At 33.8% G+C, this 72089-nt stretch overlaps 2 protein-coding genes across 2 annotated transcripts; both read right to left on the reverse strand.

Moving 5' to 3' along the window:
• Positions 1-8412: 8412 nt before the first annotated feature.
• LOC130052578 (ryncolin-1-like) lies at positions 8413-29745 on the reverse strand. The gene is made up of 7 exons (XM_056157947.1): positions 29673-29745; positions 19208-19316; positions 18925-19053; positions 18445-18572; positions 13621-13717; positions 10705-10869; positions 8413-8726 (listed from the first exon to the last, which is right to left on the reverse strand). The coding sequence occupies exons 2-7, from the start codon at positions 19293-19295 to the stop codon at positions 8476-8478; spliced, it is 858 nt and encodes a 285-aa protein (XP_056013922.1). The 5' UTR covers positions 19296-19316; positions 29673-29745; the 3' UTR covers positions 8413-8475.
• Positions 29746-49934: 20189 nt separating this feature from the next.
• Positions 49935-71302, reverse strand: LOC130052576 (ryncolin-1-like). The gene is made up of 7 exons (XM_056157944.1): positions 71230-71302; positions 60723-60831; positions 60439-60567; positions 59975-60102; positions 55153-55249; positions 52244-52408; positions 49935-50264 (listed from the first exon to the last, which is right to left on the reverse strand). The coding sequence occupies exons 2-7, from the start codon at positions 60808-60810 to the stop codon at positions 50014-50016; spliced, it is 858 nt and encodes a 285-aa protein (XP_056013919.1). The 5' UTR covers positions 60811-60831; positions 71230-71302; the 3' UTR covers positions 49935-50013.
• Positions 71303-72089: the final 787 nt, after the last annotated feature.

The raw sequence follows: 72089 nt of genomic DNA on the forward strand, positions 1-72089 counted from the left end.
TAGAATTATAACATCTAAATTTACATAAAATTAGTGAATATGCTTGTTATCTCGAGATCTCGTAAGTGGATCTACTAAAAAAAAAAACATTGACGTTCAGGACGAAAATATAGTCGTTCAACACGGACTTGAGCCATTCCGACAAATTTTATTACAGAAAAATATATGATCAGTATTTATGCACATACATGTATTACCTTCCAATTAGAAATTTCTTTTGGATATACGTGTTAGGTATATAATGAATATTGAAATCCTTCAATGCAAGGTGAAGACAACGAACAGTGATCAATCTCATAACTCCTGCAAGCAATACAAAATAGATAGTTGGGCAGACACGGACCCCTGGACACACCAGAGGTGGGATTAGGTGCCTAGGAGGAGTAAGCATCCCCTGTTGACCGGTCACACCCGCCGTGAGTCCCATATCCCGATCAGGTAAACGGAGTTATCCGCAGTCAAAATCAGTGTGCCAAGAACGGCTTAACAAACGGTATGAAACACGTCAGATAGCATTTGACCCAATGCGAGGTTGTATTGACGAACTAGATATATATAGATCAATATTATTGTAACAAGTCGAGCGGTTCCTTGTCACAAAGAAAGAAAGAAATAAACACCATATACAAGTTAAAAACAACCAACAATTTATTCAGGATGGCTCACAACTCCAAATAACAATATGTCAGGATAAAACAACAACACATAGACCGAGATGCTGACCCTTCAACAATGCATGACCAAAGGGGAATGACTCGTGACATCTAGGCTGAGAAATCCTAAAACGTGTATCTCCGCGCGGATTAACGCTCTCAGCTTAATAAACATGCAGACTGAAATTATGTTTTGGTTATTTACTATAGATACTCTAAATAGTTTATCAAAAGGAAATATTAAAAGTGTCGATCCGGACAGTCGAAAGTTTAACTGTGATATAAAAGACTTGACCCCCCCCCCTTTGTTTTACTACCTGTCTTTAACTCCTACATCACCAGCTAAAACCTAAAGTGAATATAACAGTAACTTAATTACTACTCCTGCGGTCATAAACTCTGACATCTAATCTATACAACTTGACTCTTATGAACTAGAATCCAAACAAGTGATTCTTAAACGCTGTAAAACGTTCCGGACAACTAATCACCCAAGTTAAACTTCGTAACACAAAGTCTTCAATAGACTAAAATATTAATAAGAACTATAATAATCTCCTACTTAGTCAAATCTAAATTCATGACTGAATAATGATACGGACTGTCCGGATGAATAAAGTCCTTATAGAAATTAGCGTCATCAACTACCAAGTTCATTTTTTATCTACCTTGATTTTTCTGCTTAATGAGATGTGTTCTCTAGGAGAAGATGATGGATACTGAGACTGAGCTTCCTTATATAGACTTGTCCAACCAATCACTGTTTGTCCTTATTGTCCGGATAAAAGTTATCCAATCAAATAATTGTTCGGATACGGACATTCCAGACAGGACTATCATAAATTCCGGACATGTGAATTTTAATGACAATAAAACCATATAAGATATATACAAAGCCTTGTCCAGATGTAATTAATTAAATAAAGCCATAATTGATAACTAAAATTCATATTTTGAAATTGTTCACTATCGTAGTATTTATTAGACTTCTAACATTTCGAATTTAAGCGCCCTGTGAATAATGCGCGTAGGAATATCGAAGAAAACGAAAGTGAGATACAAAAATTTAGGACTTGGATTACATGAAAAAAAAATAAGACAGATAAGCGGTTTTATCGGGATAAAATTCATACAAAAAGGTTGGTCAACATCTGCTTACAACGATTCATATATAAATAATACACAATAAGTAGTAATATATTAAAATCAAGCACCGGAACACAATGCAGGCAGTCAGAGACAATACAGGCAGCACACGAGAAAGTTTGAGAGCGGTAAATAATGATTTACAGCAGAAATACGGCATACAGAGTCCACAGAAAGATGGATGAGATTCACTCGGTAATTATAAAAACCCTTATAAGTGATCAAATAAACAAAGTCATGATTTAAACGATGATCACGTTGAAAATGGCTCGCTGAAACAAATGTAAACAAAGTCAACGGGACAAGACTGATGAGCATAAAATATGGCACTGTACCTTCACCGTGAATGGCAATAATAATTTGATTAAATCATCATCTTATTACATTATTATCTACATAATGTAATGTGCAAATATTGCTATCGAAATTTCATTCTATCTGAGTTTCTTCTAAATTTACAGCATTTCTATCAGGTTTTCCGTTTATCATGAAGATCGTTTATCGTGTTTTGGTTTTTATCAGGTCTATCGTAAGATCGTTTATCGGATTTTGCATTTATCGTGAAGATCGTTTATAGTGTTTTACGTTTATCAGGTTTATCGTGTATCCTATCGTATTGTGCGTGTATTCTATCCTTTCGTGCGTATATCGTGTCCTATCGTTTATCATGTCAAGAATAACGTTGCGGGTACAAGATCAAATACCAAAGTATAACAAGGTCCTGCCAAAGGGAATCTATATGCAAAATATGAAATCCTTTACTAAAATGGTTCCGTATAAACTTAATAGGTTTTGTATTCTTATAAGTAGGTCATACTCCGAGTTTAAGGTTAAAGATATGAAATGAAAGGTCTTGCCATAAGAAATGTATGTATAAGATATGAAAGATATACCTTAAATACTTCAGGACATGTTGAATAGATCATACTTGGATTAAAAGTAGGTCAAACTTCAAGAGCAAGGTCACAAAATCCCACACCATTGCAACACCTGAAAAGGTCTTACTGTAAAAATGTATATACAAAATATGAAAGCCTTAGCTTCAATATTGTTCAAAATATAGATTTTTCCTATATATATAAAACTTTGATACCCTGAGGACAATGGTTTGACAAAAAATATACTCTATGTCAGGAAGCTTTCAAGTAAATGTCCACTTTTCTGACCCAGTGGTTCTTGAGAAGAAATTATCTTACATCATACCACTTCCGGGATCATATGAGATACATGTTGCGCATGTCCAAATGAGTGTGTTGTCCAATGGACGTGGTTCATCTCTACCTTACTTGGCGATAAGTTATTTCTACGAGGTAGCAGTAATTTTAGGTTTGAAGAATATTTCTTCTTCCCATTTATGTTGTTTACATAATATGAGCGAATTAGTTTTTGCTTATTGATATAAGCGATAAATTCCCGTGCAAATATGGCGGACGCAATGGTTAAATGAGGCAAGGTGACTAATAAAGACGATGGACGCAAGGTAACGGGTAAGAAGTCTAGTGGGATTAGTAAGAGATCAGCTACAAAGTTTGATAACGATGTTATTGGCACGGCCATAACAAATCCCACTACAGAGTTTGATAACGATGTTATTGGCACGGCCATCACAAACCCCACTACAGAGTTTGATAACGATGTTATTGGCACGGCCATAACAAATTCCACTACAAATTCTAGTGTTGTACATTCATCGTCGCCTAAAGTTGGTACCGGTGAGACCGGTAATCGTCCAGGCATAGATGATATAATGAACATTTTTATTAGTATTCAACAAGAACAAAAGAGTCAGAGAGAAGACATAAGAACGCTTCGTGCATCTTTAGATCAATTGTACAATTATACAGAAGATTATTCTGATGATTACCTTTATCATTTAGAGGAAACTGAAGTTAATGATACAGGTAAGAATAATAATACCAGTGCCTCAAAGTTAAGTAATACCGAGGAGCCGCCAAATAAGAAGGCAAAATGTGATATTGATGGTGTTTTTGCAACGGCGGCGAAAAATGTCACAGTCAATGGAACGGTTGATGATAAAAGTTGGTGAGAATTTGGTTACAATGGTGAATTTTCTTTTTCGAGAGGGGATATTGGATGAAAAATGTCAGGAATTACTGAAGAACATTAACAGACCTGAAAATTGTAATGCTTTAACAAAAACTCGTGTAAATCAACTGATCTGGGGTCTACTTAGCCAAAGTACTAGATTTTATGACAGTTGTTTACATCAACATCAGAACTCTGTGATCAAGGCAGTATGTTGTGTTGTAAAAATTTTAGACACTTTAGACAAGATGAAAAGAACGGAAGAGAACAAAGATGATATTCAGAAATGTATTGAGTTTGGCCTGGATGCTGCCGGACGTTTGGCTGAATACAACAAATCAACACACGTGAAGCGAAAGGAAAATCATCGACGCGATTGGAATCTTGAATATCATCATTCGAGTTCTTCATCTATACCGTACACCGATTGTTTGTATGGATATGATGTGCCAAAAAGTGTAAAGAAATTCAGGACATCAATAAATTGATAAACAAATTATTCGACCTTATGGACGGAATTCTAGGGGTCGTTGTATGAGAGGTAGAGGCACATCACGATAAAGTACTGCTTATAGAGGTAGATGACCTGAATTTATTCCTAGAAGGAAACGTACCTCATCATACCAAACCTATTGTTCTTCAAAAACTTCAAGACAAGCCTCAGCAGTCAGAAAAAGAACACAAATGAATCTGAGAAGATGGGGTTATCTGAATGTCTTACATTACAGAAACATCTGAATGATTCTGGCTCTCAAGATTTTTTTGGTGGTAGATCGAGTGAATTCATAACGGGAGAAGTTTGCAAATTATAACAGAATGTGCAATTTAGTTTAGTGAAATGCTTATTCAGTCAAAATTACCTTATCAACAAAAGTTTGATACAGTTCAAGAGAAGTATGTAAATGAAGTTGAAAATTTATTGAAAATGAAGGTTATTAGAGAAGTTAAATATGGCGATGGTGAATTTATTTCAACAATTTTTTACTGAACCCCAAAAAAGATTCTCTTGAACAAAGGGTGATTCTGAATTCAAAAGCGTTGAATGCAAGGTGAAGATAACGAACAGTGATCAATCTCATAACTCCTATAAGCAATACAAAATAGATAGTTGGGCAAACACGGACCCCTGGACACACATAAAATGTATTACTTGCAATCATTTTAAAATGGAAACATTTGAGACAGCATTAAAATTGATAAGACCTAATTCTTTAATGGCACCAGTTGATTTGAGATACTAGTATGCTGATTATTAGAGAAAAGGATAGAAAATGTGTACGGTTTGTTTGGAAAGGAAATGTTTATGAATACACTTGTTTACCAATGGGGATTTCCTGTACAACATGAATCTTTACAAAAATTATGAAACCTGTTTTTTCGACTTTGCATCAATTTGGGTTTCAGAGTACTGCATATATTGATGATTCTCTTTTGGTTGGTGATTCAAAGGAAAAATGTACTGCAAATGTAAAGGAGACAGTATCTTTAATGGAAAAACTAGGGTTGGTAATCAATAGCAAAAAATCAGTGTTTGAACCTAGTCATGCCATTGTGTTTCTTGGAAATATCATTGACAGTATTAATATGACAGTAACCCTACCATCAGAGAAAAAGATTTTGATAAAAGAAAACTGTTAAAAAATTAAGTAACGAGATGTTTAGCTAATTTTATTGGATCACTTGTGTCATCATTTAGTGCGATTGATTTGAGTGTTAGAAAAAGAAAAATATAAGGCTTTGAAGATGCATAAAGGAAATTTTGACGGTCAGATGAAAGTAAATAAAGAAATAAGAGAAAAGTTACATTAGTGAATTTTAAATATTATGTCACAAAAGAGAATCATCAATAGGGGTAGTCCTGACATATCTTTCACAACAGATGCATCTACCGAAGGATGGGGGGCAGTAAAAAATGATGTAAAGATTGGTGGTAAATGAAGAAATGGAGAAAAGTTGCATCATATTAATTATCTAGAATTAAGGGCAATTTGTTTAGCCATAAAGTCATTTTGCAAATTGTTGACAAATATGCATTTAAGAATTTGCTCTGATAATACATCGGCAATAGCATATTTAAACAACATGGGAGAAATAAAACCAGAGGAAATGAATGATTTGAGTAAACAGATTATGGCAGTTTTGTTGTGATAGAGGTATTTGGATTTCTACAGTACATGTACCTGGGAAAGAAAATGTGGCAGATATTGAATCTAGAAGGTTTAATGAGAATATTGAATGGATGTTATTTCATTTTTAGTACGTAAATTTGGAGAACCAGATATAGAGTTTTTTCTTCTGTGTCAAATAAGCAGTTAGATATGAATACATCATGGAAACCTAATCCAGATGCAGTTTGTATTGATGCATTTAGTATGTCATGGTCAAATAAATAGTGTTATTTGTTTCCACTATTTTCTTTGATCAGTAGATGTGTACAGAAGATAAAATAGAATCATGCAGACTGTCTGATGATTGTTCCTTTATTGCCAACATAGATCTGGTATGCAGGACTACTAGAACTTTTAATAAATTTTCCGTTGATTCTTTCACACAAAAAATATTGTTCATTCAAGGAACGACAAAACGTAATCCCTTACAAGGACAGTTGGTTGCATTCTCTACCCAGAGTTTCGTGCGCTCCTCGCACTACACCTCTGTCAACGGCTTTTTACAGAAATCTTGTAAAATTTTCTAATATCCAGTATTTATGTTTTCGACTAAATATTTAGTCATACTATGAAATGATTTTGGTGCTATTAAATTGATGCTTACTGTAAATTGTTTAAAATCGCCGTTTTCTGATCCTAAATTTGGAACTACTTCGTAATAAGCGTATGAATGTAGGACATCCACATGGTGAAGATTTGAATGTAAACATGGAATCAAAAGTAAGAAAGGCTGTAAAAGGCTGTAAAAATACGATAAAAGAGACAAACAGCTAAATGGTAAATATGTATTTATCAAAGTGCCAGTGGGCTATGAAAAGAGCCTGCTGCAAGGTGAAGATAACGAAAATGGTGAAAACAGTCATCACCTGTTACCAGAACTTTTAAAACGGAAAGGAAACCGAGAATTATTGTTTATATCATGTGATTATATTGTCACGTGATTCCAAGCGTTGACAGAGGTGTATGTGAAGCTTGCGTAACGCGCCCGCTGGTGAGAGAATGAGTTGGTTGAGTTTAGTAGCATCTCATATCTCAGGAGACATTTCGAAAACGAAGGCTTTTCAAGACAAAATCTTACTTGCTTCCGGGAGATATTCAACAAAGAAACAATATGGTACATTTATCCGAAGATGAATATATTTCTGTAGTGAAAGGGTAATTAATTCAATTCAACCAACTGTAAAAGAAATATTGAATTTTTTTTACATATCTATTTGAAAGTTCAATTAATACTGGTAGATCTGCTCTATCATCATATGGGATTCAGTATTCTGGTGTGCCTATTGGATCGCACACTCTAGTTACATGATTTTTATAAGACGTATTCAATTTAAGACCAGGAAAACCAAGATGCTGTGAAACTTGGGATATGTCTGAAGTGCTTACTTTTTTGCTAAAATTGTCTCCTGTGAAATTTATTTCTCTTAAAGAACTAACTTTGAAATTAGTTATGTTCATTGGTTTAACTAGTGCGCAGTCTTTGCATCTGTTAAGTATAAATCATATGTGCAAGGGTAGTAAATCATATACTTATTTTTAAATCTTTGTTGAAACAAAGTAGACCAGGTTATTTGTGTGGACAATTAGAACGTTTTGCTTACCTGTCTGATAGAAGGTTACGTTTTGTTTTGATGTTGAAAGAATATTTAGACACACAAAACATTTAAGAGGCACAGGTACAGATCTATTTATAAGCTATGTCAAGCCTCATAAAACAGTATCTAGAGACACTATAAGTAGGTGAATTAAATTGGTGATGTTAAAATCAGGAACTGATATTACTAAATTTGCATCGCATTGTTAGATCAGCCTCAGTTTCAAGGGCATCTGAAAATTGTATACCAGTCAATAATACTTTAAATGCTGCAGGGTGTTCACATGCACATATTTTTGCTAGGTTTTATAAAAAGAAAACTAGCAAGAAAGACGCAGAACTATACCAACAAGCTGTATTGAATATCTGATTATTTCTCTGTTTTGATTTTAGTGGTGCTCATCATCAGATACAGTGTTATACATGTAATATATATATGATGACAAAAAACATAATTTGATAATGTGTTCAGTAATGATGTTTGACTATTTCTGCATGATAAATGGTGGAAGTCTTTTTTTAGTTTTCTACTTATTGTTTTCTTACAGTGAATTTGAGAATTTACTTTATTCAATGTTTGAGAATTTCTTTGAAGTCTCATATGACGCTTTCAGCTCAGGTAAGCAAAAAGTGAATGACTTGGTAGAATAATATACAAAACATGTATTCTCAATTTAGTGTACAATCTGTATGCAACTAATTACAACTACCCTATATCATAAAGAAAGCTTTAGCTGAAATATCGCCAGATCGGTGTTCACTTCAGTGTATAGAAAGAAACAAAATTAATGTTTTTCTCAGTTCATTTATTTTTTTCAAGCAATGAATATATTATGAATCATCACTTTCATAAATGCTCCTTTCTGTTTCATCTTGGTCTGATCATCATTAGTGTTGATTTCAAGGCTTCGTGTCTTCTTTTCCAAGGATACCAAGTAGGATGTTTAGGATTGACAACTGCAGAAGTGGTGTAGAGACCGTTTAAGTTTGACTGATGACACTTCCTGTACCACCATGCGCCGTGCCAGGCTTTTGCGCAGTTATAATTTCCACCATGTGCGTCATTATCTTGGTCTTTTGTCGTAAATTTCATCCCATTGTGATATTTCAAGCCGTCTCCTGGTATGAGAAAAAATAGAGACTTTTCACTGTTTCTTGCTAGCAATGAAATATACAAAAGACTTAATTAAGCTTAGCGCTCAGGTTGTTGAAACCTAGTATCAGTTTAAACTCAAAATGTTCAAAATAAGTATTTACTATTTCTTTGCCAAGTACCCTGCGATAAAAGTTAATGTTAACGACGTTTCTTAGATACTGGGGTCCTTACTACGGTGGGCGTTGGCAGGATATGAACCTTTATTACTACAACTTTGAGCGCCATCTATAGTTTAAAACTTGTCTATCTTCATCTACAGCTGGTGAATTATTTATGTAGGTGACTATTCCGGAATGGGATGTATACGAAAGCCCAGAAGGCTCATTCGAGATTCGAAATTCAAAATACGAGATTCGAATTTCGAAATTCAACGTCCAAATTAACCAATCAAAATTTAGGTCACAATAGATGGTAGAGGCATATAAACTTAAGATATGAGAAAAAGCTTATTCTCCTAATATGTTTACCAACATTTCTTTTAAAACTATGAAAGTTATGATGCATGCTTAATATGCAGACAAGTCCGTAGAAAGCGGGAAGGGAGGGGCAGGAAACTTGTTTCAGCTGCCACATATTTAACTCTGTATTGTGCGGTAACCAGGTCAAATAATGACGAATACACCTCATAATATACCTAAAATGAAATCGTATATGAAGCCTATTAACCGATGAAAGCCCTCCAACAATTGATTTTAGTTTGATTTTGGGGGAAATTCAAAACATAGTAGTTCTCTTATACGGGTAGAAGGTCAATTTATAAAGCTTGCAAAAAGCGTGAAACGATTAAATATAAATCGAAATAGGGATGGGATAGACAAGGAATCCACACATTTCGGAGAAATTATCGCTGCAAAAAAATCAGAAAGGGGGGTGTTGGTAGTAGTGTCGATACTTCAGGTGCCTATAGAAATATTTTCCCCACCCGCTCCATCTTTTATAGGCGGCGTAAAACCCCACTCAATCAATCAATCAATTTTATAGGCGTCTTTATGTAAACAATGAAGGAAATTCGAGCCATGAATAAATATTTCTCCTCAATCTATGTTGTCTCTTTATATATATTTTTTATGTTTTATCTAAGCTTATTCATAGCAAGCTTGATTTCTAGTTTTAAAAGAAATGTTTCGTTGTATGGTAAACATATTAGAAGAATAAGCTTTCTGTCATATTTTAAGTTTATATGCATCCTCTAACTTTTAATCTATTGTGACCTACATTTTGATTGGCTAATTTGGATGTTGAATTTCGAAATTCGAATCTCGTATTTTGAATTTTGAATCTTGTATTTTGAATTTCGAATTTCGTATTTTGAATTTCGAATCTCGAATGAGCTCTGGGCTTTCGTAGATGTAAAACTTATATGGTACCAATTTTGATGCATCAGATGCGCATTTCGACAAATAATGTCACTTCAGTCATGCTCAACCGAAATCTTTGAAATCCGAAATAACTATGAAGTTTTAGAGCTAAATATAGCCAAAAACAGCGTGCCAAAAAAGTGGAGCCAAATTCGTCCAAGGATAAGAGCTATGCATGAGGGAGATAATCCTTTATTTTGAAATGAATTTCTAAATTTAGTAACAGCAATTAAATATACATCCGTATTTTCAAGCTAGTAACGAAATACTTAGCTACTGGGCTGTAAAGACTCTAGATGTAAGATAAGTAACGAACAAAAACATTTAGTCGGGAGAGTTCTTTATCATTTCAACGTCTAACGTGACGCGGGACCTTATATTGGAATGAAGGCTTCTTTCGAAAGACCCGTGAGTTTCACTTTTATTTTCAGTTGTTTTATAATCTATATTGGATGATATCCCGTTTCATTCCATCAAAGACCTCAAAGAAGTTTGAGGACTTTAGACTGGTATCCCATTTTATAACAATTTCTCTCAAGAGCTAACTGTTATTATAATATTCGTGACTGCATAAGAAACTTACTTGCCGTGCCACTGTAGCCCGACGTCATCAACTTATACTTGCTATTCTCATCGCCAACAATAAATTTGGAATATTTGGCATACCCCTTTTCTCCAGTGAATCTCTGTAGATCAATACGGAGTTGCTGTGTTTTACCATTGGTTAACAAGTGGATGAATTCATTACCTAAATATAAGTTGAAATGTCCTTAATTAGCGGTTTGATTTAATTTGAACTACAATGAGATTACTTGAAGGTATTAAGTAGAGAAAACAATTTTTGTTCAGGTAGGATCAGCATAATACATTCACGAGTTAGTTCGGAATACGTATTGTTGTAAATAATGTAAAATAAAAAATGTAAGAAAAATAAAGCCAGCTATATTACGTAAAGATATGGTTTACTTTTTCACAAATACATAGACTTGTTCATCATAACAAGAGTTCCATGTACCTTAACGGTCACCTGAGTATACACATCATTTACTCTATTGTGTTACCGGTGTGTTTGTCATACTTCTCCATTTTTATATTTGAGCTAGATATACTGTCATACACATTTGATGATTTGGAATTCTTTTATGGGTGAGTAAGTTTTATCACGTCACAGCGAAATGCAATTTCCTATTTACGTTCTAAAAGGACAAATTGATTTAGAGACCTCATTGCTCATACGGGTAATCATGCAAACACTGCTTGTTTGATGTCCACGAATAAATATATTTATTGCACTTTTAAGACATGATCAGGTAAGACCCATCCATGGACCTGAACTCAGGGATAGTAAATTTCCCATTGCTCGTTATAATGATACAGGTTTGTTTTTTGTTTTACTTGGTGTTCAGCAGTACAAAAGATTTTATACTGCATTTGCAATACATTATGTATATGACCAATTTAGCACCACCCTGGTAAATGTAACGGAACACTGTGGTCATGAATGTCACAGTGTTAGTAGAGAGTCCAATGTTCATTCAATGATACATATAAGATATGCATTTTCAATAAATGACAAACTTAGCCCCATCCAAGGACATAGACCCTGAGGTCATGAATTACACAGTATTGGTATGGAGCTCATTGCTCGTTATAATCATACCAACAGCTTGACTGCTTGATGATCAGAATTAAGGAAAAATATTTTCTAAAATTTAATGCATTTTCAATATATGACCAACTTGACTCCACCGTATGACATGACATTAACACAGGGATTATGAATTTCACAGAATTGACACAAGGTTCAATGCTAATAATTATCATGCCAACAGTTTGACTGCTTGATATCCAGAAGTAGGGAGTATTTTTAAGATATAATGCAATATAAATATGTTTGCCGCACCCTGGTGCCAAAACCCCTCTGGGATGATACATGTATCTATAATTGTGGTAAAGGGTACCTGTTCTTTTTAAAGCTATATATGCCATATTCTTTGGATATTTTCGTAGGAATAAAAATCAAATATTTTATATAAAGCTATGCAAATTATGCAATTTAATTCAATCGGATTAAAAAGTAATCCAGCTAATTTCCTATTTAATCGTGTATTCTCCGAGTTGGATAGTGAACGTAACGTTGCACACGGAATTTCGAAAGTAAACAATTGCATGGCGACGTGAAAGCGTGGACTGCCCGCAGGCTGTTGGCGGGACACATTCAGTGATAAGAGACAGCAAGACGAAAAATAGGGTAGAGAGAACCACTTTGAGCAATTGAAGGGGAGTTCAATTTCATGATTAACAGGAATTCTCCATTCAGTACGACTACATACTGTAAACGAAATCTTCATTTCCAATGATGTTTCGCCTAATATTTGTTCGTGCGTTTGCGCACATCCACAATAAACGTCATTCCTTCATAAATGTGCATTAGAAAATCACCATTTTCCTCATACAATAAGTACAACAATACTTCTTTAATAACCGTATATAATTTGTCGAAATTGTCAAATCATATTATTTTCCATAGTTTATCACACTGATAAGATACACGGTCTGCTTTTCAACATAGAACAAAATACTTTTAATCCCGCACATATACCTTTAAATATCCATTTAGTTCTCATTTAGTATCAATAGCATTAAAAGAAGATGGTATACATATGTTTTACGTATAAACACTATATGCTAGGTGTGATCCCGCACTGAAGGCAGAACCTCTAACCCGCTGAACTTGAAATCTTTAATTTTGGTAGCTCCTGGGCCTTCTTTCTGTACATGACTATGCATTTAGGTTTATTCTAAACAGATGTGCGGTTGCAGAGAAGATTTTTGAAAATTCGTCAATTGTTGGCAATTTTTGTCTCTCCCCTCAGGCCTCTCGGGTGCAAAAATCCTGAAATTAACCATCTATGTCCCTCTTCTTCAAAAAATGCTACATACCATTTGATAAGAATTGGAAGGGTTGTTATCAAAAAGTTTAAAATGTTCAATCGCTAACACAAATCACAGGACGGACGACGACGGACGCAGATCATTACCAATAGGTCACTTGAGTGACTCACGGGTGATCTAAAGATATGTATTTGAAGAAGATGGAGAAACGTACAATTATATCTATTGCAGAAAGAATCTAGTGTGAGAAACTAAGAGACCTTTGGTTAGTTAAAATTGTTTAAACATTTACTTAATAAAGACATATCACTATTACTAAGAATTTTACTACATGAATTATTACATCGATTATGTTAAAAACAAGTGTAACATAAATACAAAGAAGAAGAATTATTTGTTATTTGAAGAAGAAAAAACAACTAAAAAGTGAAATTTACTATTGTACGAATATAAGAGGTGAGTATTCTGCAATTTCTTTTCTATTGCGAGAATGATTACTTGGCATTCAGTTGATATTCGTTGTCATTAAAAGGTAATTATTGCTCCCTATATTTGGTATTCCATGAAAATTGCGTTTAACAATCTCTAAAAACATGCATAGCACCTATCCAATAATTTTTGGAAGGATCCCCAAAGCCGTTTTTGTACTCTTTCCATGTTCTGTAGAAGTCAGTGGAACCATCTATCCGTTTTTGTATGACCTACAATAAACAACAGTCACGCAGTGGTTGTATTGAATTCTCATCATCAATAATCCCAATATGTACGTTTTACCACATGCAAATCGATTTTAGGAAAAGCACTCATAAATTGTGTGTTAAACAAAGAATATTTTCAATTGTAGATTTAAATTTGTATATACAATATAGATGAAATAGTATGATGCTCTAATTGGTTTAATGACCCACACTTTGTGATATACAGACCCTGAAACGTGCTACTACACCAGTTACACGGTACGGTTCGGTACGCTTTATGAACGGTACGGTTCGTTTTCTGAACGGTACGGTTCGTTTCTTGAACGGTACGATTCGTTTCTTGCACGGTACAGTACGCTTCTTGAACGGTACGGTTCGCTTCTTGCACGGTACGATTTGCTAAAAATAGCTGCACGCTTTGTGAACGGTTTGCACGTTTTATTAATGAGGTGGGCGTGGCCTGAACGCTTTGACTTCGTATAAATTGTACGTTTCGATAGTTTGTTTTCACTCGATCGGTCTTATTCGGCTCTTTGATTATCGGCTGCAGGATTTGTGGTTGTGTTAGAATGTGCACATGGGGAAATGAGACGTTATTTTTGATTGCTTCGATGGAATAATTCCATATTGATAACGTACATAAAAGTTATGAATAAAAGTTTTTAGAATTTGCTTAAGTCTAAGTCTTAATGGTTGTTATTACGTTTCAATTTGTTTTTCATTTCTCATCAGACATTTATTAATTTACGATTTTATAAAAAGTTGTTACATGAACTGCTCCCCGACATGGGCGTGCGTAAGTGTAAAAACAAAGCGTATTAAGTTTCCGGATATAAATTACAGTGCCTAAATTGGAAAAGTTTTTAAGAAGAAGTGAATTTTGTTTTGAATACACTAAAGTCGCAAATGACACAATGATTATTTTCTGCACTTCACATTTATTGTGATTTATCATCGGCATTATGAAAGATCCAGGATATCTGCACGTGAAGTTTGTACGTCCTTTTTTGTCAGCATTCAGTCATTCATAATTAATAATGTTAGATATCTGTTGCATTTGTCTTTGAATCAAATAAAATTATGATAATACATATATATTCCTATCCTTTATCACGCGAAGTCCGATTTTCATTTCCCTGACTTTATTTTTGATCACTGAAAATCAGCTTCGTGATGTTTGAGGATAATGCTTCGAATAGCCAGCGATAGTCTACGACCTCCTTTCCCATCGGGCGCCATTGTGAAAATAATATACTGTGGCTGAAAAAGTGGGTCACGTGACATAAATTGCACGCTTTCTGCACGGTACGGTACGCTTTCGGGCTTTTGGGGGCGGGGTTTGCATAATATTATCCTGCACGCTTTCTGCACGGTACGGTACGCTTTTTGAACGATACGGTTCGTTTCTTGAACGGGACGGTACGTTTCTTGAACGGTACGGTTCGTTTTTTGCACGGTACTGTACGTTTCTTGAACGGTACGGTTCGTTTCTTGCACGGAACGGTTCGGTTCGTTTTTAATGTGTAGTAGCACGTTTCAGGGTCTGTAACAACAGAAAACTGTTTCAGTTATTCCTTTAAAAGTATTCTGCTTTCCAAACGGTATCGAATGCATTACGAAGAACTTTTAGATTTGTGGTAGTATTCAGTTCGGTATGCTGTCAACATATGCAACATTCATTGTAACAAAAATTACTAGGTTCAGTCTTGTATTCCATCATATTTCTAGTACAAGTTTGCACCCTACATTTCCTACAAATATAATACATAATACTTTTACCATATAACCATAGACCTGTAGAACAGCAAATAAATTCTTTCCTTTTACAATCACCGGGGGGTGGGGGGAGTTATGTTTTAACAGTAATTCTTCGTTCAAATCTTTACTTAATGATATAAGAATCATCATACTTTTCGAGGTCATTGTCATTAATGGGGAGATAAGGTATTACTCCTTCGTTATACTTGACGTTTAGACCAGGCACATATGTTAAAGAAAATATGCGTACCCTCTTTAGTAACCTTTGCAGGCATGTTCACGAAACTTTCCTAAGATATGTCCTAAGATATGTCCTAAGATATAACTTTGTGAAACGGGTTAGGAACATCCTACGATCAACGTCTTAGGATGTATTTCGACGATATCTTAGGAAAATGTTAAGTTAGGGCGCCCTAACTACTTAGGAACATTCTTATTCCTATAGAAATGATATTCGTGACATGATTAAAATCTAGACACATACGCTTAGAGAAAAGCCAGACATGCTTTATTCATATGAATATTCTTAATACAGATACCCTATATTTAGTAGAATTATTTTATAAACTAAGAAATTATAGAATTATTAACTACTTCACATACAATAAAAAAAAATAAACTAATATTGTGATACTTGAACCCATGCAGGGATGTTTCATATATTAATTGATTTATTTATATTAGAATGAGTCCCGCAATGATTTTGTAGAATAGTTTAAAAATCGAACCAATATGCCTTGCCAATTACATGTACTCACATCTAGGACATAGATAAATAATTTAGCAATCGTTTTTCCGACACAAGTCAAACTGGTCTGAATTTGATTTGTGAGTCATGTGGATTAGTGTATCATCATGAGTAAGAAGAGAAACACAAATTGCTCAACTGAAGAAATTTAAGTAATCTATTGGGTTGTCAATGTTTCTAAATATCCTTCCATGGTTTATGTGAGCTCTTTGTATCAATATCAAAATTTATACAAACTTAGGACGATCAAAAGACAAGGGTTATGCTGCCCAAAAGTTAAGATGAACACACGGCGATGCCTTCATTTAGGAAAGCTTTGAGGGACTGATTTAAGACTAAGAAATGTCCTAAGACATACTTAGGATACGTCTTATTCTTAATATAGCTTCATAAATATATCCGCAGTAGTGATGAAGTTTTAAATAGAGGAATGTGTGCTGGTTCCAGCTGACAAAACTGGTAACAATATTGTCTTTGTTTGATATGCTTATTATTATAACAACTCAATTTGGTAATCCAACTTATTCTCAAAGTGACGTTTCAAAAGACGAAATTCTTCAAAATCACGTTTCAGTTTTAAATAATTTAACATTCCAGACAACGACACGAATGAATTTGAATTACAATATGTATAAATTACAAAACTTCACAAAAACTCTTAAAGACATCGATGCATAGCAGGATCCAGTAAAGTTCTACCAAACCCTCACGAAAATATCAACTGCTACGAAGGAGAAACTGTAGACATATTATGCCACAACACATGCGAAAAGTTGTGTAAATCAAATGTGGATTCTCTAAATTCCAAAGATTTTTTTTTAGTAAATTTGAAATCACAAAACTGTCCAAAACCCATCAACATCAAAATATACGACTTTTTAACATTTAACCCTAACATTCGTCATGATAAATTAGGGACATTTGCTACAAACAAAAAATTGGATGCATGGGTTCGTATATTTTTGGTTAATTCTGGTTCTGATTAGTACAAATATTAGATTCTTATAATATTGGGAATTTATATACTTTCTATGCAGATATTCAAAAATTGTGATACAGCCGTATTTTGGCCCTCCCTATCAAACTCTACAAAGCTGTCCACTTGTATTGAACAAAATGGAGATATCTTAGTCAAAAATTAAATTCCATGCACTGAAATTTATTCAGTTTACTTATATAAAAGGATTCATTTTCATCTTTTTTTAAAGTTTGTTTGAAGAAGTGGCCTTAAAGATTATGACTTTTGACATCATAGAGAGCCGAAGCGGCTAAAAGCGAACTCAGAAATGATCAATTATCCAGAAATTTACTTTGTTAAACACCATTTTAACTTTACGAACAAGTACCCTGAATTTGATTTTTAAAAGACAGTATACAGTGGTCTTTGGTGAGAAGGTCTTTCAACAATCTGTTGGAATTTCGATGGACACGAATTGTGACCCTTTATCAGCTGACCAGTTTTCATATTTATTTCCATTCATATGTCGATTCGATATACCCCTGTGAACTCAAAATAAGACAACACGGAGTCTTCTATAGCTGTTTCATATCTTATTGATCACAGTCATTAACGATAAACTAACAACTCAACATATTGATTTAGAATATAGATTATAGTGTACATGTACTACGTTTACCTGATCAAGATAAAAAGTTCACGGCGGATGTAACCGGTCAGTGGGTGATGCTTACTCCTCCTAGACACCTGATACTACCTGTGTTGTTTCCATGAGTCAGTGCTCACCCTAATTTCAATTATGCATTTTTGTTAGATTTATGTATGAGATTGATCACTGTTCATTACCTTCACTTAATGAATTCTCTCTTTGCCAAACCCACCTCTTCATCCATTAAGTAAGTACTTGTACTTGCATAACAACCACACAAGTTATTGCATTTTGAACATAATTGTAAATTTTGAAAAATCATATCACATTGTAATCACCATAAATGTTATTTAAAATTCTGCTGGAGGAATATGACTGTTACTCCTTCACTTCACCCTCATCTTTCATAACTGTTAAATCAATACGTCGGAGTTACCTCCCATTTATAGTATTGATTTGAAAACCCCTCGGACATCGTATTTGTTCACATTGTTACAATGCCGTGAATATTGGTTAAAAGAGATCACTTTCGGGTCATATGGACAATTGTACATCTCTTTAGTCATTATTTGCTAGCTATTGACAATGTTTGGAAACATAAAAAAAATTCTACTTACTGTCCATCCGCCTCCCTCAGTCGTCATGTCACAGAAAACATTTTTCCTCATATTTGACTTAGAGTAGATAGTGTAAATGCCATCATGTCCCTTTATGCTTGGATCTGCTTTCAAAATATCTGCACAACCTAAATTATGTGCAGACAAAAATCTATTATATATATATATATATATATATATATATATATATATATATATATACCCTTTAGTTTAGTAGGTTACACTGTGATCGCAAATAAAAAGATAGATAACACAACCAATATTTTGACTGTGAGTGCGAATCTTACAAGGGTTTTAATTCCCCTACTCACACCCATTGCTTTCTAATGAAATGTCTTTTTCACTACATGAATCAAACTATTATTGTACATATCCTCCACTTTCCATTAAGCTTTGTTCCTGGTGTGGTATTCCATCTTAATTATACCGTCACTTTTACTGTTTGTAAATTTGTTTCGATTTAAGTCCCCTTACACTTACTCTCACATCCCCTCAATTCATATGTAGACAATACATCAAACAGGACACCCACTGGTTTGACATACTTGACGTTTAAAAGCCTCCACAAGGATTCATCGCTTTTCAACAACTTGCAATTGTTTAGCCTAGCTGAAAATAGATTCCATGTCAAATTTCAATGTCTGAACATTATCATTCATCGACAAACCTAGTAACGCTATACATACTCCATTACCAAAACAGTCATCTAAATAATGTGCTTTATAAAATCTCATAAGATGCAAAATAGTTTAAATGTAGTTACCTCGAATATTTGAATCTATCTCATACCCATTGCAGCACACAGCGAGTAAAACTACACAAACCCCTACAGTGCCAAACATCATTTTCATCGTGTGATGATGGAAAAACAGCTAAAAAGAATGATAACACAAAACAATTGATGTAGGGCGTTGTGTAATTTTACAGATTATGAACTAAAGTGAATCTATAGATACTTTGCATGACAATATGCATAACAACATGCAATGAAAATGCGTGTGTGGTATGCGCATAGTTTATGAGGGATATATATGTTAATTAATCAATTATCAGTGCATTTTTCTCTCGTGTTTTTATCTAATTATGATGAAGAATCTTTCAATGTGGGGGTTATGGGTAGAATATTATAAACCACCTAATTCATAATGCAGTTTATGCAGAGGAGAATAAGGACGTTACCAGAAGAAACCAACAAGTCAGCTTACAATTGTACAAGTACTTACAAAGGTTAGTGAAAAACCAGGACCTGCAGGCATGTTTATGAAATTTTCCTAAGATATAACTTTAGCTATGTCTCATGTCTTAAGATATAACTTAGGAAAAACGTTAGGAACATCCTAAGATCAACTTATGTGTCCTAGGATGTATCTGGACGATATCTTAGGAATATCATACGTTAGGACGTCCTAACAACTTAGGAACATTCTTATTCCTTTACATGCATTTACACATATGATATTCGTGACATACTTCCGAGTAAACAATTAAAATCTAGACACATACAGCTAGAGAAAAGACAGGCATTACTTACTTATATGAATATTCTTTTCTTTTTTTTAACATGAATTCAAAATACATTAATACATTACTATGTTATAAACTGTGTCTTTTTATTGTGAATGCAAAACCAAAACTTGTGTGCGATAGTTGAAAAATCGAACCGATTTACCTTGACTTGCATGTACTCATGTCAAGGTTTTTGATAACATAATTGAAGAATCCGACAGAAGTCAAAGCAGTCTGAATTCAATTTGTGAATTGTGTAGATTAGTGTATTATCGTGAGTAAGAAGAGAAACTCATTATTTTTAACTGTAAAAATTAAAGTGATACTTGATGAAGTTGAAAATAAAGCATCGTATTAATGTACTTTCTAACACCTTTACATATACAGCAGAGAAGAGGTGGTCCTACTAAACAGAGTATGCTAGAGTACTTTAGAGTACGCTGGTACAATTTCACAATTTAATGCAATTTTACCGCTGTTCGTAGATGTTTATATTTTAATTCAACCTAATAAATGTATATCTGGAATATATTGCGTTTGTTTTCATTAGTTTGGGGATTATTTCAAGTTGCAGTTTACCGTTTGATCCCGATCTCGATCAAATTTAACTACATATTTACATTATTTAATACGAGGGCATTACATTTAAATTTCCAAGATTACGCCTTTATCTTATGTTTGAAGTATTAAGTCTTTTTATTGTCAATCGAACAGTAAATTCCTTGAAAATAAATCATTGGTATTTGGGTTTAATACTGGTGTAATATGTTACATCGCTCAAATACTTTCTTCAAACAAAATACTAAGAATCGGGATCGAGATGCGTAAATAAATTTAATGTTTTCTAGTCAAAATATCATTAAATAGCAAGTACTTGTGACAAATATTGCAATATTATTTTATAATCATGTATATTTAAGCGTTATACATACAAATAAACACTTAAATTGCATTAGATTTGGAAATTTTACCAACGTACTCTAAGGTACTCTAGCGTACTTTGTTTAGTAGTAACCGAGAAGTGGGCGTGGTAGGGTATTTGTGGGGAAATATATGCTTGTATATTATATTATATTATATGCACACACGAGGAAGAGAGAGAGAGAGAGAGAGAGAGAGAGAGAGAGAGAGAGAGAGAGAGAGAGAGAGAGAGCACAGATTAGGAAGAAATGGCCTTCCTATACTAGTTACAAAACGAAGAAGGCATCCCTGTCCAATAGCGCCGGGAGGCTATGAAAACCACGAAATTCCATTCTTACTTACAATTAAATAATTTAGCGGGTTGTAAATATCTTCATGGTGTCTGAGAGCTCTTTACCTCAATATCATGGATGTCGCCATGTTTATACAAACAAAAATGGATGATCTTAGGACAAGGGTTATGCTGTCCTAAAGTTAGGATGAACTTATGGCGAGGCCTAAATTCAGGAAAGTTTCGAGAACCTGACTTAAGACTAAAAGGTGTCCTAAGACATACCTAGGACACGTATCAGACCTAAGATATAGCTTCGTTATTATGTTTGCTGGTCCTTTCATTTTTCTTTTTTTAAAAACCACAGTCTCTGCTTATTCTTTGATACAAATCATTTGCAACTTTCTTCATACAATCCATTTAAATCTTTGCTGAGACATACAAAGTGAGAAGCAGCTCACATGATTTCCATACGTGTTCATTTTCATTTGAAAATCATGCCGATATCGTGCAATAATCAAACCATAAATCACACATCGTATATCAGGCAAATTTATTCAATGATATTCATGGGAAAATTATGCAATTTCCACGTGTGTTTTGGGTATAATATTCTATATTATTTATAACGACTTTCTGCGATTTTTATATAATGATAGTGCAGTATTCGCATGAAAATATTGCAGTTATATATATATATATATATATATATATATATAGTAATTTAGCTAATAAATAGTCTATGATAAAATCTGCGTAAAATGTAGAGAATATTAGCATTCAATATCCTGAGAAGTTATGGAACGCTAACTTTGCATTGCATAAATTGTGTGCGTCCGAAACATTCTGAGTATGAGCGTTCAATTTTGACGTTACCGTAACGACATAAACAAGCGAAAATGGTAAACGACGGTCCTTCGAATCTGACAGCGCCGGTATTTGATATCATATTCATTTATTTAAACAAAATGTTCTACTGTACCTTAATTATGATGTCCCCATTTAAAAAAACAGTTTGCTTCATGCATTAATGACGGGTTTAATATTGAACAGTTAAGAAATGCATGTTGATATTGCACACCTTCACCTAAGATGCCAATATTGATGAATTTGCTTCTATACGTATATTTCATACGTATCAAATTCATGCAAATTTGATATGTCATATATATATAAAAGCACTAAAGTTCCAACAACACTCGAAACCTAAAGGTGTCGGATCCACAACATGGATAGAACGTCAAATACAAACAAATATACAAAGCACCAAAATGACCAACGACACGAACGAACAACCAGATTGTCAAGTTTTCGGGACGACCCGTCCCTTCTTGAGGACAAACGAAAAGAATTACATAATGTGGCCAAGATCAACAGAGAATAATAACAAAAACTACATAAAAATACATCTAGCACTATAACTACACTAATCTACAAACGTATTTACAACGCAGACTACATGGGGTTTTTTTTTTGGGGGGGGGGGGTCTTTAGGCTTGTCAATCAATGTTAAAAGTGGAGCGACTTAGGACATGCCTTATTCGTCCAACTAGCTGATCCAAAATATCAAAATCAAAATCAAAATAAAAAATTCTACTTTTTTGGATATATATATATATATATATATATATATATATATATATATATATGTGTGTATAGTGTGTGTGTGTGTGTGTGTGTGTGTGTGTGTGTGTGTGTGTGTGTGTGTGTGTGTTCAATCCGACTACAAAAATATGAATATACACGTTATATCCCACTACAATTTTTAACCCCACTACATTTTGTACATGCACCTGTGTAGTGGGATTGAAGACCCTTTGGAATTGATGATATTGAAAATAAAAACTGTGTGGGTGTCCAGTGTGTATCAAATTTTTTCACACATTTTTTTAAGTCCATCATAAAATGGTACACACTTACCCCGATGTTGATGACTTGGAGCATGTGCAAAGGATTGTTTTGGTCAATGATTGCGGAAAAGTATGCACTATTTTATGTTTTGTAAAATATAACATGAATTCAAAATGGTAAAATTGCCTTTATTAAACTTATGTTGATATCCAGTATTATGTTGACACAGTGATAGGGGTGCCTAACGATTAAGTTACACTTTCTAACCCTGGAGTTTGACATTCTCCACTAAGGCGATGACTATTATATCAAATTATTCGTGTCGTCAAGACAAAAAAGAATATATAATCATTTTTTTTTTTCTAATATGTATAATGAAGATTTTCTTCCCAACAAACTGAAAAATTGGTATGACAGAGTTGTCGCCGATTAATCGACATTCTTTCTTGACTCCAATTGTCTTATTTTTATTATTATGGCAATAAATCCTAATTGTTGTACTAAATTGTTTGTCTCAATGAGAAATAAAATGGTATCAACTATTTAGGCTTAAAGATCACTTTTTGTTTACGTCTTTGTTATCAAAAATCAGTGTTTTGGTCAAAATATTTATTATTCAAGGTACAAAATTCTGATTATATATTTCTCTCCTCGTCTCGAAAAGGCAAACACATTCATACATAGGTATTTGAAATATGACCAAAAATAAAGATTCAGTACATGATTTTGCCCTTTCGATTAAAAACAACAACATTTTCAGCGATAATTGTTATAATCATACACCTTTTGAAAAACGACCTATACCATTTTCTTTTTCTCGACGAGACCAAAAAAATGGTGCAATTGGATTTTTAAGCATATAAATTAAAAAAATTATTCCTAAAAAACTGTCAAAATTTGGACTTTGACATTTTTCGGCGAGTAATTAAAATCTACTTTTCGGCTCTGATTTTCTCTAATATCTATTACGATATATTAATGTTTTTATACCAAAATGTTTGTTTCCATAGATAAACAAAATGGCACTAAGAACAAAGTTAGAGGTAGAATTGTTTTTATCCCAAAACTTCAAACGTACTTTGCCACTACATATACCATAAGTGGTGAAATCAAATGTGGATTCTAAACAATTTTAAAGAACTTTCAGTAAACTTGAAATCGTAAAGCTTTTCTCAAATCAACAACATCAAAACGTATAACTTTTGAAAACTTTACACGACCATTCCTCACGATAAATTAAGAATTAGACTTTTTGACATCATAGACAGTTGCTTCTTCAAGAAAAATGGAAAACTGAAATATTCATATCTAGTGGTCACTCATCCAAAAAATTACTTTGTTAAACACCACTATGATTCCAAGAAAAAGCACTCTGAAATTGAATATAAAAATATACTGCTGGAGTTCCTCATTGACAGTATGATAGGTGAAAATAACGAACAGTTATCAATCTCATCACTCCCATAAGCAATACAATATAGATAGTTGGACAAACACGGACCCCTGGACACATCAGAGGTGGGATCAGGTGCCTAGGAGGAGTAAGCATCCCCCGTCGACCGGTCACATCCACGGGGAGCCCTATATCCTGATCAGGTAAACGGAGTTATCCGTAGTCAAAATCAGTGTTAAGTATCTTCGTAGTCTTTGGTGATCAGGTCTTCCAACAGTCTGTTGGAAATCCCATGGATACCAATTGTGCTCCTTTGTTAGCTGGCCTGTTTTATGTTCTTATGAAGCAGAGTTTATTCAAAAACTTCTACGTGAGAAGAAAAAAATTCTTGCTGTGGCTTTCAATGCAACATTTAGATATATCAACAACGTTTTATCTACCAATGATAATTTTCATTCATGTGTCGATTCGATTTATCCTTGTGAACTCGAAATAAACGACACCACAGAGTCGTCCATTTCTACTTCATACTTAGATATTTCATTGAAAGTAGATATTAACGGCAAACTAACAACTCAATTTTATGATAAACGGGATGATTACAGCTTCTCCATCGTCAACTTCCCATATTTATGTAGCAATATTCCATTATCACTTACATATTGTGTTTTTAAATCAAGGCAGGCTACTGCCAATCAAGTTCATGGTGGAGGGGTTTCAACACTCTTGTTTAAAGTCAGCATTTCGCAAATTCTATGGTCGTTATAATGTCGAGACAACCTATCATTGGGTCAAATGCTGTCTGACGTGTGTCATATAGATTGTTAGGCCGTTTTTATCACACTGGTTTCGACTACGGATAACATCAGTTTGCCTGATGAATATATACACGGTGGGTGTGGCCGGTCGATAGGAGAAGATTATTCCTCATGGGCATCTGATCCCACCTTTCGTGTATCCAGGGGTCCGTGTTTGCCCAACTCTATATTTTGTATTGCCTATATAAGTTGAGATTGATCACTGTTCGTTATCTTCACTTTTTATTTGTAAAAATAACGTTGTTTGGAATAAACTGTTTGAAGTAAACCATGTCTTATTTTTGTATTTGTGTTCAATAATGTACGGAAGCCGATAAATGCCAGGGTATATAATTAATATTCATTTAACTGGCGGCCGAAGGATGAATTAATTGGTGATCACCACTTAATTCATATGGCGGTGTTATATAGTGAGATTTCCCCCATAGTGAGACTTCCCCCGGAAGGATGACTATATAGTGAGACCCTTCCCCCGGAAGATTGGTTATATAGTGATATTTACCCCGGAAGTCTGGTTATATAGCGAGCCTTCTTCCGGGAAAGTTTCACTATACAGCCAGTCTTCCCCATTTATAGTGAAGCTTCCTCCTTTACTTAAGTATCCGGAATAGTATTAGTAGTCCTTTTCGCCATATTTTATATGTGTTTATTGAAATACACCCACGGTTTCTCTTATGCACTTTTTAAATTAAGTTTACTAAAACATAATATCCGGAAATTAGGTACCTTTAAAATGACCAATTTTTATATCAATCAATACTATGGCTTCCCGGCTATTGCACGAGGTTGTGGTAACAATGAATATTTTCAAATCTTAATTTGCCAATGACTCTTGATATCCGAAGGACAACATCACTTTACAGAAAAAATGACCGTCGTGATAAGAGGTGCGTTAACATTTCTCCTCATATTTTGGAATTTTGTATTGCTTGTAGGAGTTATGAGATTGATCACTGTTCGTTATCTTCACCTTGCATGCAATTCAGAATTGTTTTAATTGTACAGGAAATGGACTGTGGTTTTAATTTTGGAGATGGTTTTCAATGGCCTGTTTTAACACAAAAATTCTTTGCTATAAAAAAACTTAAGTAGATATTTCGACTGTACAAAACACAGAAAAAAGCTCATCCAAGTATCGAGGCGAAGCGAGTACAAATCAGCTATTCACGGTTTTGTGCCTCTTGCTTTCGAATGATATTCAATTAAATACTGGACCTACTGTTACCTACACATGTACAGGTTGTGTGAATAATACCACGTCGGATGTTAAGCTTAATAGCAATCAAAATATTGAATGCATTTGTGATTCGTGTATCAACGACATAGATGAAAACTTCTACAACACCGAAAAAGTGGAAGAAAGTTATATTAATCGCCCTAAAGGTACAAAATTTGCACATGTGAATCTATATGATTTAATGAATAAACTGGACTAAATCAGAACTTTACTGAAAGATGGAATTTACCATATTCTGGCAATCTCTGAAAGTAAACTAGATTCAAATATCACGGATTCTGAAACACAGGTAAATGGATACTACATTGTACGCAGAGATCGCAATAGACATGGTGAAGGGATCATAATGTACATTTAAGAGAAATGGGCAATTAAAAACGTATGCAAGTGTGAAATGTTTGAAATGCTTACTGTGGATATTAGATTAATGAACTCTCCGACAATAAATACTGGGGTTGTGTATCGACCACCGGATTCAAACACCCAATGGTTAGAACATTTTGAGGAGTATATCAAAGATATAACGAATAGTTGTCACAAACGTGTAATAATGGGTGACTTCAATTTTGACCAACTGAAAACATGAAATTTTAAACAATCCATGGAAACTTTTGGCTTAGAGCAAGCTATTACGAAACCCACCCGAATAACAAAAGATTCAAGCACACTCATCGATCACACTACGTAAACGTGCTTGAAGTTTACAGCTCATGTGGTGTAGTGCCAATAGGTCTGAGTGATCATCACCTGGTATATGTCGTCCGAAAGAAAAATAAGCGTGACACACAAAGTGATCATATATATGAGAAATGCAGAGATCAGAAGAAATTTGACGAAAATGATTTTCTCAGGGATCTGCGGGGTGTTGAATGGAATAACAATTAATCTTTTAACAACGTAAATCAAATGTGGTCAACATTTAAGAAGCTTTTTATGAAAATAGTTGACAAGCATATGCCAGTCAAAAAGCGCCGTATCAGGACCGATTGCAAAAAATGGATTAACGACGACGTTCTATCTGAAATTCGTCAAAGGGATTATCTCCATCGGAAGACTCTAAGATCCCGCCACGAATCGGACTGGGCCTTATATCGATCAGCAAGGAACCGCGTTGTAAAATAAAGCAATTTCTACCATCTAAATATGCAGGCGCATCAGCATCCTACCTAGAAATTGATGGCGAAGTAATTTCAGACTCCTATAAAATTTCAAATTCCTTCAATGATTTCTTTTGTGGCATGGGTCATATATTTGCGACAAATTTTTATGATTAGCTCCCGAAAATTGAACTAATGCCGAAAGGCTCATTTACAATTCCAAATGTAGAATTTTTAAAGAAAGAATTTAAAAGCATGTCAACTTCAAAAGCTACAGGTATGGATGAAAGTTCTGTAAAATTACTGAAAGTGAGTATTGATGTTGTAGCTGACATATTGTGTTTCATCATGAATTTCTCTATACAGGAGGGTGACGTTGTAAATGAATAGAAAAAAGCTAGAGTTACCCCGCTTTTCAAATCTGGGGATAATTTTCATGTTAATAATTATAGACCGGTACATGTATCTGTTTTACCTATCATAAGTAAAATTATGGAAAGACACGTTTTTCACACTTTTTACGAATATTTGATCGCAAATAGTCTTTTAACAGAGCATCAATCAGGTTTCAGACCAAAACATTGACAAATGGCTTGAGAACATTGATAAAGGGAAACTCACAAGTGTACTCTTTATTGATTTAAGCAAAGCATTTGATACAGTTAATCATGATGTATTGATGCACAAACTTTTATCTTATGGTATCTGTGAAAAAACATTTAAATGGTTTCATTCTTATCTATATGATCGCAATGTGTCAAATGGAAAGGGACCATCTCAAAGGAAAAAGATGTTATCATCGGTGTCCCTCAGGGTTCTATATTGGGTCCTATGTTTTTTATTCTGTTTGTAAATGACTACCCAACATGTCTCAAACACTCTACAGTCAATATATATATAGATGATCCCACGTAAGATGTTTCTGATAAATCTTTAGATGTGATTGGAAACAAATTATAGGATGATCTTATAAATTCTATGGAATGGATGCATAAGAACAAATTGACAATAAATTTAAAGAAAACACAATGTATTTTAATAGGAACGTCACAGAAAGTATCGAAATGTAGAAACCTTTGCATTAATGTTGGTGATTTTTTTTATAGAAAATGTTAAATGTGCCAAACGTTTAGGTGTTTACATCGATGAATGTCTTACGTGGTCTTATCACACAGATGCGTATGTAAAAACCTTAGTCAGAAACTAGGTGTTTTAAGGAAATTGAGTACTTTTATGTCAAAGGAGGCACTACTCAAAATTTACAATACTATTGTTTTTCCTCATTTTAATTATTATTGTACAATATGGCAGGATACAAAGAACAAGACAAATATTGATAGGCTTTTTAAATTACAAAAGAGGGCAGCAAGGTTAATTTTACATATCAAGGTATCTCATTCAATATCAAATTCTTGCATGCTATCAAATTTGAGATGGATGCCTTTGATTGAATATTTTATTTATCGAAATATTATTCTTATGTTTAAAATTTTACATCATACGACTCCAGAGTATTTGCATGTTTTTAGATTTGTGAATGAGGTAAACACAAGAAATACAAGACAGAGCTCTACTAATTTTATTTATGTTACAAGAGCCAAAACAGAATAGTTTAGAAGATCTTTTATCATTTCAGCAGCAATTTCATGGAACTCATTACCAGATTGTATAAGAAAATGCACAACTACCACATCTTTTAAATCAGCCTAACTAAAACATTATTTTGATCCTCAATGATACTCGTGTGTTTATTGTCTCTTTTCATTTAGTTCTTATCTGTATGTATATAAATTGTGATATTTCCATGCGTTGTGATATATGTTCTCGATGTATATATATGTTATAGACAGGACCACAATATAAACTAGTTTATATAACTAATTGTGCAATCCTGTATAGATAAAGGATATTATTATTACTTTGAAGTGTCACAATATAGCCAATCTATATGATCATAAGTTAGTTAAAGGAATTACAGTAGAATTTGATATTCGCTAGAGAACATATGACATTCTAACTCAGAAGTCAACATAATTGAAACATATCGAAGAAATGTTTCTACGTACGCACATAAAATATTGTATTGAATATATTGTTTTTACGAATCCTATAGTGTATTTACAGTTGTACTTACCACCACAGCTTCAGGGTACTACAAAGTAAGGTTCAGAATAGATCAGAATCCCCACATATTATATACCATCTCGTATCCACATCTGGCGAGGAATTACTTACAAATATCGATACTTGATTTTGTCTATGCGACTTCAGTATCTGTTACATTTGTAAAGAACAATTGTTCACATTCAAAACCCAAATATTCAAATTTATAAAACTACATTTTAAAAACAATGCATCATGTTATGGATCAGAAAACCCACATATTATAAACTCTTCCGTATCGCCATCTGGTTTGAAATTCCATAGATGTTATCAATATCTAAATTGATTTATCCGTCATCAGAATGAGTTACATATCTAAAGAACAATTAGTAGCAAAAGGAGATATTGAAATTTATTAACTGCATTGTAAAAATATTGCTTATTGTTATAGATTAGAATGCCCAAATATCAAATAACATCCCACATCTGATGCAAAATTACAGTAACATTATCGAGTCACGCACTGAGTCAAGTGCTGATCATTGGATTAGAACGTTAGGTACTGCATTTCTATATGAATGCAATGATAAAGTAGAAAATGTGATAAATCTTACAAATTCACATTCAAGATTAAAATTGTTTAGAATTGCCAGAAATAATATAACAGTCTGTATTAACTAACGGGATGGGAATTCATAGCAAGAAATAGAGAAATGACTGCGAAAATTACCGTGGTAGAAGGGGGTAACTCACTGTAGATCGCTGTATGTTGTACAACAAAAGTAGCGATATGACCTATAAAAGCAATGGACAACATGTACTTGTATATATACTTTTGTAGTTTTTATTAGCACTTGGAATGAACTTTCAAATGTTGGCGGATATTCGTCTCAAATCAACCCATTTAACAAGTGATAGAGCCAAAGATTCGTACTAAGGTCATGTGGGAAATGAATTGGTACTCATTTCCTATATAAGCAAAATGCGTTGTTTCTTTTCATGGATACCCTCTAAAGTTTGGCATGCGAAATATTTATTTGACGAGGGACACATTTTCAAATCCCTTTCAATTTGTACATAAAATAGGACAAGCTCGTTATGTGAATTGAGACTTCTTTCTACTGTCTTTTACTGATTAAGTAGAAAAAATGTATTATAATATGGAATATATTAAATGCTTATCTTAAAATAGATACAGTGTATAGAATGGAAACATATCTCGATTGGCATAATTCATGAGCATAGTAGAAAGAGAATATTATGAATGCACCCACATATTTTTTCTCATATAGCAAACATGTTATATAAGTATAAGATGTATTGTGCGCTATATTCACTTGATGAAATATGTTACTGTAACATGTACTGTTTTGTCTCTGCTGAGAATCTAACCCCTCTGGCTCTACCAATCGAGCTAAACTGTTAACATACTAGCCAGAGCCAGTAAGAACGTCATTATATGTATATTGCACTACCACATTGTCCCTCGATCGATCGATCGATCGATCGATCGAGAGAGAGAGAGAGAGAGAGAGAGAGAGAGAGAGAGGTCCCGACTCTTCTAGAGTGTCAGAGCCAGTGCCTGTGGGACGAAGTTTTGGGGCAATCACTTACACCCGCCAGAGATCACCTGGAACCCACGTTAGGGACAAAATATAACAATCAAGTATATTCTTCTGCTGAGCATTGAACCCGAAACCTCTGGTACGACAGTTTAGTGTTCTACCGATAAAGGGTATCTAACGCTACCACATTATAACATTCTCAATCATGAACAGTTAATATTTTATTTCAATTTCGAACATGAAAGTTCAGTTCGCTGGCTAATTAAAGACATTTTGAAATTGTTTATTCTATCTAGTGCCCAAAAATAAGAATTTTTGAATGAGATAGAGTTTCATTTGTTATATTTGTGAATTGAGAAACATAACGGAAAATACAATTCAGAAAAAAATACTTATGCATGAATCTGAGTAATGATATGCAATACTGTATATCTATATATCATTCGTTATCCATATACATGTATTTGATAACAACATCCTAATATTGATATATAGACGGGTATTCCGAAGTACCGAAATGTCATCTTTTTGCTTTTCTACACTTTAGAACAATTTTTTCAAGTTTGTGTTTGAACTAGTCTGTAGTATTGTTATTTGTATAATTATCTTTGAGGAAAATCAGGATATGTGTGTTGAAATCCTGCAGTGTAATTATACATTTTTTTATATATCTGCTGATTTCCCTCCTGTTTGAACTAATCAGTAGTATTGGAAATTTTGGGGATCCATGGGGAAATCGGGACAGATGTGTTGATATCTTGGGTAATTAAACAAACTATATGACAAAATTTTATTTATCCTGGTTTCCCCTTTTGAACTAGTCAGTAGTATTGTTATTTGTGTAAATCATTTATGGGACAACTCAGGACAGATGTGTTGATGTCTTGTGCAATGATATGACAAAATATTTTATATTTGCTGATTTCCCCCGTTTTATTTGTGAACCTTTATTTTTGCCATTTGTTTCTTTTAATAAATGGCATATTTCATTCACATTGTTTTTATCTGTGCTTTGTCATTTTAAATGAAAACAAGCTTCGGTGTGCTGTTTTCTTGTAAGGTGAACAGTATATGAGACATACACCCATTTATCGAAATGCTCTGAAGTGCCATTACAGAGCACAATTTGTAGATTTTCTTTGTTTTAGATACTAGGATTCATTAAAAGTTGTTGCGTGTCAGCGTGATTTCCATATTGAACGTGAAAACTTTTTTCTTACTTACATGTTAACCTTGTTAGTCCTTTAATTTGTGTGAACCATGTATTGTGCCTATGACAGCTCGTTCTAGAGAAAATTCCAGTATATTTTTTACCATCTGCATATACGGTTATCATCTTGTTATAAGACCCACAGGAAAGCCATGTTTGCACATTGTGCCCTTGTGCATTGTCTTAACTATCAGGTGGGCATTTCTAGGCTCATGGACCTCTTGTTATTTAATCAACGGATACAATGAATCAACACATAAATGGGTGCATTTTGTGTTGAATTCACACTGCTCAAATAGATTTATAGATTGTTAATTAGAAAACCAGAAAAGATATTATAAGAGCCATGGTCAAGAAATTTTGCTTTTTTACCATTACTTTTCTTGCTCCTGATTTATCTCCCTTGTTTAACAGCAGCGGTAGAGTATTCCAAGCATGTGGATAAGTTTTGGAATTGGAAAACACAACGGAAATCTTTTTGTCATTCTTAGCAATAGTTACTTGGGCAAAATTACTTGTTTGACTCATCAAGCTACGGGAGATGCTGAGGAGATTGTTATAAGGGCGGTGAAAACACTAGATGTCTGTTGATAGGCCCTGCCCCAATTCGTCAACACTCGATCAAACTTTCCCATAACGTGAGCGCTCACTGTTTTAATTTGTCTTTAGATAAAAGGGCTGTAAAGGCAACACCCCCATCTTCCTCTCTGTGGTAAACAAACGTATCAATCCAGCAGATTTTTTTCAATGTTTATATTCTCAACCATAGTGGATAATACTTTTCGAGGGTAGCGTTTTTCAATGTTTCCCTTAACTCCATGCAGTATTCATATGACAATACTGAATGTCATTAGACCTAAACAAAGAAGGAAAATGGATGATTTTTGAACATCAATCTGTTTATCAGGGAAAACAAACCCTGTAGGTAATTCTTCATACATGTTATATCTTAGTTATGTGTTATTTATTCCCCTCTTCATCTCACGTGTTTTATCCATCGTCTGCAGCCACAAGATGGTGTAAAATCTGCCCAAGTGAAATAAATAAAAACCAAATATATAATTATATCGTTTTCCATGATAATGGCAAAAATCATTATCATTATCGCTACTGTATAGGTTAAATCACTATTACATAGGAGTCCATTAATAAATTCACATTTGATCCCAGGGTTCATCTGGTAAGATTTCATTAATGCAATTTTTGCCTATTTCGACGATGAAAAATTTATTTATTGTCATTTTGGCATTGTTGCTTATAATAAATTTCTATATTCTAGATTTTGGTGTTTGATTTCTCTGATAATAAAAGCTGGTTGCGTTCATAATGATTCTTTGACGAGGACATGTATATAAACGTGATGCTCTGTACAAATTCAGCCGTCTTCAGTTCCATCTCTATTGTATGCGCCACGTTAGGATTTATTTAATCAACAGCTTTCCGTGTGTCTTTTCAAAATCGGTATTTTAAACGTCGCTTTATTTCAAGTTCTCATACACCGAAATACTAAGTTTACAAACCGTAGGCATATAATTCAGAGCATTTAATGATTTGAATAATGATAACCGGTGTCAAGTATTGTTCCTCGTTAGCAGATGATACCACAATGGAGGTTGTGGTAGTTATTCGCACAACGATCAATAAGTTTTTGAAACATTTTTGGGACAATCAGGTTATAATCATAATGTATTTCTTTATTATTCATAACCTGTATTTTACTTACTATCCCATATACCAGGCCTGGGGTAATGCTAAATGTAATAGTAATGAATTGCAATGAAATATATTGACCAATTAAACTAAGATGTATCAAACATTTTTCAGATGATTTTTATTATAATTACAATATACACATTATTCATCTAAATATTAGTTTCTACCACAATCTTTTTTTATTAAACTTGTTATCAAATTGATAAGAGTATAAATTTACCTTTACAACTGTCTTAGATAAAGGGTACACCGATATCAAAATTACGCTATATATAGAGTGACAACACCAGACTATGTTGTTATGTTACTATCCAAACAGCGTATCGTTTTGAGAAGTGCTCAACACAATGGTTAACAATTAAGAATCCCTGTCTGAATATGTCGATTTGAATTGTTTTTTATCTGATGTTGGTCAAGGTGAACATTTTAATCTTAATGAGTGCTCTATATGCTTTGAAAAAATATTTTAAAATTTCAGGGTTGTGTATTCTGGTCATCCAAGGTTTTCCCATTTGCCAACATTTGTTTTCCAAAGATGCAAGTAAATATTTAACGTTTAATGTATTTGATGATAACCTTAATGTGTGGATTTTACAAATTTTACTTTTGAGGCAAATTGTCATTATAATGAAACAAAAATAATGTTTCATTTTGTTTTTAGGTCGCCCGAGTAAACTCGTGTGACCTATTACAATTGGTTTGCGTCCGTCGTTGTCTGTTGTGCTACGTTCATCGTACGTTAACAATTGAACATTTTTAACTCGGTTTTGATTAGGTACTATTGTAATTCTTTTTTCAAATTTAGTATGAAAACAAAGGTGACATAAATTGTAAATTCCAGGACTTTTGTACCCCTGGGGCCTTAAAATTGATCAATATTTTTGGCAATTTGTGTCCCACACATTGCCAAAAATATTGATCAATTTTCAAAAATCTTCAATACAACCGCATATCTTGGAGAAAAACTAAATGGATAGTGATGTAGAGCAGGAAAGCCCTCTACTAAATCTGTAAATTTCATGATCCCGGGGGTAGAGATTCTGACTCCAAGTTGGGCCAAACTTGGTATATATAGTGTATATGTATAAAACATGTAAATAATATCTTCTTTGATACTATTGATACTAAATTGAAACTTAAATAGATATTTAGATGGAGTAGGAAGTCCTTTACAGAAATTGTAAATTTCATGACCCTGCTTTAAGTTTGCTGATACAGTATAAAAAGAAAATGCATATTTAGGAAAAGTGGAAAAGGATGTACCAAAATTGTGAATTTCGCAAACCCAGGACCCAATATTTGAAGTGATATTACATGTGTAAAAATGTATATAATAACTTTATGGTACATGTCAAATGTAGCTGAGTACTTAATGAAAATGTTGATATACAACATATAGGTGTCACTATAGGTAGATTTTTATGAAGAGCAGACAGGGTTCTTGATTGTGCGCAGTGTCTAAATCTCCTCCTTTGGTAGTGTGATGGTGTGGGGGTGGTGTGGATTATCCCAAATGGGAGATATTCATAGCAAAAAAAGGGGCACCTGCTCATAGCATGTTTTGTACACCAGCACCAGTATGCAAGGTGAAGATGACGAACAGTGATCAATCTCATAACTCCTAAGGAAACACTGTGATAGGGAAACACTGTGATAGACAAATACTGTGATAGGGAAACACTGTGATAGACAAATACTGTGATAGGGAAACACTGTGATAGATAAACACTATGATAGGGAAATACTGTGATAGACAAACACTGTGATAGGGATACACTGTGATAGATAAACACTGTGATAGACAAACACTATGATAGACAAACACTGTGATAGGGAAACACTGTCATATACAAACACTATGATAGGAAAACACTGTGATAGATAAACACTGTGATAGACAAACATTGTGATAGGGAAACACTGTGATAGGGAAACACTGTGATAGATAAACACTGTGATAGACAAACACTATGATAGACAAACACTGTGATAGGGAAACACTGTGATATACAAACACTATGATAGGGAAACACTGTGATAGATAAACACTCTGATAGACAAACACTGTGATAGGGAAACACTGTGATAGGGAAACAATGTGATAGACAAACACTATGATAGGGAAACACTGTGATAGGGAAACACTGTGATAGACAAACACTATGATAGGGAAACACTGTGATAGATAAACATTGTGATAGAGAAACACTGAGATAGTTAAAGACTTAATATATAAATATTTAGATAGATAAAGACTGTGATTGATTAAAACTGTGATAGAGAAACACTGTCATAGAGAAATGCTGTGGTAAAGAAACATTGTGATAGAGAAATATCTTTGAAAGAAGTTTGTTTGAAGCAAGTGGTAGAAATACTTACTAGCATAATATCAATCTGGGGTATATAAAACGCTGGATTGTTGGGATCTGGAATAAATGCTTACTAGAATACATGAAGACTTTATACAATCAGGAATAGATACTTACTAGAATACATGTAAAATTGATACAATCAGGAATCGATACTTACCAGAATACATGAAGAATTGATACAATTAGGAATATATACACACCGAGATTGATACACAATATAATATATATAAACTATATATATATATATATATATATATATATATATATATATATATATATATATATATATATATATACACAGGAAGAAGATACACATTTCGGTTGAGTATAACTGAAGAGACATTATTTGTCGAAATGCGCATCTGGTGCATCAAAATTGGTACCATATAAGTTTTACATTATGATCCCTGGGTCGAGGCCTCTGCTGGTGGACTGTTAGTCCCCGAGGTTCTCTACAGCCTAGTAGCTAAGTACTTCGTTACTAACTTGAAAATACGGATGTATATTTAATTGCTGTTATAAAATTTATTAATTCATTTCAAAATTAAGGATTATCTCCCTCTTGCATAGCTCTTATCCTTAGACGAATTTGACTCCACTTTTTTGGCACGCTGTTTTTGGCTATAATAGCTCTAAAACTTCATTGTTATTTCGGATTTCAAACATTTCGGTTGAGCATCACTGAAGAGACATTATTTGTCGAAATGTGCATCTGGTGCATCAAAATTGGTACCGTATAAGTTTTACATTATGTACATGTACATACAGGATAGATACACACTGGAATAGATACAATATAGGAGATACATAAATACATGAACAGATGATAAACTACAAATCTGTTTACATCTTTCTTTGTGATAAGATTCTCTTTAGTTATATAAGTGATTTGTGTTCGTAGAAAAAAATTCCATATTTTTATAGCCTTCTTTCTTTGATATTGACTGTAGTTGTACATTTTTGTCTCATGCCTCGGAAAATGAAAGGTCACGGCCAAAGTATATGAATATCAAGAATCATTGTTAATTATGTAGGTCAAGGTTTGATTTACTCGAGCTGAAATTAATTAAGTTATATATTACTTTTTCACAAACAAATTTTGAAATAGTATCAAAGTATATGCAAGCCATTTAACTGCATGCATTTGTTTCTTTTATACATGTATCAGTTAAAAATATGTTTTGTCAAAACTTAACATACATGTATGAAACAAAACAATACTGTCACACTAGGAATATTGATTTATTTGCTTGCTTGAGAAGCAATGCTTGTTTTGAGTTGTAAATATCATTATGATTTTCCCCTTTCACGCACCATTTTTGGAAAATAAGTAAATAATAGCAATTACTTTTTAAAGAATAAAGAGGGCCTCAAAAGAAGATTTGAAAATAGTTTCAATAAAGGTATAGGAATATTTCTCGCAGAAAATGTGCTTCTCAAACCCAAAAGTAGAGGAACCATTCGTCTTCAGAGCAGTGATCCTTTTGCTTCACCGCTAATAGATTCAAACTATTTGGATCACCCCGATGATATAAAGACTTTAGTCAAAGGTAAAGAAATAAATGCCATTTTAAAAAGAAATTATATTTATAAGGGTATGAACCACGATTCATAATGTCAACATACTTCATGAAGCGCGTTATTCATAATTTTCATTTCTGTCATAGAATACCCAGTGATTTAAGTAGTTATACTATATAATTCATAAAGATTCACATTCATGAGGCGAAAGTAAAAAATTGGAAATGTAAATATTATGAATATATAGCGAGACTGTTGCAATGTTACGGTCGTGTTGTGTTTTGTATGTTCATGAATTACCGTATATACTCGCGTAAGGTATCGTAGCAAACTACTCTAGAATCCCTTACTTTGCAGTTCACATCATAGGCATGTTCAATGGACCGGACTTGATAGTCTTCGATGACAACTTGACATTCTATAATTTTCTTTTTATTGGTTTAAAAAAGATAAGATTCATATATGTGTCCAGACCTAGATAAAAGAAAACACCCTCGCACAAAATAAAAGGCTAACAAAAATTAATGAATAACATTATCCATATAAACTCTTACTGCTATTCGAAATAGTTAATTTCAAAACATGAAATATATCTGAGTATGCATTGTTTAACCCCCCCCCCCCCCATTAATGATGACATTTTGATATTTCTGTTTGTCTTGCACATTGACATCATAGGTATATCCTTTCAAAGTCAGCATAGAACATCCATTGAAAAATCCTCTTGCAGTAAGCATAGAATATCCATCGTCATATCCTCCTAAAGTTAGCATAGGGTATTCATAGGTTTATTCTTTTAAAGAAAACATAGAATACCTATGGATGTATCCCCCTAAAGTAAGCATAGATTAGCCACGATCAAATCATCTTTAAGTTAGCGTTGGATATCCCTGATCATTCTCTCAAGTTCTCTTAACACTCAGTACAAAGTAAGAATAGACATAATTCTTGAACATTACATAATTTTGCTGTAAGTGTTGAATTCCCACAGTTCAATTTAGTTTTCTTGTTTTGGGGTATGTCTTTTCTTTTGAATACTGATATATTAAATGTTTTAGTATGAAACATATTGCCATGGTTTATATCTAGGATTAGATCTGTATATGAAGGTAGCTAACACTACAGCATTTCGATCTGTCGGTGCCTCACCTATGGATCCGTATGAAGAATATTTCCCACCTTGTAACAGTCTTCCATACCCATCAGACGAGTACTGGATCTGTCGAATCAAACATTACACGTACATCGTGTATCATCCAACATCCATGTGTAGGATGGGGGCACCTGACGATCCCACAGCTGTTGTTGATCCACTACTCAGGTACATTTACATATTTAAAAAAAATAATTAGGAGTTATTTAGAGTAAATTCCTTATGAGTTAACTTACGTTATGGAGACCAGCAATTCACCGTTACTTGTTTATGTACAACGAAACATAACTCGCGCGGAATGCGTAATATTTGGTACCAAGTTTTAACTCATTACCAGAACATGCGCACTACGGGTGCTTTCTGTTGGAATCTCTAGCTGCTATCGACGTTAACATATGTATATCAGTTGATTTCAAGTGTAACGATATCCTGATCAGCAGCGTGACTTAGATCAATGTTGACGTTGTACTAAAGACCATTTATCTGTGGCATTTTTGGAAATCTAAATTTGATTATTCATAAGAGTTTATGTTAATTTTATGCATGGAAAACGTAGTTTAGAATGTAGATAATAAATGTAATTGTTCGGGGGTAGATGGGAATGATCAATAGAATGGAGCTCATGGTAATTCTTGTGGTAATATATCAAACTCTAGTACACAGCTATAATAACAAATCATAGAAGCTTAGGATTACATACAGCAGATTTACAGTAATTCTCTTTTGAATTTTACAGAGCGAAAGGAATAGAAAATCTTCGAGTAGTAGACGCTTCAGTCATGCACAATGTGCCATCAGGAAATACAAACGCCCCAACGAGAAAGCAGCCGATATTATAACTGAAAACGATAGCGTAAAACATATCCGGAAAATTACAGATACGTTATGAAAGCAGTGCAGATATGCTTATAAGTCAATCATATGAAATATAAAAATGCTGGACAATCGGGAAAAAAGACGTTACGAAGAATATTGTCAAAAATTTCCCCTCGAAATTATGTATTATACCAAACATCAGGAACTGGATTTCTTTGGAGGTTAAGTGGATGTCAATTGTTACATACATGTACTAGAATGACAAGACACTGAGAAATTTGTATGCCCCCGAGATCGAAGAGGGGGGGGATATTGTTTTTGTCCCTCCTGTCATTCTGTAATTCTGTCTGAAACTTTAACCTTGCTGATAACTTTTGAACAGTAAGTGCTAGAACTTTGATATTTCACATGAGTATTCCTTGTGACAAGACCTTTCCGTAGAACCAATATTTTTTAACCTGTGTCCTTGACCTTGGAGTATGACCTGATTTTTCAAACTAACCTTGCTAATAACTTTTGAATAATAAGTGCTTATTATCATCGAGGTCCCGTGTCACGATAGGTGATGACAGTTACCGAGGTCCGGTATCACGATAGGTGATGTCAGATACCGAGGTCCCGTGTCACTATAGGTGATAACAGTTACCGATGTCCCGTGTTGCGATAGGTGATGGCAGTTACCGAGGTTTCATGTCACTATAGGTGATGTCAGTTAAAGAACTCCCTCCTGTCTTGTTGAGCATCACCCATAGGTCATTATAGTATTGTACAACAAATGTTGTCCGGTCCAATAAAGACACTTGAGAAGCTCGTATGTCAAAAGTTTGATTACTGTTTAGATAAAATTGAACTTTTTGTCCAGGGTATAACTTTTTAGGCCACCTGAGTAAACTCAGTTAACAATTGAACATTTTTAACTTCTTGATAACTACCAATCCAATTCGTTTCTCGCACCCATATTCTACTTATATACCAACTACTGATCATAAATATGTGCGCGTCTTTGTAGCAAGTTTTGTGTATCACCCGTGTTTTGACAGAAAACATTCTCAGTGACATTGAATTTAACACATTTAGAAAAGTTTTAAAAAGGTACAAATGTGTTCGTGCTTGGGTATGTCTAATAAATGTGTTTTTTATCAAATATCATGTACAACGTGCATAATTCCTTGCCTGTTCCGTCGTGCGAGAAAGCAATCAAGTAATGTACATAAATGTATAAAGGGAGAAAGATTAATTCAACAAATGAGCATTATTACGAGACCAAGTTTTATCCTAATGAAATTATTAAAGCTACGTAAGGTCAACATATAGAAATTTACATGAACTTTTACGCAGTTTTGTTGTAATTAGTTTGTGGGATTTTATAATATATGGATTCTTTCTTAAATTTTCAGACAATGAAGATTTTCTGGCAATTGTTATATCATGTTGTGTACACTCAAAAATGTAATGATATTCATCTCCTACTTTGTTTTGATTACATAAATAACAGACACGTCGACTTCTAGGGGTATTAATTCCATCTTCGACACTCAGTGGGTAGTTTAGAATTATAACATCTAAATTTACATAAAATTAGTGAATATGCTTGTTATCGCGAGATCTCGTAAGTGGATCTACTAAAAAAAAAACATTGACGTTCAGGACGAAAATATAGTCGTTCAATACGGACTTGAGCCATTCCGACAAATTTTATTACAGAAAAATATATGATCAGTATTTATGCACATACATGTATTACCTTCCAATTAGAAATTTCTTTTGGATATACGTGTTAGGTATATAATGAATATTGAAATCCTTCAATGCAAGGTGAAGACAACGAACAGTGATCAATCTCATAACTCCTGCAAGCAATACAAAATAGATAGTTGGGCAGACACGGACCCCTGGACACACCAGAGGTGGGATTAGGTGCCTAGGAGGAGTAAGCATCCCCTGTTGACCGGTCACACCCGCCGTGAGTCCCATATCCCGATCAGGTAAACGGAGTTATCCGCAGTCAAAATCAGTGTGCCAAGAACGGCTTAACAAACGGTATGAAACACGTCAGATAGCATTTGACCCAATGCGAGGTTGTATTGACGAACTAGATATATATAGATCAATATTATTGTAACAAGTCGAGCGGTTCCTTGTCACAAAGAAAGAAAGAAATAAACACCATATACAAGTTAAAAACAACCAACAATTTATTCAGGATGGCTCACAACTCCAAATAACAATATGTCAGGATAAAACAACAACACATAGACCGAGATGCTGACCCTTCAACAATGCATGACCAAAGGGGAATGACTCGTGACATCTAGGCTGAGAAATCCTAAAACGTGTATCTCCGCGCGGATTAACGCTCTCAGCTTAATAAACATGCAGACTGAAATTATGTTTTGGTTATTTACTATAGATACTCTAAATAGTTTATCAAAAGGAAATATTAAAAGTGTCGATCCGGACAGTCGAAAGTTTAACTGTGATATAAAAGACTTGACCCCCCCCCCCCCTTTGTTTTACTACCTGTCTTTAACTCCTACATCACCAGCTAAAACCTAAAGTGAATATAACAGTAACTTAATTACTACTCCTGCGGTCATAAACTCTGACATCTAATCTATACAACTTGACTCTTATGAACTAGAATCCAAACAAGTGATTCTTAAACGCTGTAAAACGTTCCGGACAACTAATCACCCAAGTTAAACTTCGTAACACAAAGTCTTCAATAGACTAAAATATTAATAAGAACTATAATAATCTCCTACTTAGTCAAATCTAAATTCATGACTGAATAATGATACGGACTGTCCGGATGAATAAAGTCCTTATAGAAATTAGCGTCATCAACTACCAAGTTCATTTTTTATCTACCTTGATTTTTCTGCTTAATGAGATGTGTTCTCTAGGAGAAGATGATGGATACTGAGACTGAGCTTCCTTATATAGACTTGTCCAACCAATCACTGTTTGTCCTTATTGTCCGGATAAAAGTTATCCAATCAAATAATTGTTCGGATACGGACATTCCAGACAGGACTATCATAAATTCCGGACATGTGAATTTTAATGACAATAAAACCATATAAGATATATACAAAGCCTTGTCCAGATGTAATTAATTAAATAAAGCCATAATTGATAACTAAAATTCATATTTTGAAATTGTTCACTATCGTAGTATTTATTAGACTTCTAACATTTCGAATTTAAGCGCCCTGTGAATAATGCGCGTAGGAATATCGAAGAAAACGAAAGTGAGATACAAAAATTTAGGACTTGGATTACATGAAAAAAAATAAGACAGATAAGCGGTTTTATCGGGATAAAATTCATACAAAAAGGTTGGTCAACATCTGCTTACAACGATTCATATATAAATAATACACAATAAGTAGTAATATATTAAAATCAAGCACCGGAACACAATGCAGGCAGTCAGAGACAATACAGGCAGCACACGAGAAAGTTTGAGAGCGGTAAATAATGATTTACAGCAGAAATACGGCATACAGAGTCCACAGAAAGATGGATGAGATTCACTCGGTAATTATAAAAACCCTTATAAGTGATCAAATAAACAAAGTCATGATTTAAACGATGATCACGTTGAAAATGGCTCGCTGAAACAAATGTAAACAAAGTCAACGGGACAAGACTGATGAGCATAAAATATGGCACTGTACCTTCACCGTGAATGGCAATAATAATTTGATTAAATCATCATCTTATTACATTATTATCTACATAATGTAATGTGCAAATATTGCTATCGAAATTTCATTCTATCTGAGTTTCTTCTAAATTTACAGCATTTCTATCAGGTTTTCCGTTTATCATGAAGATCGTTTATCGTGTTTTGGTTTTTATCAGGTCTATCGTAAGATCGTTTATCGGATTTTGCATTTATCGTGAAGATCGTTTATAGTGTTTTACGTTTATCAGGTTTATCGTGTATCCTATCGTATTGTGCGTGTATTCTATCCTTTCGTGCGTATATCGTGTCCTATCGTTTATCATGTCAAGAATAACGTTGCGGGTACAAGATCAAATACCAAAGTATAACAAGGTCCTGCCAAAGAGAATCTATATGCAAAATATGAAAGCCTTTACTAAAATGGTTCCGTATAAACTTAATAGGTTTTGTATTCTTATAAGTAGGTCATACTCCGAGTTTAAGGTTAAAGATATGAAATGAAAGGTCTTGCCATAAGAAATGTATGTATAAGATATGAAAGATATACCTTAAATACTTCAGGACATGTTGAATAGATCATACTTGGATTAAAAGTAGGTCAAACTTCAAGAGCAAGGTCACAAAATCCCACACCATTGCAACACCTGAAAAGGTCTTACTGTAAAAATGTATATACAAAATATGAAAGCCTTAGCTTCAATATTGTTCAAAATATAGATTTTTCCTATATATATAAAACTTTGATACCCTGAGGACAATGGTTTGACAAAAAATATACTCTATGTCAGGAAGCTTTCAAGTAAATGTCCACTTTTCTGACCCAGTGGTTCTTGAGAAGAAATTATCTTACATCATACCACTTCCGGGATCATATGAGATACATGTTGCGCATGTCCAAATGAGTGTGTTGTCCAATGGACGTGGTTCATCTCTACCTTACTTGGCGATAAGTTATTTCTACGAGGTAGCAGTAATTTTAGGTTTGAAGAATATTTCTTCTTCCCATTTATGTTGTTTACATAATATGAGCGAATTAGTTTTTGCTTATTGATATAAGCGATAAATTCCCGTGCAAATATGGCGGACGCAATGGTTAAATGAGGCAGGGCGACTAATAAAGACGATGGACGCAAGGTAACGGGTAAGAAGTCTAGTGGGATTAGTAAGAGATCAGCTACAAAGTTTGATAACGATGTTATTGGCACGGCCATAACAAATCCCACTACAGAGTTTGATAACGATGTTATTGGCACGGCCATCACAAACCCCACTACAGAGTTTGATAACGATGTTATTGGCACGGCCATAACAAATTCCACTACAAATTCTAGTGTTGTACATTCATCGTCGCCTAAAGTTGGTACCGGTGAGACCGGTAATCGTCCAGGCATAGATGATATAATGAACATTTTTATTAGTATTCAACAAGAACAAAAGAGTCAGAGAGAAGACATAAGAACGCTTCGTGCATCTTTAGATCAATTGTACAATTATGCAGAAGATTATTCTGATGATTACCTTTATCATTTAGAGGAAACTGAAGTTAATGATACAGGTAAGAATAATAATACCAGTGCCTCAAAGTTAAGTAATACCGAGGAGCCGCCAAATAAGAAGGCAAAATGTGATATTGATGGTGTTTTTGCAACGGCGGCGAAAAATGTCACAGTCAATGGAACGGTTGATGATAAAAGTTGGTGAGAATTTGGTTACAATGGTGAATTTTCTTTTTCGAGAGGGGATATTGGATGAAAAATGTCAGGAATTACTGAAGAACATTAACAGACCTGAAAATTGTAATGCTTTAACAAAAACTCGTGTAAATCAACTGATCTGGGGTCTACTTAGCCAAAGTACTAGATTTTATGACAGTTGTTTACATCAACATCAGAACTCTGTGATCAAGGCAGTATGTTGTGTTGTAAAAATTTTAGACACTTTAGACAAGATGAAAAGAACGGAAGAGAACAAAGATGATATTCAGAAATGTATTGAGTTTGGCCTGGATGCTGCCGGACGTTTGGCTGAATACAACAAATCAACACACGTGAAGCGAAAGGAAAATCATCGACGCGATTGGAATCTTGAATATCATCATTCGAGTTCTTCATCTATACCGTACACCGATTGTTTGTATGGATATGATGTGCCAAAAAGTGTAAAGAAATTCAGGACATCAATAAATTGATAAACAAATTATTCGACCTTATGGACGGAATTCTAGGGGTCGTTGTATGAGAGGTAGAGGCACATCACGATAAAGTACTGCTTATAGAGGTAGATGACCTGAATTTATTCCTAGAAGGAAACGTACCTCATCATACCAAACCTATTGTTCTTCAAAAACTTCAAGACAAGCCTCAGCAGTCAGAAAAAGAACACAAATGAATCTGAGAAGATGGGGTTATCTGAATGTCTTACATTACAGAAACATCTGAATGATTCTGGCTCTCAAGATTTTTTTGGTGGTAGATCGAGTGAATTCATAACGGGAGAAGTTTGCAAATTATAACAGAATGTGCAATTTAGTTTAGTGAAATGCTTATTCAGTCAAAATTACCTTATCAACAAAAGTTTGATACAGTTCAAGAGAAGTATGTAAATGAAGTTGAAAATTTATTGAAAATGAAGGTTATTAGAGAAGTTAAATATGGCGATGGTGAATTTATTTCAACAATTTTTTACTGAACCCCAAAAAAGATTCTCTTGAACAAAGGGTGATTCTGAATTCAAAAGCGTTGAATGCAAGGTGAAGATAACGAACAGTGATCAATCTCATAACTCCTATAAGCAATACAAAATAGATAGTTGGGCAAACACGGACCCCTGGACACACATAAAATGTATTACTTGCAATCATTTTAAAATGGAAACATTTGAGACAGCATTAAAATTGATAAGACCTAATTCTTTAATGGCACCAGTTGATTTGAGATACTAGTATGCTGATTATTAGAGAAAAGGATAGAAAATGTGTACGGTTTGTTTGGAAAGGAAATGTTTATGAATACACTTGTTTACCAATGGGGATTTCCTGTACAACATGAATCTTTACAAAAATTATGAAACCTGTTTTTTCGACTTTGCATCAATTTGGGTTTCAGAGTACTGCATATATTGATGATTCTCTTTTGGTTGGTGATTCAAAGGAAAAATGTACTGCAAATGTAAAGGAGACAGTATCTTTAATGGAAAAACTAGGGTTGGTAATCAATAGCAAAAAATCAGTGTTTGAACCTAGTCATGCCATTGTGTTTCTTGGAAATATCATTGACAGTATTAATATGACAGTAACCCTACCATCAGAGAAAAAGATTTTGATAAAAGAAAACTGTTAAAAAATTAAGTAACGAGATGTTTAGCTAATTTTATTGGATCACTTGTGTCATCATTTAGTGCGATTGATTTGAGTGTTAGAAAAAGAAAAATATAAGGCTTTGAAGATGCATAAAGGAAATTTTGACGGTCAGATGAAAGTAAATAAAGAAATAAGAGAAAAGTTACATTAGTGAATTTTAAATATTATGTCACAAAAGAGAATCATCAATAGGGGTAGTCCTGACATATCTTTCACAACAGATGCATCTACCGAAGGATGGGGGGCAGTAAAAAATGATGTAAAGATTGGTGGTAAATGAAGAAATGGAGAAAAGTTGCATCATATTAATTATCTAGAATTAAGGGCAATTTGTTTAGCCATAAAGTCATTTTGCAAATTGTTGACAAATATGCATTTAAGAATTTGCTCTGATAATACATCGGCAATAGCATATTTAAACAACATGGGAGAAATAAAACCAGAGGAAATGAATGATTTGAGTAAACAGATTATGGCAGTTTTGTTGTGATAGAGGTATTTGGATTTCTACAGTACATGTACCTGGGAAAGAAAATGTGGCAGATATTGAATCTAGAAGGTTTAATGAGAATATTGAATGGATGTTATTTCATTTTTAGTACGTAAATTTGGAGAACCAGATATAGAGTTTTTTTTTCTGTGTCAAATAAGCAGTTAGATATGAATACATCATGGAAACCTAATCCAGATGCAGTTTGTATTGATGCATTTAGTATGTCATGGTCAAATAAATAGTGTTATTTGTTTCCACTATTTTCTTTGATCAGTAGATGTGTACAGAAGATAAAATAGAATCATGCAGACTGTCTGATGATTGTTCCTTTATTGCCAACATAGATCTGGTATGCAGGACTACTAGAACTTTTAATAAATTTTCCGTTGATTCTTTCACACAAAAAATATTGTTCATTCAAGGAACGACAAAACGTAATCCCTTACAAGGACAGTTGGTTGCATTCTCTACCCAGAGTTTCGTGCGCTCCTCGCACTACACCTCTGTCAACGGCTTTTTACAGAAATCTTGTAAAATTTTCTAATATCCAGTATTTATGTTTTCGACTAAATATTTAGTCATACTATGAAATGATTTTGGTGCTATTAAATTGATGCTTACTGTAAATTGTTTAAAATCGCCGTTTTCTGATCCTAAATTTGGAACTACTTCGTAATAAGCGTATGAATGTAGGACATCCACATGGTGAAGATTTGAATGTAAACATGGAATCAAAAGTAAGAAAGGCTGTAAAAGGCTGTAAAAATACGATAAAAGAGACAAACAGCTAAATAGTAAATATGTATTTATCAAAGTGCCAGTGGGCTATGAAAAGAGCCTGCTGCAAGGTGAAGATAACGAAAATGGTGAAAACAGTCATCACCTGTTACCAGAACTTTTAAAACGGAAAGGAAACCGAGAATTATTGTTTATATCATGTGATTATATTGTCACGTGATTCCAAGCGTTGACAGAGGTGTATGTGAAGCTTGCGTAACGCGCCCGCTGGTGAGAGAATGAGTTGGTTGAGTTTAGTAGCATCTCATATCTCAGGAGACATTTCGAAAACGAAGGCTTTTCAAGACAAAATCTTACTTGCTTCCGGGAGATATTCAACAAAGAAACAATATGGTACATTTATCCGAAGATGAATATATTTCTGTAGTGAAAGGGTAATTAATTCAATTCAACCAACTGTAAAAGAAATATTGAATTTTTTTTTACATATCTATTTGAAAGTTCAATTAATACTGGTAGATCTGCTCTATCATCATATGGGATTCAGTATTCTGGTGTGCCTATTGGATCGCACCCTCTAGTTACATGATTTTTATAAGACGTATTCAATTTAAGACCAGGAAAACCAAGATGCTGTGAAACTTGGGATATGTCTGAAGTGCTTACTTTTTTGCTAAAATTGTCTCCTGTGAAATTTATTTCTCTTAAAGAACTAACTTTGAAATTAGTTATGTTCATTGGTTTAACTAGTGCGCAGTCTTTGCATCTGTTAAGTATAAATCATATATGCAAGGGTAGTAAATCATATACTTATTTTTAAATCTTTGTTGAAACAAAGTAGACCAGGTTATTTGTGTGGACAATTAGAACGTTTTGCTTACCTGTCTGATAGAAGGTTACGTTTTGTTTTGATGTTGAAAGAATATTTAGACACACAAAACATTTAAGAGGCACAGGTACAGATCTATTTATAAGCTATGTCAAGCCTCATAAAACAGTATCTAGAGACACTATAAGTAGGTGAATTAAATTGGTGATGTTAAAATCAGGAACTGATATTACTAAATTTGCATCGCATTGTTAGATCAGCCTCAGTTTCAAGGGCATCTGAAAATTGTATACCAGTCAATAATACTTTAAATGCTGCAGGGTGTTCACATGCACATATTTTTGCTAGGTTTTATAAAAAGAAAACTAGCAAGAAAGACGCAGAACTATACCAACAAGCTGTATTGAATATCTGATTATTTCTCTGTTTTGATTTTAGTGGTGCTCATCATCAGATACAGTGTTATACATGTAATATATATGATGACAAAAAACATAATTTGATAATGTGTTCAGTGATGATGTTTGACTATTTCTTCATGATAAATGGTGGAAGTTTTTTTTAGTTTTCTACTTATTGTTTTCTTACAGTGAATTTGAGAATTTACTTTATTCAATGTTTGAGAATTTCTTTGAAGTCTCATATGACGCTTTCAGCTCAGGTAAGCAAAAAGTGAATGACTTGGTAGAATAATATACAAAACATGTATTCTCAATTTAGTGTACAATCTGTATGCAACTAATTACAACTACCCTATATCATAAAGAAAGCTTTAGCTGAAATATCGCCAGATCGGTGTTAACTTCAGTGTATAGAAAGAAACAAAATTAATGTTTTTCTCAGTTCATTTATTTTTTTCAAGCAATGAATGTATTATGAATCATCACTTTTATAAATGCTCCTTTCTGTTTCATCTTGGTCTGATCATCATTAGTGTTGATTTCAAGGCTTCGTGTCTTCTTTTCCAAGGATACCAAGTAGGATGTTTAGGATTGACAACTGCAGAAGTGGTGTAGAGACCGTTTAAGTTTGACTGATGACACTTCCTGTACCACCATGCGCCGTGCCAGGCTTTTGCGCAGTTATAATTTCCACCATGTGCGTCATTATCTTGGTCTTTTGTCGTAAATTTCATCCCATTGTGATATTTCAAGCCGTCTCCTGGTATGAGAAAAAATAGAGACTTTTCACTGTTTCTTGCTAGCAATGAAATATAAAAAAGACTTAATTAAGCTTAGCGCTCAGGTTGTTGAAACCTAGTATCAGTTTAAACTCAAAATGTTCAAAATAAGTATTTACTATTTCTTTGCCAAGTACCCTGCGATAAAAGTTAATGTTAACGACGTTTCTTAGATACTGGGGTCCTTACTACGGTGGGCGTTGGCAGGATATGAACCTTTATTACTACAACTTTGAGCGCCATCTATAGTTTAAAACTTGTCTATCTTCATCTACAGCTGGTGAATTATTTATGTAGGTGACTATTCCGGAATGGGATGTATACGAAAGCCCAGAAGGCTCATTCGAGATTCGAAATTCAAAATACGAGATTCGAATTTCGAAATTCAACGTCCAAATTAACCAATCAAAATTTAGGTCACAATAGATGGTAGAGGCATATAAACCTAAGATATGAGAAAAAGCTTATTCTCCTAATATGTTTACCAACATTTCTTTTAAAACTATGAAAGTTATGATGCATGCTTAATATGCAGACAAGTCCGTAGAAAGCGGGAAGGGAGGGGCAGGAAACTTGTTTCAGCTGCCACATATTTAACTCTGTATTGTGCGGTAACCAGGTCAAATAATGACGAATACACCTCATAATATACCTAAAATGAAATCGTATATGAAGCCTATTAACCGATGAAAGCCCTCCAACAATTGATTTTAGTTTGATTTTGGGGGAAATTCAAAACATAGTAGTTCTCTTATACGGGTAGAAGGTCAATTTATAAAGCTTGCAAAAAGCGTGAAACGATTAAATATAAATCGAAATAGGGATGGGATAGACAAGGAATCCACACATTTCGGAGAAATTATCGCTGCAAAAAAATCAGAAAGGGGGGTGTTGGTAGTAGTGTCGATACTTCAGGTGCCTATAGAAATATTTTCCCCACCCGCTCCATCTTTTATAAGCGGCGTAAAACCCCACTCAATCAATCAATCAATTTTATAGGCGTCTTTATGTAAACAATGAAGGAAATTCGAGCCATGAATAAATATTTCTCCTCAATCTATGTTGTCTCTTTATATATATTTTTTTATGTTTTATCTAAGCTTATTCATAGCAAGCTTGATTTCTAGTTTTAAAAGAAATGTTTCGTTGTATGGTAAACATATTAGAAGAATAAGCTTTCTGTCATATTTTAAGTTTATATGCATCCTCTAACTTTTAATCTATTGTGACCTACATTTTGATTGGCTAATTTGGATGTTGAATTTCGAAATTCGAATCTCGTATTTTGAATTTTGAATCTTGTATTTTGAATTTCGAATTTCGTATTTTGAATTTCGAATCTCGAATGAGCTCTGGGCTTTCGTAGATGTAAAACTTATATGGTACCAATTTTGATGCATCAGATGCGCATTTCGACAAATAATGTCACTTCAGTCATGCTCAACCGAAATCTTTGAAATCCGAAATAACTATGAAGTTTTAGAGCTAAATATAGCCAAAAACAGCGTGCCAAAAAAGTGGAGCCAAATTCGTCCAAGGATAAGAGCTATGCATGAGGGAGATAATCCTTTATTTTGAAATGAATTTCTAAATTTAGTAACAGCAATTAAATATACATCCGTATTTTCAAGCTAGTAACGAAATACTTAGCTACTGGGCTGTAAAGAATCTAGATGTAAGATAAGTAACGAACAAAAACATTTAGTCGGGAGAGTTCTTTATCATTTCAACGTCTAACGTGACGCGGGACCTTATATTGGAATGAAGGCTTCTTTCGAAAGACCCGTGAGTTTCACTTTTATTTTCAGTTGTTTTATAATCTATATTGGATGATATCCCGTTTCATTCCATCAAAGACCTCAAAGAAGTTTGAGGACTTTAGACTGGTATCCCATTTTATAACACTTTCTCTCAAGAGCTAACTGTTATTATAATATTCGTGACTGCATAAGAAACTTACTTGCCGTGCCACTGTAGCCCGACGTCATCAACTTATACTTGCTATTCTCATCGCCAACAATAAATTTGGAATATTTGGCATACCCCTTTTCTCCAGTGAATCTCTGTAGATCAATACGGAGTTGCTGTGTTTTACCATTGGTTAACAAGTGGATGAATTCATTACCTAAATATAAGTTGAAATGTCCTTAATTAGCGGTTTGATTTAATTTGAACTACAATGAGATTACTTGAAGGTATTAAGTAGAGAAAACAATTTTTGTTCAGGTAGGATCAGCATAATACATTCACGAGTTAGTTCGGAATACGTATTGTTGTAAATAATGTAAAATAAAAAATGTAAGAAAAATAAAGCCAGCTATATTACGTAAAGATATGGTTTACTTTTTCACAAATACATGGATTTGTTCATCATAACAAGAGTTCCATGTACCTTAACGGTCACCTGAGTATACACATCATTTACTCTATTGTGTTACCGGTGTGTTTGTCATACTTCTCCATTTTTATATTTGAGCTAGATATACTGTCATACACATTTGATGATTTGGAATTCTTTTATGGGTGAGTAAGTTTTATCACGTCACAGCGAAATGCAATTTCCTATTTACGTTCTAAAAGGACAAATTGATTTAGAGACCTCATTGCTCATACGGGTAATCATGCAAACACTGCTTGTTTGATGTCCACGAATAAATATATTTATTGCACTTTTAAGACATGATCAGGTAAGACCCATCCATGGACCTGAACTCAGGGATAGTAAATTTCCCATTGCTCGTTATAATGATACAGGTTTGTTTTTTCTTTTACTTGGTGTTCAGCAGTACAAAAGATTTTATACTGCATTTGCAATACATTATGTATATGACCAATTCAGCACCACCCTGGTAAATGTAACGGAACACTGTGGTCATGAATGTCACAGTGTTAGTAGAGAGTCCAATGTTCATTCAATGATACATATAAGATATGCATTTTCAATAAATGACAAACTTAGCCCCATCCAAGGACATAGACCCTGAGGTCATGAATTACACAGTATTGGTATGGAGCTCATTGCTCGTTATAATCATACCAACAGCTTGACTGCTTGATGATCAGAATTAAGGAAAAATATTTTCTAAAATTTAATGCATTTTCAATATATGACCAACTTGACTCCACCCTATGACATGACATTAACACAGGGATTATGAATTTCACAGAATTGACACAAGGTTCAATGCTAATAATTATCATGCCAACAGTTTGACTGCTTGATATCCAGAAGTAGGGAGTATTTTTAAGATATAATGCAATATAAATATTTTTGCCGCACCCTGGTGCCAAAACCCCTCTGGGATGATACATGTATCTATAATTGTGGTAAAGGGTACCTGTTCTTTTTAAAGCTATATATTCTTTGGATATTTTCGTAGGAATAAAAATCAAATATTTTATATAAAGCTATGCAAATTATGCAATTTAATTCAATCGGATTAAAAAGTAATCCAGCTAATTTCCTATTTAATCGTGTATTCTCCGAGTTGGATAGTGAACGTAACGTTGCACACGGAATTTCGAAAGTAAACAATTGCATGGCGACGTGAAAGCGTGGACTGCCCGCAGGCTGTTGGCGGGACACATTCAGTGATAAGAGACAGCAAGACGAAAAATAGGGTAGAGAGAACCACTTTGAGCAATTGAAGGGGAGTTCAATTTCATGATTAACAGGAATTCTCCATTCAGTACGACTACATACTGTAAACGAAATCTTCATTTCCAATGATGTTTCGCCTAATATTTGTTCGTGCGTTTGCGCACATCCACAATAAACGTCATTCCTTCATAAATGTGCATTAGAAAATCACCATTTTCCTCATACAATAAGTACAACAATACTTCTTTAATAACCGTATATAATTTGTCGAAATTGTCAAATCATATTATTTTCCATAGTTTATCACACTGATAAGATACACGGTCTGCTTTTCAACATAGAACAAAATACTTTTAATCCCGCACATATACCTTTAAATATCCATTTAGTTCTCATTTAGTATCAATAGCATTAAAAGAAGATGGTATACATATGTTTTACGTATAAACACTATATGCTAGGTGTGATCCCGCACTGAAGGCAGAACCTCTACCCCGCTGAACTTGAAATCTTTAATTTTGGTAGCTCCTGGGCCTTCTTTCTGTACATGACTATGCATTTAGGTTTATTCTAAACAGATGTGCGGTTGCAGAGAAGATTTTTGAAAATTCGTCAATTGTTGGCAATTTTTGTCTCTCCCCTCAGGCCTCTCGGGTGCAAAAATCCTGAAATTAACCATCTATGTCCCTCTTCTTCAAAAAATGCTACATACCATTTGATAAGAATTGGAAGGGTTGTTATCAAAAAGTTTAAAATGTTCAATCGCTAACACAAATCACAGGACGGACGACGACGGACGCAGATCATTACCAATAGGTCACTTGAGTGACTCACGGGTGATCTAAAGATATGTATTTGAAGAAGATGGAGAAACGTACAATTATATCTATTGCAGAAAGAATCTAGTGTGAGAAACTAAGAGACCTTTGGTTAGTTAAAATTGTTTAAACATTTACTTAATAAAGACATATCACTATTACTAAGAATTTTACTACATGAATTATTACATCGATTATGTTAAAAACAAGTGTAACATAAATACAAAGAAGAAGAATTATTTGTTATTTGAAGAAGAAAAAACAACTAAAAAGTGAAATTTACTATTGTACGAATATAAGAGGTGAGTATTCTGCAATTTCTTTTCTATTGCGAGAATGATTACTTGGCATTCAGTTGATATTCGTTGTCATTAAAAGGTAATTATTGCTCCCTATATTTGGTATTCCATGAAAATTGCGTTTAACAATCTCTAAAAACATGCATAGCACCTATCCAATAATTTTTGGAAGGATCCCCAAAGCCGTTTTTGTACTCTTTCCATGTTCTGTAGAAGTCAGTGGAACCATCTATCCGTTTTTGTATGACCTACAATAAACAACAGTCACGCAGTGGTTGTATTGAATTCTCATCATCAATAATCCCAATATGTACGTTTTACCACATGCAAATCGATTTTAGGAAAAGCACTCATAAATTGTGTGTTAAACAAAGAATATTTTCAATTGTAGATTTAAATTTGTATATACAATATAGATGAAATAGTATGATGCTCTAATTGGTTTAATGACCCACACTTTGTGATATACAGACCCTGAAACGTGCTACTACACCAGTTACACGGTACGGTTCGGTACGCTTTATGAACGGTACGGTTCGTTTTCTGAACGGTACGGTTCGTTTCTTGAACGGTACGATTCGTTTCTTGCACGGTACGGTACGCTTCTTGAACGGTACGGTTCGCTTCTTGCACGGTACGATTTGCTAAAAATAGCTGCACGCTTTGTGAACGGTTTGCACGTTTTATTAATGAGGTGGGCGTGGCCTGAACGCTTTGACTTCGTATAAATTGTACGTTTCGATAGTTTGTTTTCACTCGATCGGTCTTATTCGGCTCTTTGATTATCGGCTGCAGGATTTGTGGTTGTGTTAGAATGTGCACATGGGGAAATGAGACGTTATTTTTGATTGCTTCGATGGAATAATTCCATATTGATAACGTACATAAAAGTTATGAATAAAAGTTTTTAGAATTTGCTTAAGTCTAAGTCTTAATGGTTGTTATTACGTTTCAATTTGTTTTTCATTTCTCATCAGACATTTATTAATTTACGATTTTATAAAAAGTTGTTACATGAACTGCTCCCCGACATGGGCGTGCGTAAGTGTAAAAACAAAGCGTATTAAGTTTCCGGATATAAATTACAGTGCCTAAATTGGAAAAGTTTTTAAGAAGAAGTGAATTTTGTTTTGAATACACTAAAGTCGCAAATGACACAATGATTATTTTCTGCACTTCACATTTATTGTGATTTATCATCGGCATTATGAAAGATCCAGGATATCTGCACGTGAAGTTTGTACGTCCTTTTTTGTCAGCATTCAGTCATTCATAATTAATAATGTTAGATATCTGTTGCATTTGTCTTTGAATCAAATAAAATTATGATAATACATATATAGTCCTATCCTTTATCACGCGAAGTCCGATTTTCATTTCCCTGACTTTATTTTTGATCACTGAAAATCAGCTTCGTGATGTTTGAGGATAATGCTTCGAATAGCCAGCGATAGTCTACGACCTCCTTTCCCATCGGGCGCCATTGTGAAAATAATATACTGTGGCTGAAAAAGTGGGTCACGTGACATAAATTGCACGCTTTCTGCACGGTACGGTACGCTTTCGGGCTTTTGGGGGCGGGGTTTGCATAATATTATCCTGCACGCTTTCTGCACGGTACGGTACGCTTTTTGAACGATACGGTTCGTTTCTTGAACGGGACGGTACGTTTCTTGAATGGTACGGTTCGTTTTTTGCACGGTACTGTACGTTTCTTGAACGGTACGGTTCGTTTCTTGCACGGAACGGTTCGGTTCGTTTTTAATGTGTAGTAGCACGTTTCAGGGTCTGTAACAACAGAAAACTGTTTCAGTTATTCCTTTAAAAGTATTCTGCTTTCCAAACGGTATCGAATGCATTACGAAGAACTTTTAGATTTGTGGTAGTATTCAGTTCGGTATGCTGTCAACATATGCAACATTCATTGTAACAAAAATTACTAGGTTCAGTCTTGTATTCCATCATATTTCTAGTACAAGTTTGCACCCTACATTTCCTACAAATATAATACATAATACTTTTACCATATAACCATAGACCTGTAGAACAGCAAATAAATTCTTTCCTTTTACAATCACCGGGGGGTGGGGGGAGTTATGTTTTAACAGTAATTCTTCGTTCAAATCTTTACTTAATGATATAAGAATCATCATACTTTTCGAGGTCATTGTCATTAATGGGGAGATAAGGTATTACTCCTTCGTTATACTTGACGTTTAGACCAGGCACATATGTTAAAGAAAATATGCGTACCCTCTTTAGTAACCTTTGCAGGCATGTTCACGAAACTTTCCTAAGATATGTCCTAAGATATGTCCTAAGATACTTTGTGAAACGGGTTAGGAACATCCTACGATCAACGTCTTAGGATGTATTTCGACGATATCTTAGGAAAATGTTAAGTTAGGGCGCCCTAACTACTTAGGAACATTCTTATTCCTATAGAAATGATATTCGTGACATGATTAAAATCTAGACACATACGCTTAGAGAAAAGCCAGACATGCTTTATTCATATGAATATTCTTAATACAGATACCCTATATTTAGTAGAATTATTTTATAAACTAAGAAATTATAGAATTATTAACTACTTCACATACAATAAAAAAAATAAACTAATATTGTGATACTTGAACCCATGCAGGGATGTTTCATATATTAATTGATTTATTTATATTAGAATGAGTCCCGCAATGATTTTGTAGAATAGTTTAAAAATCGAACCAATATGCCTTGCCAATTACATGTACTCACATCTAGGACATAGATAAATAATTTAGCAATCGTTTTTCCGACACAAGTCAAACTGGTCTGAATTTGATTTGTGAGTCATGTGGATTAGTGTATCATCATGAGTAAGAAGAGAAACACAAATTGCTCAACTGAAGAAATTTAAGTAATCTATTGGGTTGTCAATGTTTCTAAATATCCTTCCATGGTTTATGTGAGCTCTTTGTATCAATATCAAAATTTATACAAACTTAGGACGATCAAAAGACAAGGGTTATGCTGCCCAAAAGTTAAGATGAACACACGGCGATGCCTTCATTTAGGAAAGCTTTGAGGGACTGATTTAAGACTAAGAAATGTCCTAAGACATACTTAGGATACGTCTTATTCTTAATATAGCTTCATAAATATATCCGCAGTAGTGATGAAGTTTTAAATAGAGGAATGTGTGCTGGTTCCAGCTGACAAAACTGGTAACAATATTGTCTTTGTTTGATATGCTTATTATTATAACAACTCAATTTGGTAATCCAACTTATTCTCAAAGTGACGTTTCAAAAGACGAAATTCTTCAAAATCACGTTTCAGTTTTAAATAATTTAACATTCCAGACAACGACACGAATGAATTTGAATTACAATATGTATAAATTACAAAACTTCACAAAAACTCTTAAAGACATCGATGCATAGCAGGATCCAGTAAAGTTCTACCAAACCCTCACGAAAATATCAACTGCTACGAAGGAGAAACTGTAGACATATTATGCCACAACACATGCGAAAAGTTGTGTAAATCAAATGTGGATTCTCTAAATTCCAAAGATTTTTTTTTTAGTAAATTTGAAATCACAAAACTGTCCAAAACCCATCAACATCAAAATATACGACTTTTTAACATTTAACCCTAACATTCCTCATGATAAATTAGGGACATTTGCTACAAACAAAAAATTGGATGCATGGGTTCGTATATTTTTGGTTAATTCTGGTTCTGATTAGTACAAATATTAGATTCTTATAATATTGGGAATTTATATACTTTCTATGCAGATATTCAAAAATTGTGATACAGCCGTATTTTGGCCCTCCCTATCAAACTCTACAAAGCTGTCCACTTGTATTGAACAAAATGGAGATATCTTAGTCAAAAATTAAATTCCATGCACTGAAATTTATTCAGTTTACTTATATAAAAGGATTCATTTTCATCTTTTTTTAAAGTTTGTTTGAAGAAGTGGCCTTAAAGATTATGACTTTTGACATCATAGAGAGCCGAAGCGGCTAAAAGCGAACTCAGAAATGATCAATTATCCAGAAATTTACTTTGTTAAACACCATTTTAACTTTACGAACAAGTACCCTGAATTTGATTTTTAAAAGACAGTATACAGTGGTCTTTGGTGAGAAGGTCTTTCAACAATCTGTTGGAATTTCGATGGACACGAATTGTGACCCTTTATCAGCTGACCAGTTTTCATATTTATTTCCATTCATATGTCGATTCGATATACCCCTGTGAACTCAAAATAAGACAACACGGAGTCTTCTATAGCTGTTTCATATCTTATTGATCACAGTCATTAACGATAAACTAACAACTCAACATATTGATTTAGAATATAGATTATAGTGTACATGTACTACGTTTACCTGATCAAGATAAAAAGTTCACGGCGGATGTAACCGGTCAGTGGGTGATGCTTACTCCTCCTAGACACCTGATACTACCTGTGTTGTTTCCATGAGTCAGTGCTCACCCTAATTTCAATTATGCATTTTTGTTAGATTTATGTATGAGATTGATCACTGTTCATTACCTTCACTTAATGAATTCTCTCTTTGCCAAACCCACCTCTTCATCCATTAAGTAAGTACTTGTACTTGCATAACAACCACACAAGTTATTGCATTTTGAACATAATTGTAAATTTTGAAAAATCATATCACATTGTAATCACCATAAATGTTATTTAAAATTTTGCTGGAGGAATATGACTGTTACTCCTTCACTTCACCCTCATCTTTCATAACTGTTAAATCAATACGTCGGAGTTACCTCCCATTTATAGTATTCATTTGAAAACCCCTCGGACATCGTATTTGTTCACATTGTTACAATGCCGTGAATATTGGTTAAAAGAGACCACTTTCGGGTCATATGGACAATTGTACATCTCTTTAGTCATTATTTGCTAGCTATTGACAATGTTTGGAAACATAAAAAAAAAATCTACTTACTGTCCATCCGCCTCCCTCAGTCGTCATGTCACAGAAAACATTTTTCCTCATATTTGACTTAGAGTAGATAGTGTAAATGCCATCATGTCCCTTTCTGCTTGGATCTGCTTTCAAAATATCTGCACAACCTAAATTATGTGCAGACAAAAATCTATTATATATATATATATATATATATATATATACCCTTTAGTTTAGTAGGTTACACTGTGATCGCAAATAAAAAGATAGATAACACAACCAATATTTTGACTGTGAGTGCGAATCTTACAGGGGTTTTAATTCCCCTACTCACTCCCATTGCTTTCTAATGAAATGTCTTTTTCACTACATGAATCAAACTATTATTGTACATATCCTCCACTTTCCATTAAGCTTTGTTCCTGGTGTGGTATTCCATCTTAATTATACCGTCACTTTTACTGTTTGTAAATTTGTTTCGATTTAAGTCCCCTTACACTTACTATCACATCCCCTCCATTCATATGTAGACAATACATCAAACAGGACACCCACTGGTTTGACATACTTGACGTTTAAAAGCCTCCACAAGGATTCATCGCTTTTCAACAACTTGCAATTGTTTAGCCTAGCTGAAAATAGATTCCATGTCAAATTTCAATGTCTGAACATTATCATTCATCGACAAACCTAGTAACGCTATACATACTCCATTACCAAAACAGTCATCTAAATAATGTGCTTTATAAAATCTCATAAGATGCAAAATAAGTTTAAATGTAGTTACCTCGAATATTTGAATCTATCTCATACCCATTGCAGCACACAGCGAGTAAAACTACACAAACCCCTACAGTGCCAAACATCATTTTCATCGTGTGATGATGGAAAAACAGCTAAAAAGAATGATAACACAAAACAATTGATGTAGGGCGTTGTGTAATTTTACAGATTATGAACTAAAGTGAATCTATAGATACTTTGCATGACAATATGCATAACAACATGCAATGAAAATGCGTGTGTGGTATGCGCATAGTTTGTGAGGGATATATATGTTAATTAATCAATTATCAGTGCATTTTTCTCTCGTGTTTTTATCTAATTATGATGAAGAATCTTTCAATGTGGGGGTTATGGGTAGAATATTATAAACCACCTAATTCATAATGCAGTTTATGCAGAGGAGAATAAGGACGTTACCAGAAGAAACCAACAAGTCAGCTTACAATTGTACAAGTACTTACAAAGGTTAGTGAAAAACCAGGACCTGCAGGCATGTTTATGAAATTTTCCTAAGATATAACTTTAGCTATGTCTCATGTCTTAAGATATAACTTAGGAAAAACGTTAGGAACATCCTAAGATCAACTTATGTGTCCTAGGATGTATCTGGACGATATCTTAGGAATGTCATACGTTAGGACGTCCTAACAACTTAGGAACATTCTTATTCCTTTACATGCATTTACACATATGATATTCGTGACATACTTCCGAGTAAACAATTAAAATCTAGACACATACAGCTAGAGAAAAGACAGGCATTACTTACTTATATGAATATTCTTTTCTTTTTTTTAACATGAATTCAAAATACATGAATACATTACTATGTTATAAACTGTGTCTTTTTATTGTGAATGCAAAACCAAAACTTGTGTGCGATAGTTGAAAAATCGAACCGATATACCTTGACTTGCATGTACTCATGTCAAGGTTTTTGATAACATAATTGAAGAATCCGACAGAAGTCAAAGCAGTCTGAATTCAATTTGTGAATTGTGTAGATTAGTGTATTATCGTGAGTAAGAAGAGAAACTCATTATTTTTAACTGTAAAAATTAAAGTGATACTTGATGAAGTTGAAAATAAAGCATCGTATTAATGTACTTTCTAACACCTTTACATATACAGCAGAGAAGAGGTGGTCCTACTAAACAGAGTATGCTAGAGTACTTTAGAGTACGCTGGTACAATTTCACAATTTAATGCAATTTTACCGCTGTTCGTAGATGTTTATATTTTAATTCAACCTAATAAATGTATATCTGGAATATATTGCGTTTGTTTTCATTAGTTTGGGGATTATTTCAAGTTGCAGTTTACCGTTTGATCCCGATCTCGATCAAATTTAACTACATATTTACATTATTTAATACGAGGGCATTACATTTAAATTTCCAAGATTACGCCTTTATCTTATGTTTGAAGTATTAAGTCTTTTTATTGTCAATCGAACAGTAAATTCCTTGAAAATAAATCATTGGTATTTGGGTTTAATACTGGTGTAATATGTTACATCGCTCAAATACTTTCTTCAAACAAAATACTAAGAATCGGGATCGAGATGCGTAAATAAATTTAATGTTTTCTAGTCAAAATATCATTAAATAGCAAGTACTTGTGACAAATATTGCAATATTATTTTATAATCATGTATATTTAAGCGTTATACATACAAATAAACACTTAAATTGCATTAGATTTGGAAATTTTACCAACGTACTCTAAGGTACTCTAGCGTACTTTGTTTAGTAGTAACCGAGAAGTGGGCGTGGTAGGGTATTTGTGGGGAAATATATGCTTGTATATTATATTATATTATATGCACACACGAGGAGAGAGAGAGAGAGAGAGAGAGAGAGAGAGAGAGAGAGAGAGAGAGAGAGAGAGAGAGAGAGAGCACAGATTAGGAAGAAATGGCCTTCCTATACTAGTTACAAAACGAAGAAGGCATCCCTGTCCAATAGCGCCGGGAGGCTATGAAAACCACGAAATTCCATTCTTACTTACAATTAAATAATTTAGCGGGTTGTAAATATCTTCATGGTGTCTGAGAGCTCTTTACCTCAATATCATGGATGTCGCCATGTTTATACAAACAAAAATGGATGATCTTAGGACAAGGGTTATGCTGTCCTAAAGTTAGGATGAACTTATGGCGAGGCCTAAATTCAGGAAAGTTTCGAGAACCTGACTTAAGACTAAAAGGTGTCCTAAGACATACCTAGGACACGTATCAGACCTAAGATATAGCTTCGTTAACATGTTTGCTGGTCCTTTCATTTTTCTTTTTTTAAAAACCACAGTCTCTGCTTATTCTTTGATACAAATCATTTGCAACTTTCTTGATACAATCCATTTAAATCTTTGCTGAGACATACAAAGTGAGAAGCAGCTCACATGATTTCCATACGTGTTCATTTTCATTTGAAAATCATGCCGATATCGTGCAATAATCAAACCATAAATCACACATCGTATATCAGGCAAATTTATTCAATGATATTCATGGGAAAATTATGCAATTTCCACGTGTGTTTTGGGTATAATATTCTATATTATTTATAACGACTTTCTGCGATTTTTATATAATGATAGTGCAGTATTCGCATGAAAATATTGCAGTTATATATATATATATATATATATATATATATATATATATATATATAGTAATTTAGCTAATAAATAGTCTATGATAAAATCTGCGTAAAATATAGAGAATATTAGCATTCAATATCCTGAGAAGTTATGGAACGCTAACTTTGCATTGCATAAATTGTGTGCGTCCGAAACATTCTGAGTATGAGCGTTCAATTTTGACGTTACCGTAACGACATAAACAAGCGAAAATGGTAAACGACGGTCCTTCGAATCTGACAGCGCCAGTATTTGATATCATATTCATTTATTTAAACAAAATGTTCTACTGTACCTTAATTATGATGTCCCCATTTAAAAAAACAGTTTGCTTCATGCATTAATGACGGGTTTAATATTGAACAGTTAAGAAATGCATGTTGATATTGCACACCTTCACCTAAGATGCCAATATTGATGAATTTGCTTCTATACGTATATTTCATACGTATCAAATTCATGCAAATTTGATATGGCATATATATATAAAAGCACTAAAGTTCCAACAACACTCGAAACCTAAAGGTGTCGGATCCACAACATGGATAGAACGTCAAATACAAACAAATATACAAAGCACCAAAATGACCAACGACACGAACGAACAACCAGATTGTCAAGTTTTCGGGACGACCCGTCCCTTCTTGAGGACAAACGAAAAGAATTACATAATGTGGCCAAGATCAACAGATAATAATAACAAAAACTACATAAAAATACATCTAGCACTATAACTACACTAATCTACAAACGTATTTACAACGCAGACTACATGGGTTTTTTTTTTTTGTCTTTAGGCTTGTCAATCAATGTTAAAAGTGGAGCGACTTAGGACATGCCTTATTCGTCCAACTAGCTGATCCAAAATATCAAAATCAAAATAAAAATAAAAAATTCTACTTTTTTGGATATATATATATATATATATATATATATATATATATATATATATATATATGTGTGTGTGTGTGTGTGTGTAGTGTGTGTGTGTGTGTGTGTGTGTGTGTGTGTGTGTGTGTGTGTGTGTGTGTGTGTGTGTGTGTGTGTGTTCAATCCGACTACAAAAATATGAATATACACGTTATATCCCACTACAATTTTTAACCCCACTACATTTTGTACATGCACCTGTGTAGTGGGATTGAAGACCCTTTGGAATTGATGATATTGAAAATAAAAACTGTGTGGGTGTCCAGTGTGTATCAAATTTTTTCACACATTTTTTTAAGTCCATCATAAAATGGTACACACTTTCCCCGATGTTGATGACTTGGAGCATGTGCAAAAGAATTGTTTTGGTCAATGATTGCGGAAAAGTATGCACTATTTTATGTTTTGTAAAATATAACATGAATTCAAAATGGTAAAATTGCCTTTATTAAACTTATGTTGATATCCAGTATTATGTTGACACAGTGATAGGGGTGCCTAATGATTAAGTTACACTTTCTAACCCTGGAGTTTGACATTCTCCACTAAGGCGATGAATATTATATCAAATTATTCGTGTCGTCAAGACAAAAAAGAATATATAATCATATTTTTTTTTCTAATATGTATAATGAAGATTTTCTTCCCAACAAACTGAAAAATTGGTATGACAGAGTTGTCGCCGATTAATCGACATTCTTTCTTGACTCCAATTGTCTTATTTTTATTATTATGGCAATAAATCCTAATTGTTGTACTAAATTGTTTGTCTCAATGAGAAATAAAATGGTATCAACTATTTAGGCTTAAAGATCACTTTTTGTTTACGTCTTTGTTATCAAAAATCAGTGTTTTGGTCAAAATATTTATTATTCAAGGTACAAAATTCTGATTATATATTTCTCTCCTCGTCTCGAAAAGGCAAACACATTCATACATAGGTATTTGAAATATGACCAAAAATAAAGATTCAGTACATGATTTTGCCCTTTCGATTAAAAACAACAACATTTTCAGCAATAATTGTTATAATCATACACCTTTTGAAAAACGACCTATACCATTTTCTTTTTCTGGACGAGACCAAAAAAATGGTGCAATTGGATTTTTAAGCATATAAATTAAAAAAATTATTCCTAAAAAACTGTCAAAATTTGGACTTTGACATTTTTCGGCGAGTAATAAAAATCTACTTTTCGGCTCTGATTTTCTCTAATATCTATTACGATATATTAATGTTTTTATACCAAAATGTTTGTTTCCATAGATAAACAAAATGGCACTAAGAACAAAGTTAGAGGTAGAATTGTTTTTATCCCAAAACTTCAAACGTACTTTGCCACTACATATACCATAAGTGGTGGAAATCAAATGTGGATTCTAAACAATTTTAAAGAACTTTCAGTAAACTTGAAATCGTAAAGCTTTTCTCAAATCAACAACATCAAAACGTATAACTTTTGAAAACTTTACACGACCATTCCTCACGATAAATTAAGAATTAGACTTTTTGACATCATAGACAGTTGCTTCTTCAAGAAAAATGGAAAACTGAAATATTCATATCTAGTGGTCACTCATCCAAAAAATTACTTTGTTAAACACCACTATGATTCCAAGAAAAAGCACTCTGAAATTGAATATAAAAATATACTGCTGGAGTTCCTCATTGACAGTATGATAGGTGAAAATAACGAACAGTTATCAATCTCATCACTCCCATAAGCAATACAATATAGATAGTTGGACAAACACGGACCCCTGGACACATCAGAGGTGGGATCAGGTGCCTAGGAGGAGTAAGCATCCCCCGTCGACCGGTCACATCCACGGGGAGCCCTATATCCTGATCAGGTAAACGGAGTTATCCGTAGTCAAAATCAGTGTTAAGTATCTTCGTAGTCTTTGGTGATCAGGTCTTCCAACAGTCTGTTGGAAATCCCATGGATACCAATTGTGCTCCTTTGTTAGCTGGCCTGTTTTATGTTCTTATGAAGCAGAGTTTATTCAAAAACTTCTACGTGAGAAGAAAAAAATTCTTGCTGTGGCTTTCAATGCAACATTTAGATATATCAACAACGTTTTATCTACCAATGATAATTTTCATTCATGTGTCGATTCGATATATCCTTGTGAACTCGAAATAAACGACACCACAGAGTCGTCCATTTCTACTTCATACTTAGATATTTCATTGAAAGTAGATATTAACGGCAAACTAACAACTCAATTTTATGATAAACGGGATGATTACAGCTTCTCCATCGTCAACTTCCCATATTTATGTAGCAATATTCCATTATCACTTACATATTGTGTTTTTAAATCAAGGCAGGCTACTGCCAATCAAGTTCATGGTGGAGGGGTTTCAACACTCTTGTTTAAAGTCAGCATTTCGCAAATTCTATGGTCGTTATAATGTCGAGACAACCTATCATTGGGTCAAATGCTGTCTGACGTGTGTCATATAGATTGTTAGGCCGTTTTTATCACACTGGTTTCGACTAAGGATAACATCAGTTTGCCTGATGAATATATACACGGTGGGTGTGGCCGGTCGATAGGAGAAGATTATTCCTCATGGGCATCTGATCCCACCTTTCGTGTATCCAGGGGTCCGTGTTTGCCCAACTCTATATTTTGTATTGCCTATATAAGTTGAGATTGATCACTGTTCGTTATCTTCACTTTTTATTTGTAAAAATAACGTTGTTTGGAATAAACTGTTTGAAGTAAACCATGTCTTATGTTTGTATTTGTGTTCAATAATGTACGGAAGCCGATAAATGCCAGGGTATATAATTAATAGTCATTTAACTGGCGGCCGAAGGATGAATTAATTGGTGATCGTCACTTAATTCATATGGCGGTGTTATATAGTGAGATTTCCCCCATAGTGAGACTTCCCCCGGAAGGATGACTATATACTGAGACCCTTCCCCCGGAAGATTGGTTATATAGTGATATTTACCCCGGAAGTCTGGTTATATAGCGAGCCTTCTTCCGGGAAAGTTTCACTATACAGCCAGTCTTCCCCATTTATAGTGAAGCTTCCTCCTTTACTTAAGTATCCGGAATAGTATTAGTAGTCCTTTTCGCCATATTTTATATGTGTTTATTGAAATACACCCACAGTTTCTCTTATGCACTTTTTAAATTAAGTTTACTAAAACATAATATCCGGAAATTAGGTACCTTTAAAATGACCAATTTTTATATCAATCAATACTATGGCTTCCCGGCTATTGCACGAGGTTGTGGTAACAATGAATATTTTCAAATCTTAATTTGCCAATGACTCTTGATATCCGAAGGACAACATCACTTTACAGAAAAAATGACCGTCGTGATAAGAGGTGCGTTAACATTTCTCCTCATATTTTGGAATTTTGTATTGCTTGTAGGAGTTATGAGATTGATCACTGTTCGTTATCTTCACCTTGCATGCAATTCAGAATTGTTTTAATTGTACAGGAAATGGACTGTGGTTTTAATTTTGGAGATGGTTTTCAATGGCCTGTTTTAACACAAAAATTCTTTGCTATAAAAAAACTTAAGTAGATATTTCGACTGTACAAAACACAGAAAAAAGCTCATCCAAGTATCGAGGCGAAGCGAGTACAAATCAGCTATTCACGGTTTTGTGCCTCTTGCTTTCGAATGATATTCAATTAAATACTGGACCTACTGTTACCTACACATGTACAGGTTGTGTGAATAATACCACGTCGGATGTTAAGCTTAATAGCAATCAAAATATTGAATGCATTTGTGATTCGTGTATCAACGACATAGATGAAAACTTCTACAACACCGAAAAAGTGGAAGAAAGTTATATTAATCGCCCTAAAGGTACAAAATTTGCACATGTGAATCTATATGATTTAATGAATAAACTGGACTAAATCAGAACTTTACTGAAAGATGGAATTTACCATATTCTGGCAATCTCTGAAAGTAAACTAGATTCAAATATCACGGATTCTGAAACACAGGTAAATGGATACAACATTGTACGCAGAGATCGCAATAGACATGGTGAAGGGATCATAATGTACATTTAAGAGAAATGGGCAATTAAAAACGTATGCAAGTGTGAAATGTTTGAAATGCTTACTGTGGATATTAGATTAATGAACTCTCCGACAATAAATACTGGGGTTGTGTATCGACCACCGGATTCAAACACCCAATGGTTAGAACATTTTGAGGAGTATATCAAAGATATAACGAATAGTTGTCACAAACGTGTAATAATGGGTGACTTCAATTTTGAGCAACTGAAAACATGAAATTTTAAACAATCCATGGAAACTTTTGGCTTAGAGCAAGCTATTACGAAACCCACCCGAATAACAAAAGATTCAAGCACACTCATCGATCACACTACGTAAACGTGCTTGAAGTTTACAGCTCATGTGGTGTAGTGCCAATAGGTCTGAGTGATCATCACCTGGTATATGTCGTCCGAAAGAAAAATAAGCGTGACACACAAAGTGATCATATATATGAGAAATGCAGAGATCAGAAGAAATTTGACGAAAATGATTTTCTCAGGGATCTGCGGGGTGTTGAATGGAATAACAATTAATCTTTTAACAACGTAAATCAAATGTGGTCAACATTTAAGAAGCTTTTTATGAAAATAGTTGACAAGCATATGCCAGTCAAAAAGCGCCGTATCAGGACCGATTGCGAAAAATGGATTAACGACGACGTTCTATCTGAAATTCGTCAAAGGGATTATCTCCATCGGAAGACTCTAAGATCCCGCCACGAATCGGACTGGGCCTTATATCGATCAGCAAGGAACCGCGTTGTAAAATAAAGCAATTTCTACCATCTAAATATGCAGGCGCATCAGCATCCTACCTAGAAATTGATGGCGAAGTAATTTCAGACTCCTATCAAATTTCAAATTCCTTCAATGATTTCTTTTGTGGCATAGGTCATATATTTGCGACAATTTTTTATGATTAGCTCCCGAAAATTGAACTAATGCCGAAAGGCTCATTTACAATTCCAAATGTAGAATTTTTAAAGAAAGAATTTAAAAGCATGTCAAGTTCAAAAGCTACAGGTATGGATGAAAGTTCTGTAAAATTACTGAAAGTGAGTATTGATGTTGTAGCTGACATATTGTGTTTCATCATGAATTTCTCTATACAGGATGGTGACGTTGTAAATGAATAGAAAAAAGCTAGAGTTACCCCGCTTTTCAAATCTGGGGATAATTTTCATGTTAATAATTATAGACCGGTACATGTATCTGTTTTACCTATCATAAGTAAAATTATGGAAAGACACGTTTTTCACACTTTTTACGAATATTTGATCGCAAATAGTCTTTTAACAGAGCATCAATCAGGTTTCAGACCAAAACATTGACAAATGGCTTGAGAACATTGATAAAGGGAAACTCACAAGTGTACTCTTTATTGATTTAAGCAAAGCATTTGATACAGTTAATCATGATGTATTGATGCACAAACTTTTATCTTATGGTATCTGTGAAAAAACATTTAAATGGTTTCATTCTTATCTATATGATCGCAATGTGTCAAATGGAAAGGGACCATCTCAAAGGAAAAAGATGTTATCATCGGTGTCCCTCAGGGTTCTATATTGGGTCCTATGTTTTTTATTCTGTTTGTAAATGACTACCCAACATGTCTCAAACACTCTACAGTCAATATATATATAGATGATCCCACGTAAGATGTTTCTGATAAATCTTTAGATGTGATTGGAAACAAATTATAGGATGATCTTATAAATTCTATGGAATGGATGCATAAGAACAAATTGACAATAAATTTAAAGAAAACACAATGTATTTTAATAGGAACGTCACAGAAATTATCGAAATGTAGAAACCTTTGCATTAATGTTGGTGATTTTTTTTTATAGAAAATGTTAAATGTGCCAAACGTTTAGGTGTTTACATCGATGAATGTCTTACGTGGTCTTATCACACAGATGCGTATGTAAAAACCTTAGTCAGAAACTAGGTGTTTTAAGGAAATTGAGTACTTTTATGTCAAAGGAGGCACTACTCAAAATTTACAATACTATTGTTTTTCCTCATTTTAATTATTATTGTACAATATGGCAGGATACAAAGAACAAGACAAATATTGATAGGCTTTTTAAATTACAAAAGAGGGCAGCAAGGTTAATTTTACATATCAAGGTATCTCATTCAATATCAAATTCTTGCATGCTATCAAATTTGAGATGGATGCCTTTGATTGAATATTTTATTTATCGAAATATTATTCTTATGTTTAAAATTTTACATGATACGACTCCAGAGTATTTGCATGTTTTTAGATTTGTGAATGAGGTAAACACAAGAAATACAAGACAGAGCTCTACTAATTTTATTTATGTTACAAGAGCCAAAACAGAATAGTTTAGAAGATCTTTTATCATTTCAGCAGCAATTTCATGGAACTCATTACCAGATTGTATAAGAAAATGCACAACTACCACATCTTTTAAATCAGCCTAACTAAAACATTATTTTGATCCTCAATGATACTCGTGTGTTTATTGTCTCTTTTCATTTAGTTCTTATCTGTATGTATATAAATTGTGATATTTCCATGCGTTGTGATATATGTTCTCGATGTATATATATGTTATAGACAGGACCACAATATAAACTAGTTTATATAACTAATTGTGCAATCCTGTATAGATAAAGGATATTATTATTACTTTGAAGTGTCACAATATAGCCAATCTATATGATCATAAGTTAGTTAAAGGAATTACAGTAGAATTTGATATTCGCTAGAGAACATATGACATTCTAACTCAGAAGTCAACATAATTGAAACATATCGAAGAAATGTTTCTACGTACGCACATAAAATATTGTATTGAATATATTGTTTTTACGAATCCTATAGTGTATTTACAGTTGTACTTACCACCACAGCTTCAGGGTACTACAAAGTAAGGTTCAGAATAGATCAGAATCCCCACATATTATATACCATCTCGTATCCACATCTGGCGAGGAATTACTTACAAATATCGATACTTGATTTTGTCTATGCGACTTCAGTATCTGTTACATTTGTAAAGAACAATTGTTAACATTCAAAACCCAAATATTCAAATTTATAAAACTACATTTTAAAAACAATGCATCATGTTATGGATCAGAAAACCCACATATTATAAACTCTTCCGTATCGCCATCTGGTTTGAAATTCCATAGATTTTATCAATATCTAAATTGATTTATCCATCATCAGAATGAGTTACATATCTAAAGAACAATTAGTAGCAAAAGGAGATATTGAAATGTATTAACTGCATTGTAAAAATATTGCTTATTGTTATAGATTAGAATGCCCAAATATCAAATAACATCCCACATCTGATGCAAAATTACAGAAACATTATCGAGTCACGCACTGAGTCAAGTGCTGATCATTGGATTAGAACGTTAGGTACTGCATTTCTATATGAATGCAATGATAAAGTAGAAAATGTGATAAATCTTACAAATTCACATTCAAGATTAAAATTGTTTAGAATTGCCAGAAATAATATAACAGTCTGTATTAACTAACGGGATGGGAATTCATAGCAAGAAATAGAGAAATGACTGCGAAAATTACCGTGGTAGAAGGGGGTAACTCACTGTAGATCGCTGTATGTTGTACAACAAAAGTAGCGATATGACCTATAAAAGCAATGGACAACATGTACTTGTATATATACTTTTGTAGTTTTTATTAGCACTTGGAATGAACTTTCAAATGTTGGCGGATATTCGTCT

Source organism: Ostrea edulis, chromosome 3 (genome assembly GCF_947568905.1).
Source record: "Ostrea edulis chromosome 3, xbOstEdul1.1, whole genome shotgun sequence".
NCBI classification, from domain to species: domain Eukaryota; kingdom Metazoa; phylum Mollusca; class Bivalvia; order Ostreida; family Ostreidae; genus Ostrea; species Ostrea edulis.

Excerpts from the sequence above, each read along its gene's own strand:
- LOC130052578 (XM_056157947.1), bottom strand. The coding sequence starts at position 19,295 with ATGAAAATGATGTTTGGCACTGTAGGGGTTTGTGTAGTTTTACTCGCT. Across the intron at positions 18,573-18,924 it reads TGAATTGAGGGGATGTGAGA|GTTGTGCAGATATTTTGAAA; the intron begins GTAAGTGTAAGG and ends CACATAATTTAG. Across the intron at positions 8,727-10,704 it reads GGGCTACAGTGGCACGGCAA|GAGACGGCTTGAAATATCAC; the intron begins GTAAGTTTCTTA and ends TTCTCATACCAG.
- LOC130052576 (XM_056157944.1), bottom strand. The coding sequence starts at position 60,810 with ATGAAAATGATGTTTGGCACTGTAGGGGTTTGTGTAGTTTTACTCGCT. Across the intron at positions 55,250-59,974 it reads CTGAGGGAGGCGGATGGACA|GTCATACAAAAACGGATAGA; the intron begins GTAAGTAGATTT and ends TGTTTATTGTAG. Across the intron at positions 52,409-55,152 it reads TTCCAAAAATTATTGGATAG|GTAATGAATTCATCCACTTG; the intron begins GTGCTATGCATG and ends ACTTATATTTAG.